The 72,089-nt window shown below is 41.7% G+C and overlaps 1 protein-coding gene across 1 annotated transcript; it reads left to right on the top strand.

Annotated features, from left to right (window-relative positions):
• Positions 1-33,186: 33,186 nt before the first annotated feature.
• LOC108789361 (LIM domain transcription factor LMO4-A) lies at positions 33,187-54,858 on the top strand. Its single transcript, XM_018559344.1, has 5 exons — positions 33,187-33,317; positions 42,001-42,244; positions 52,888-52,984; positions 53,370-53,540; positions 54,584-54,858. Exons 2-5 carry the CDS (start codon positions 42,009-42,011, stop codon positions 54,590-54,592), a joined length of 513 nt encoding a protein of 170 aa, XP_018414846.1. The 5' UTR covers positions 33,187-33,317; positions 42,001-42,008; the 3' UTR covers positions 54,593-54,858.
• The last annotated feature ends 17,231 nt before the right edge of the window (positions 54,859-72,089 follow it).

Below are 72,089 nucleotides of genomic sequence, written 5' to 3'. Positions count from 1 at the left end.
CTCCATGTTTTCTCATCACCTAATGACGAGAAGCATGGAGACGGCTTTCCTGCTAATTGGGAAGCCAGGTAGCGAGTCATTACACGCCGCCTGGCTTCCTTAATGGGACTTCCGGTATAGGTATTCGGTATCGACGAGTAGCGGAAAAAAATATCGGTACTCGTACTCAATACCAAAAAACCGTTATCGGTGCATCCCTACATTTTACCTTTCCGTTCATTCTGTGCCAGACGCCTATTCACTTACAAGTCCTGTGTCAAAATTATGCAGCATCTCCAGAAGAAGCTGCTGAAGAATGCAAGTTGTTTTAGGTAGCTTTCACTCCAAATTGGTCATGCTGCATGTGTAGGACTGCATTAGGGACTGCATGCTCCTTGAGGGAGAGGAACTCATGCAAATGGTTTAAAGTTCTCTGTAAAGCAATATGTGAAATGTAACAGTCAATGTTCCTCTTTGCTGCACAGTGAATGGAGCAGCAGAGCATTGCATTGGTCAAGTGTGTATATTGCCCATTATGGGAAAAAGGTTGCCTGGCAAAAATTAAGGCCGCAGAAGAAGCATCCTCAAACAACATCTGGAGAGCCACATGGTCTGATTCCTCTATACTCTGCTGATCTCATTATAAAGTCCCCAAACGTTTGATGCGCAGAACCCCTCTTTCCCGCCTTCACGTCTTTATGTAAAAGAGATGCAGCCGGTGCAAGATCACTGAGAATGATGACCACCCCAGCATGGGGCCCTCATCCCGAATTCAGAAGCCCCAACGCAGTGATTGATGTCCTGCAGTACTCAGTAAGGTCATTAATTTTCATGGGGGTTTAATTGACTATGAACAATGGAACTCAGGCCTCTGTGCCTTGCCTCCCACCAACTCCCTTTCTTTAAGAGTTCTATGAGGACGAAGAAGTGTGAGAGAGGGGAGCCAAAAAGGAGGGGGCCTGAAAGTAAAAGTTTAAAGTCCATGGTAGGATTAGGAGGGAGAGTTACAAGTGATTTGTTCCAACTGCCTCAACAAACCCACCCAGTGATTTGTTTATCCAAAATACCTTCAGCCTCGGGGCTGGAGGTTTTCTCTGTTGATACAGAACTCCAGCCAACGCTTTTTTTTCTTGGTTATGGATTAAGTAGAAAAGGCTTAAAACCTCTGTTGGGTTTTTATTGCTGCTTTGATTGGGGACATGTCTCCTCACCTTCTTTCCTAGTGAGGGTCATTAGACATAAAACTCCTCAATAGGTAATGAGACAGCAATAAAAGCTGAGAGGTTCTAACCCTTCCCCAGTTGGTTGACCATACACAGGCAGATGTCTCTGCAAGAATGGCGGTTGTTGAGACATCTGCCTGTCGTCAAACAAAAGCAGTCTTCTCTCTGACTGTATAGTGGTAAACTTGCATCACTTTTGTGTGGAAAAGTCAACGATCAACATTGCCCTAATAAGTAACAATGTGGAATATGAAGATGTTGTATGAAAAGTGTACTTAAAATGTTTCTAAAACCAAAAGCAAAAAGTGTAATATGAGTGGCTGCATTCGTTTCTTTAACTTTATTTCCACCCAAATATATCACGAAGACCAGAATTAGGGCTTTTTAGGTGCACACATAAGACAAGTAACATTTCTGAATGATATATAAAAGCTTTTATCAGTTATTGGCTATATAATGTTAAAATATGACACAGGACATGTCACACACAAACATTTTTAGATAAAACAGTAATAGCAATGAATGCCCGATATGAGCGGCATGCCTAAGGAGGACACCAAAATAATTATCTTCGCATTCAAAAGTGGCAGTGAATATGGAACCACCCCAGAACTTAAGTTTTATACAAGTATTGTACAACCATATGAACTTAGCAAAGTTTTCCAAGGGTTGAAAGAAACTTCACGAAGGGTGGAGATAGTTTGATAAAGATGGCATCCTCCTGTTCTCAATGCGTTTCACCCCAATATTGAGGAGCTTCCTCAGGAGACAGGTAGGTGTTCACACAAGGATCAGGTGAGGATTTCTCCTTTTTTCCGTCACCTAGAGAAAAACAAGCAGTTATATTCTAATAATTCTTATATTCTTTATATTCTAATAAGACCATAAAGAGGGGAATTTATCAAAACTGGAGCAGACAAAATCTGGAACAGCTGTGGGTGGCAAGCAATCAGCTTCTCTCTTTCATTTTCAAATCTGAACAAACTGAAGAGAGAAGCTGATTGGTTGTCATGGGCAACTGCTTCAGATTTTGTCTGCTCCAGTTTTGATGAATTCCCCCCTATAGTATTTTGCACATCGGACATGTTTCTTTCAGATAGTGCAGTCATTTAGAAAATAACATTATCAAAAGGGAATTATATCCTTTGCTTCCAATGGCTGAGGTGTTTCAATATAAAATATTAACAGTTTTCCAGTTTCCTTGTTTTTGTTCCCGATTCTGATGTATAACATGCTGAGGAGGAAGAATAGCCACAGACCAACTGTCGGTGCCTTTGCTACCCATCAAGCATCCTTGTATTTCTGAAATGGCATTAGTTGCATGTTATGTGGCCAGTTTAGATGCCAACAGCACTTAGCCAAGTTCAATGCCATCAGTGGATGGAGACCAGTTGACAATGACACACAAAAAATGCCAACGTTATCGCCTACATATTTAACCAGCTACAAAGTCCATCAATATATATTGTATAAAAAAAGTTCCAGTACATTATAAATACCAAGGCTGGGTGAAGGATTCTTTTATTTGGTTAGATTCATCCCTTCAATCCGGTGTCATTAATACACTGGCTGTTGTAGGTCTTTTCTCCAGATAGTGAATAAACCTTGTCACTTGGAGCTCAAAGGAGGAAAGCTGCTCTTTTCTACCTGTGCTAATGAGCCATTTCCAAAGTGCTTAAAAGATCGTTAGTGAAGATGGAGACGTGTTAAACTTTTCACCTATAATTGTACGTTTTCTCCTGTTACTGGGTCAGGCGATGTGATGTTTAATCACCTGCGGAGAGAGATAGAGAAGTCTCAAAACACAGGGCTCTTCATGTTCATCTGAATAGAGCAAAAGCAAAATCTGAGATCTGAAAAACGCTCTGAATCGCTTATATATGTGTATTTTCATCATTTTTATCATGCCAACATGTTCCGCACTCTTTACAGAAACCATTTAATTTATATCAGTCCCTGAATGAACTTACAACCTACTTTTTCTAACAAAGCCATAAAAACAGCCATACACACCCTCCTGGACCGTTAGAGATTAATCTGGAGTAGTGGTGAATGGCAAATTTGTGCAATTCCAGCTATCCAGACGGTTTTGAATTCTATAAATCTGCAGACTGCACACGTATTCAGGCAAATAAAAAAAGAAGAATTTGCCTTAGTATTAGGGGAAAATATTAGGGGAACATTCATACTATCAACAAATGTGTGTTGCACCACAGCACAACACGTGCATAACTCACTAACTTGCCAAAATGGTACATACACCTTTTTGGTGCGTTAGACAACCCATTCAAGTGAATGCAACACATGTTAATGTGCATGTTCACAAACCACAATAGCGTGGAAGGGCACCGCCTATGACTTGACAATGAAAAACAGAAGTAGATTGATTAGTTCATCCCTCTGCTCATTCTGCTCTCTCCTCCTGTCACCACGTGTTAATGCAGCACACTTGACTGCCCGTAGGTGCGGACCTTTCCTCTCCCAAGCAGAGTGGTGCTGTGCAGAGGATTACAAGCTTTGTTCCATAATTGTTGTTTAATGAATCAATAAAGATTCATTTTTCAATAATGAATCCATATCCAACAAATATACATTGTCCAGCAAAGTTCCTTACATTTTTACCCAATCACTTACAGTCATCATGTTTCCAAACAGCTGTCTCCAACTCTCTCAGCTGAGCTTCCCTGAACTTCCTGTCCAGTACAAGATCACAAGGGACTCCAGCAGCTGGCCATCTACTAACTTGATACAGGGAGGAAGGAGGAACAGAGTACAGGGGAGTGACTGGTTTGCTGTGTCCATGTGTTTGTGGAGACCTACACAACTCACAAGGGTGGCTCCATAGGACACTGCAAGGCCTAGGGGCCACCTTAAAACAGGATATCAGGGCCAGTGCTCAGGGGACCAACTGATCTTCAGAAAATGAAAACTTTAAAATATCAAGGAGCAGCATCCATTGTAAGTGATTTAATCAGCATTTGAAATAGCTTAAAAACCTTTTGTGTTTAATATCACCTTAACTGCATTCATTGGTGCCTTTTTATCTGCCTGGAGTCCAAACCAGAGCTGTCTAGGCTTATGCAAGGATTTGAATATTAATGGTAGACCTGTTCTTGACACCAGGAGTAAACTCAGACTGTATATGACTCGTAAAAAAGCAGTTTGAAAATCATTTATAGATATTAAAACAACAGTTTAAAAATATATAAACTTCTATTCCTTTTCTTTGCTCACGAAGGACAAAGTTAGAGAATCCTTTATCCTCCCCCTACCCAGCAGCATACTGTATACTGTATATATCTTTCCTTGCTTGCTCCATTAAGTCGCTTGGAGTAAAACTACCTGGTGCATCCTGTTATGGTAGAGCTTGGAACTTACTATTTCTCTCATTTGTGACATTAGGTGCCTCATGTTTTTCCCCGTACTTTCACTTAGGGCCAGGTAAGGATTCCATATCCATGTGTATGCTCTGAGAATGGAGCATGTGGGGGCCAGGAAAGGTGAATAGGAGGGAGCTACTTTTAAATTTTACTTTGCCTTGCATCGGAAAAGAATGGTTCACTTTAACCTAATCTGTCTGAGTGATCCCTACATGGTCTGGCCGTCCCAAGTGATGTTTGAATTTGCAGCCAATTGCCAATTTGCAGCCAGCCTTTCTGTAAATGCCATTGTTTAGCCAAGCATTTGAGCATATATGGATCTGGGGGGAGGCAGACATCACTAGTCTAGTATAAAATATTACGGGCAGCACAGTGGCATAGTGGTTAGCACTTCTACCTTGCAGCAATGGGGGTCCCTGGTTCAAATCCAGGCTAGGAGTTTGCATTTTCTCCCTGTGCTCCTGTGGGTTTCCTCCCACACTCCAAAGACATGCTGGTAGGTTAATTGTCTCCTGTCTAAATTGGTCCTGTATGCATGTGAGATAGGGACCATAGATTGTAAGCTCTTTGAGGACAGGGACTCATGTGAATGTGCAAGCGCTGTGTAAATCTGTTGGCGCTTATACATACCAGTAATATATAAATATTAGTATAATATACAATGTTCAGTCCATGGAAGAAAAGAGTCAGCGTGGGCGAGCATTTGCACCATTATAGTAGTGACATCACTTTCTAAAACTCTTTCTAATGAGACGCATGGGGTCTGCCATTGCTGACCTTCTTCCTAATTTGCTAGTTGCATGGTTGTTATGCTAACCCTCAGGCTTCAACAATTTCTATGCCTTTGACTCAGAAGGACTTTGTAGAACAGGAAAGACAGAGTAAAGTTAGATGTCCTTCTGCATACTTTGTTCTGGTTTAGTGATTCAAAGTGGCTGAACACACTTTGACTGATAATTCCCACCAAGAACAGTTTGAAGACGGACATCTGCCAGACCTAAAGATGTTAGATGATACAACCAGATAAATGACTGTCACCATATCTTATGGGGTTGCACCATTCAAAAGTATTTCCTTTTTTGTAGATGTTGGAGAATTAAATCACTTAATTTTTTTTACGTTATGAAGACTGCAAAAAGAGAAGAGAAAAAAATCCTAAGATAGTAGGGAACACTTCAATCTGGAAGGTCTCAGACTCCCTCTATACTTGAAATATCACTTTAGTTTGAACTGACCCTTGAAGCTGCCTTTGGTAGGGAAGCCAGGCTGCAGGTTCTCTTGTGGGTGGGGACTGATGTGAATCATTCCGGGTACACTGCAATGTGTCTGTGTTACATGATTAAATTACAAAAACAGCTATAAGGAACACATAGACTCCTCTTATAAAGTCCTTGCTGGATTCTGCCTTTCTTTAAATACATCAAAGATGCTTTGATCGGTCTCAGGACAGATTCTCAGTCTCCAGGATTCCTCTTCTATCTTCCTACAGCTCTAGAATAGAAGGAGACTGACAAAAAGACATCATTAGCGGTTTCAATTTCAGCCCCCTGGTGTCCCCCATCCCTCCCTCTCTAATCCTATTAGGGTTCTCATATTCATTGGCCTTTTTCCCTAAGTGACACAACAGCAGGGAAAGGTAGACTCTGCTGACCTTTGGACACTGTCTTATTAAGATCACAACAGCTAGAGAATCAGCCTATCAGCATCTCATTACAAGATCAGAGGCTGGTCTCATGCCATCACCAGGGGCTTGTACCTCCGTATACAATACTGCATACTGTGTTCAGCTCCCAATTCTACTCTCCATAATCTGCTACTAAGGCAGTGACCACCTGAAAATTTGCAATGTAGCACAATATCGTCTTAACAGCATGGGTGGCCTGTGAAGGTTCGCAAGCCTCTTCTCTGTTGGGCTAAACTTATAGCGGACCTTCAGTAACTTTATAAGTCTTCAAGAGTAAATTCTTGACATATTACAGAATGCAACACTATAATTTTTCAAAACAAGTTCCACCTTTTAGTGTTAAAAAGCAGTGCTTGAGTTTCAGTCAAGTAATTTGTGAGTTGGGGCTATTAGTTTGCTGCAGGCAAGAGGAAGCTTTTCAACAGTTTCCTCTCTCCTAGTCATTATTCAGAATATACAGGTGAAACTCGAATAATTAGAATATCGTGCAAAGTTAATTTATTTCACTAATGCAACTTAAAAGGTGAAACTAATATATGAGATAGACTCATTACATGCAAAGCAAGATAGTTCAAGTCGTGATTTGTCATAATTGTGATGATTATGGCTTACAGCTCATGAAAACCCCAAGAACCCCAAATCCACAATCTCAGAAAAGTAGATTATTACATTCAATCAATAAAACAAGGATTGTACATAGAACAATATCGGACCTCTGAAAAGTACAAGCATGCATATGTACTCAGTACTTGGTTTGGGCCCCTTTTGCAGCACTTACTGCAATTACTTTTGCACGATATTCTAATTATTCGAGTTTCACCTGTATATTTGTAACTTTGTAGCAAGTCACAAGCAGACATGTGTGAACATAGCCAAAAACTGAACAGGCACAAAGATCTGCATGACTTGGTCAGATCTGAGTTTACTTCTCAGTTTGGAAAGTAGGATCATGCCCAAACAAAGATGGATTCTGCAGAGAAAATCAGATGAAGGCTTTGTCAGGGGTAGTATTGTGATCTCTGTGAGAGATAATAAATACCTGGAAGTGTAACACTTACACATGACCTTGCATGAGAATATATGTCTGATCCTTGGTCCATTTTAAAAAAGGTACATTCATTTTGCAACGGCAAAAAGTGTTACAATTCTACAGCTTATATTATTCAAGCAGAAGAGACTCCAAGAATCAACCAAGGATTGGTTTTGGTCCAAAATGTCTTCATGCAAAAGGGTGGAAAGAACTGGAAAGTGTTTTTGCATGATAGCGCACTCTACCAATGGCCTCAACAGTCTCAGGGACAGAAGAAATGACATAAACATTGCAAGCAAAACTCGAATTAAAAGTATAATTGTGGACTGAGCCTGAGCTCCTCTGAACCCAGAAAGAGCTCCTCCTGAACATGGAAATAAACTCATTTCGTGCCACCCAATCAGCTGCGGGAGGGAATTCCCCGTAAGCAAATAGGCAGGTTGCAGTAATGTCACTGACTTTATATGGTTAAATTAGATAAAGGACATTTACCTTATATGGCCATGTGACCATAAAAGGTAAATGATGTCAGCACAAGCATCCCGATTCTTTGTTTATGGGCAGGGAATGCTGATTGGGTGGGAGGCCCATTTTCGTGTTTGGATGAGCTCATGTTCAGACCGGGTTTGGTCTAAACCTGAGTGCATCTCTACTTTGAAATATAGGTTAATTTTTCATGAAACAAAACTCTAAAAACATCTATAGTTACATGTATAAAAGGTTATTTATCTGCATGAAAAATAAGAAGACTTTGTTATTTAGCCTATTATTCTCAGTTTTTGTTAACATATTCTCTGCTGTTTTCATCACGTACAGTATATGTTTTATTCAGTGCACCCAAAAATGATATTTTAGTTATAGGTAGAACCTAGTGGACTGATTCAGCCTCTGGATACTTATATGTCTAGGAAACTCCAGCAATGAGATCTCCTTGCCATAATTCCTGACTCTTCCTGCCCAATTGGAGGTTTTGGGTATCCCCCCATCTTTGTAATTTCCTCTCCTCATGTTATATTCTGCATATTATAGAATAAAGAAAACACCGGGGATGGTGGGAAAATTCCATAATGTCCACAACAGTGTGTAGACCTGGGAACTCAGCACAGTGCTCTCCCTGAAAGATAGAAGAAACTGTCAGGTGGACTAAAATATTAGTTTTTGGTGGGCTGGCCCTAAAGTTGAATTTCATGAAGGTTTAAAAACACCAATCAATGCAGTTAATGATTTACGATGACTGCAGCATTTGGGCTAACTGGGAATTTGAATGAGTATGTAATGTTACTGGAAAACACGAATGAAACAAAAAGCCTACTTGTGATTGAACTCATCAGCAAATTCACAAACTGAAATATTCGTTTTGTGCTATAAATAAACTAGCTTATATTCAGACAAGATCGGAAAAGCCTTTACTCTGCAGGAAGCACTGTTTATAACTGTCTCCACACACACAGCTTTTGAACATCTCTCTGCTGTGGCTCATTGGTGCCCCGTGGTGAGAAAAGGGTTAAAGAGAAGTAACAGGTGCAGTATGGACAGTTATCTTCTCCTCTCAAATGAAATTAACCGCGACGCTGACTTTCATAAACGCACTAGCAGGAGTCTAGGCCTCTGATAATGAAGCCATTTTCTATAGTGTCCCACTCAGCAGGCAACCAAAACAACAAAAGCCTCTGGGAGGAATGGCCAGAGATAAGGACAAGTGTATTCGGGCAGATATCTCTAAAAGATGGTCCTATTCTCTCTCCTATCACACACTGTCAATACTTCTAAGAAAGGACCAGGGGAACGTTTCAATTAAAAGTCTAGTACACATAAAAGTGGTAGGGTGTCCACAGACAATTTTGAGAAGATCTCACCAATATTCTTTGAACGTTCAATGCACACAAACAACATTGGTGCCTGTTTGGGCTAACCATCAGGCTTGAGGGCAGTCACTTGGAATGCATGCACATCCGCAGGGTAGGACACCTTTAACCTGAGGGGCAAACACAGCCAACTGGCCCTTTCATGGTAGAGAAAGTTGCCTGTGGGCTAAAAAAAAGTGTATCACACTTAGTGTGCCACATGGGTAGTAATTGCTGAGCATGGTGAAAGGTGGGTGTTCCTAAAAGACAAGGTTTATTGTAACCCCAGCATCAGCTTCCCTTGCAACTCTCAGCATTTAGTCACATGACATCTTGCAGCCATAAAGGAAGATTATGCTGGGAACCTTTTGCAGGTCTGAAAGGGAAGCAGGAATATAAGGTCTCCACTTTTCTCTGACTGCAGGTCCTGCTCTGATCAATTTTCCAATCCTCCTCTGAACAGCCTTGTGCAGATTTCAACTAAGTAGGTTACTCAAGAATATCCATAGACCTGTCAGTGTATTGGGGTAGCAGAGGAATGCGAAGATGTCCACAGTTTCCAATTGTCCCTTATTTGGAGGGGTTGTTCCTCTTTTAGAACCAAACCACTCTGTTCTTTTTTCTTCCTGAACTGGCCCTAATTTTGGTTTGATGTATAGATAATATTATTTAACTATCTAAAATATTTTACTGCTCTAAACATTTTATTTGACCTTGATATGTTTCATGTTCTATTTTGAAAATCCAGAAATAAAGAGAAAGTAGTGACGAAAAAAAGGAATTTTTTTGTTAAACCAATCATTTTTTGTGCATTACTGGTCCATGTTAAGGGAGGAGTGGCAGAGGCTTTGCTTACTTATTTTGCACTATAATGAGTCCCTTTTTCCCATCCCAGAAAGCAGGGGGGTGATTTATAAATCATTTTCCCAGTGGATACGCTGGGCAAATGCCACTTGCACAGCTTTCTTGCCAGTAGATGGAGCCGAGGAGCATAGGAATATTCTATGCTAGTGGCGAGAAAGCCGAGATACCGCCATTCGGCCAACATATGGCTGGGGGACGATTTCTAAATCATGCCCCAAGAGTAGGAGGTTTTTAGTTTTGGATGTAGAAGTGGAGGATTAAAACTCCAGTTTATTTTTTCATGTCTATGTCCTGTTGGGGAGATTTCCTATTATTTGCTGTGTTGGAGGTGCCAAAGGAATTGAGAGGAAATCTCTACAAAGTGAAGGAAAATTGACATTTTAGACAGTTGTCACCAGAACAAGTGTTTCCAGCGGAAGGTTTCCTCTCACGTCCTGTTCTGTGACAACTGTAACATTTTGGACTCCACATCACTTTTTCAGTGGTAATGGTCACCAGTACACATAGAGAGGGGAACTACCTAGCAGGGCACAGACAATAAAAAACCTGACAGGGTTTCTAAACCTTGTCCACTCTGTACAAAGTTTAACAAAATTGTCTATACATACACTTTAATGTAAAAATGTTTGGTGAATAGTACATATAGTTAGAGATTTAAGAAGGCAACTGTTGCTGAGGGCAAGGCAGAGGGAATTGGGCGCTAAAGAGGGCCTGTGCCCTTGAAATAGGCATAGTTCGCTAAACAAAGCTCTCCATCTTATCTAAAAATTATTTTCAATCCCCCCCAAAAAAAATATAATATATTTTAACTTGTGTGGGAATTGAACAAGCAAATGGTCATTTAATGAAATTACACAGATAAAGGCAAGGTGTCATCGGCGGTCATCTATCACATGCAGACAATAAGCACAAAAGCTCTGCGTCTTTCTTTTAACAAGATAACTTTGTCTCCACCTTTCCCTCCATAATGCTCTAGAATGGGGCTGTCATGGGAATAATAGGGGGCTGCAGAAAAGATATATGATCTCTGTAAATGCCCTCCTGTGCTAATGGTCTTGTCACCACTGTCAGATCACTGTCACTATGAAAAGTTTTTTGTTTCTCAGGCATACAATGTGGCAGAGGCTAACACAGAACCGGTTAGCAGAAAATGAACTGGCATACAATGCATTCTATATAATGAATTTCTCCGTGGTGAGAAAGTGAACTGAGTTAATGCAGGACGTCTCTGAATCAGAAAACCAGCTTCTTTCTGAGGGGGTATTCTACTTCAAAGAAAAAGTGGGTTTTCCATTTCACATCTTTCTACATAAACATCTCCTAGATTGGAATAAGGCTTTTTGCCCCATGTGGGGATTGTTTATTATCCAGTACGATATGGTCGGTGGTATTGCTCTGCCATGCAGTGAACTGGATAGAGTTGGTTAGCTGGGTAACAATCGTGGATACAATGGTGGTTCAGAAGCCACATGGTGTGCTTTGACAAAGCATGCATTGACACAAATGGCTTGAAAAAAAAGTAACAAGAAATTAACCTAACATTAGAATTCCATCCAAAACTTTACAATTAAATTTGGGCAGGGTAGACATAAAGAGGGGTTTTATCAAATATGACTGCAACAGTGGAAATACACTTTAAGGTAGAATCCATAATTAGTATCCTTTTTAGTAAAAGCATAGGAGGAAGATAAATTGACTAAACCTTCCTAAATCTTCCTGTACTGGTGACCACCCCAAGTGTGGGAGAATCTCCACAGTGGAGACATAGACATCAATAAAAACCTAACCAAAAAGGAAAACGCTTCAGTTGGAATCCTGCTTTTAAAAATCAAATGTTTTTTTTTTTTTACAACCATGGCCATGCCAGTGATGTGCGGTCAGGGGAGGCAGGTGAGGCTATGGAGTCGGAACCTGACAGCTTTTTCTCCATTCGGCCTCCGCGCTCTGTAACCTGTCAGGAACGGAGCGTTGCCTGTTAATTACGGGTGGCGCTGCATCCGACTTTTGACAGCTAAGTTAGGTTACACAGCAGGGGGCTTCCACACTACTTGTGTAAGCTAACCTAGTGAGGCAAGAGCTGCAACAGCCTCTAGTCTATGTTAGAGGCTTGAGCTCTGTGGATGGTTTGGACCAATGGCAAATCGCCATTGGTCCAAGCAAAAAAAACAAAACACTGAGGGCATCGATCTCGATGCCTCACCAGTGACAAGCAAGTAAGGAACAGGGAGGATCCTCCCTGTCTCCTCCCTTCCTCCTCCCTCCCTCCTGCAAACATAGCTTGGTGACTGGGTCGGAGCGTGGCTTCATCAGGATGTGGCGGAGCTTCGGGGGGCTGGGGCAGGGCTTGGAGGACTGGTGGCCAGGCTTCGGCTGGCAGGGGGAATGCCTCACCCAGCACGGAAGGTAACGCACGTCACTGGGCAATGCTACATTGCCTCTGTACAGAACATCCCAGATTTATATATTCCTATTCACATTACAAAACTTTTTACATAATAAATACAAATAAATGTACTCTTTTCTACAAACTCCAAAACTGAAGTTTTTCTAGTCTCTGTAATTTCAAGAAGATGCTTGAGGGGGTGGTTTACCACCAAGCCCCAGCTTAATACAAGTTACAATAAGCAGACCTCTTACACACTATGCAAGTAAGGGCACTGAAACACATTCCATATCTACAGAATGGAAGGAGGTAAGGGTTGACAATTAATTATTTGCCCTGCAAAAAAAAAGAAATAGAATTTAATTTTATACTCAAGGTGACTCTTGCTACAGATCCATCCGTAAAGGACCAAAACATCACTTTAGAAACCTTACACATTACCTATATTTACATAGCACCAGCTTCTTATGAAGCTCTGTACAGACAATGATGAAGTATATGGAGAGAAGGGTATTTATCTTGGAAGGTCATATTCCATATCAACCACTAGATGTCCTCCAATGTACAGTTATTATTACTACAGTACTACCATCTCTTAAGTCATTACACCAACCTCTATGCGTTCAATAAAGACCATTCACTGCAGCGTAGGAACAAGCCTTCCCATCTAATATATTCAAATATATGGTACTTTCTGTCATGGGTACTTCATGTCTGGCATTGGCATATTGATATGTGAGTGCCCCATTGGTGTGTCCATGACTACCTTCCTTCACATGAAGTAGGTTGAATAATGCTGGGTGTCATTCAACTCTAACTAGGGATTCTGCAGTGGACAATGCTGCAGGTGAGATGACTGGAGCAGCAGCTAGAGGAGCTAGGCTTCTGTCTTGATTTGGACTACAAACATCACCCTCCTCATTCCCATTTTTTAGGAAAGAGGTGTTTCGTAGTTCACAGAAGATAGCTGGGAAGGTTGATAGCAGTGTGTGATGTTTTAGGCACAGGACATTGCAAAGATGCAGCAATTCTGGCAGGATTGACAGATATTATTGTAAACTAGCCGAAATGTATGTAAACCCTAACAATGAACTCCTCTGATTAGTGAGCATTTGGTCTGTTAAAGAGAAACTCCAGGATTTTTAAAAGTTAAGTGCTGATTTTGATCTAGGGGTGCAAATATAGAAAATATACTTACCTGATCCTTGATTCCACCTGGTTGCTAGAACAGCCTCTTCTCCCCGGGCTCCAGTGGTCTAAGCCCCACTGACGTCATCACATTTCATTCAGCCAATTGACCTGCATTAGATGTGAGGATGCCAAAGGACATACCACAGCCAGAGCAGAGGGCAGAAGCGTAACTATTACCATAGCGACCCATGCGACCGATATGGGGCCCAAGGCAGAGGGGGGTCCAGCCAGGAAGCAGCAGTGGTGGTGGTCGGGGCTCGGTGGTGGCAGCGGCGCTGGTCAGCTGACGTGGAGGAGGCCGGGGCCCTGCGGCAGTTGAGGAGGAGGAAGCCGGGGCCCTGAAGGCGCATAACATTTTTGCTATGGGGCCCTATAATCTCTAGTTACGCCCCTGACAGAGGGGGAGAAAGGTGAGCACTGACTGCCGCAGGACTGAGGATCAGGTGAGTTTTTTTATTCCCGCCCTAGAGCAAAACAAGCACATAACCCTTGCAGTGAACCCACTTCAAGGGTTCATTTTAGAAACAAATGGCGTTCTTCTTCAAAATCTGCTATGTTATATGGGAACATGTAACATATATAAAGTCGGTATTATGTCAGCTTGGCTGCAAAAGTGGAAATACACTTTAAGGTGCCTATGGACATAAGATAATATTTTTTTTGATCTGGCCATTTATAGCTGAATCAGAGAATAATTGGTGTCTGTAATCCTTTGCCAGGATACATTTATTGGCTCAGATGGATTTTCTTGGCCTATCGCTATATTTCCAAAAGACATACCAGTGCCAATTTCCTCCTTATTGCCCCATAGATACAAACACATTTGGCCAAAGTTAACATACACATTTAGCAGAAGCCACCCGTCAGCCAAACTCTGCAGTTAGCTTTAATCACAGAAACTGGGATGCAGTACCATGGCTCCAGTACTAGACCAGCCAATCCCCTTATAGGAAGACTGTTGTAATGAGGACATTGAAGTGTAAGCTTCATTGAAGTGTCACCGTTATATAAACATGCATCAAAATAAAGTGTATGCAAACTCTAACAATGAACTTCTCTTATTTGCTCCCTTTTGGTCTTTTAAATATACCATTAACAGTGTTTTGTTAAATATGCGTAAAAATAAATAAATGACCTGTTGATGCTGTCAGAATCCTTGCCAGCTGGTAACGTCCTGTGCTCTATGAGAGTTAGCAATGTTCCCAGCCTCTTTGTGGTCTCAGAACACCTCCCCTCTATGCTCTGTAGACCTATCACATGGTGACAATGTTGCTCTTCTATAGATACAGTATGGTAAGTGATCACCCCAGAACAGGCAGGGTCGGATTTACCATTAGGCAGAGTAGGCACGTGCCTACAGGCGCCCTCCATTGAGGGGTGCCTTTCTATATCTACTCTGCCTAATTTCTGGTGTTGTGTCAAGATACAACACTGGCAATAGCAAGGAGAGGGCATTCTGCACAAAATGCACCCTCGTGCTCCAAGAGCAGCAGTGCCTACAGGAACTGCCAGCTTCCACTAACGCAGGGGAAAAAAACCTGGAGCTGCGTGAGGCTGCCCTGTAAAATGGCTCTCTGAGGCAGACAGGCATTTAGGGCCTTAAGTAACACCGAGGTCCTTCTCTGCATATGTTGAAGCTGGCGGGTCCCGCAGCAGGTAAGGGCGCCGGCTCAGGCTGAACAGATTTCCATTCGTGCCTACAGGCGCCCGAAATGGAAAAACGTCCTTGAGGACAGAAAGTATCACCAGATGAAAAAAAAGGGGGAAAGGCTTTATAAAAGAAAACCAATCCAGCCACCTCACATAAGTACTGGTAAGCTGCTGCAGTATATTATATTTCTGCTCTTGGGGTTACAGATGCTTTAAATCATTATATAGTTCTGCTTACATTCAAAACAGAAGCAAAGAACGCAAAGATTTTTGTATTTCAAACATAGACCACAAAAATCAAACTTATATGCCAAGATTAAACCTAAACGTACACGCTGCATGTGTTCATTTGCAGATTTGAAACAATAATTGATTTGAATGCTCAGCTCTGTCATTGTATGTATGTGATCAGCCATGAAAGCCATCATGGTCCAACAAAAACCCACACTTTTCTTTTATTATACCTACTGTATGTATCTTATTAATCATAGAACAATGCATTAGGCATGACAGCTTGTCTGGTCACTATTAAATCAAATTATTGTCAGCTTTGTTGGTTTGGTAGAAGCCAGTTATAGCTGCCAATCTTTAGTGGATAAAAAAAGATAATTAGCGCAATTATAGAGTAAGACAGGAAGTGACAGTGAAATATGGTTGTAAGGTGGTCTGCTTTAATGAAGAAATGGCAGGTAGTGTAGAGTTGAAGTTACACCTGACAAGCTTGGGGATACTGCTGCTGTTAAAAAGTGCAAATGGATCTTGCGTCAGTAATGTAAGTGTGTGACACCGCAGGTACGGCTATCAGAATTTCTTATGACGAGCACAGTAGGCTGTGCCATTAGTTTAGCAGTGTATTTGAATAATTTGTAAAGGGCGATAGGTTAATGCTTTTGGTCTATGCATGGTCCATTGTGGAGCAGTGCCAAAGGGATTTTTGAAAAATAATGCAGAGGTGGCAGCTGAGGAGTAACTCCATAAGTAGTTCTTCCACTACTACTACTACTACACTAATAACTACTTCCAAGGAATAACTACATTAGTAGTTACTCCTGTACTGCTATACTAATGATTACAACCAAGGTGTAACTACAATAATAGTTACTCATTTATTACTACTACACTAGTGACCACAACCAAGCTGCAACTACATTAGTAGTTACTCCTCTACTACTATTAAACTAATGACCACAACCAAGCTGTAACTACATTAGTAGTTACTCCTCTACTACTACTAAATTAATGACCACAACCAAGCTGTAACTACATCAGTGACGTGCCGTGCCTTCTGAGGCATCCCCCAGCCCACCGAAGCTCCACCCCCATCCAGTCAAATCTCCACCCCCATCCAGTCAAATCTCCACCCCCTGCTCGGTAACAAAGCTGTGTGGGGAAGGAAAGTGAGGAGACAGGGAGGAGCCTCCCTGACCCTCACTTGCTCGTCATTGGTGAGGCATCGAGATCAATGTCCTCACTGTTTTTTTTTTTCTTTTTTTGATTGGACAGCTTGGACCAATGGTGCTTTGCCATTGGTCCAAGCCATCCACAGAGCTCACGCCTCTAACATAGAGTAGAGGCTGTGACAGCTCTTGCCTCACCAAGTTAGGTTACAGAAGCAATGGGGAAGCCCGCTGCTGTGTAACCTAACTACCTGTCAAAAGCCGGATGCAACGCTGCCTGTAATTAACAGGCAGCGCTCCGTCCATGACAAGTCACACAGCGGGGAGGCTTTCCCTGCTGTGTAACCTGTAACAAGCCGATCTGAATGGAGAAAAAGCTGTCAGCTTCAGACTTGAAGCTGACATCTTTTTTCTTTATAATACTAAGTGAGGCTCTGCCTCACCTGGCTCCCCTGACCGCACGTCCCTAAACTACATTAGTAGTTACTCCTCTACTACTACTAAACTAATGACCACAACCAAGCTGGAACTACATTAGTAGTTACTCTTTTTCTACTACTAAACTAATGACTACAACCAAATTGTAACTACATTTGTAGTTACTCCTCTTCTACTACTAAACCTATTACTGCATCCAAGGTGTAACTACATTAGTAGTTACTCCTCTTCTACTACTAAACTAAAGACTGCAACCAAGCTGTAACTACATTAGTAGTTACTCCTCTTCTACTACTAAACTAAAGACTGCAACCAAGGTGTAAGTACATTAGTAGTTACTCCTCTACTACTACTACTAAACTAATGACTACTATCATTACTTTAGTAGTGTATTTGACCAATGTGTCAATCATGACAGGTTAATGTTTTTGGCCTATGCATGATCCATTGTAGAGCAACTACTAAACTAACAACTAAAGCTAAGGAGTAACTTCATTAGTAATTACTCCTCTGCTACTACTAAATTGACAACTAAAGCTGAGGAGTAACTACATTAGTAATTACTCCTCTACTACTACTAAATTGACAAATAAAGCTGAGGAGTAACTACATTAGTTGTTTCTCCTCTACTAATGCTGAACTAAAGACTACTGTTATTGCTACTATTAGTTTAGTAGTGTATTTCAATAATATGTAAATGGCAGCGGGTTAATATTTTTGGTCTATGCATGATGCATTGTAGAGCACTGCCAGGGGGATTATTGAAAAATAATGTGGAGGTGGCAGCCGAGGAGTAACTACATAAGTAGTTCCTTCTTTACTACTACTAGACCAATAACTACAGCTGAGAAGTAGCTACATTTGTAATTACTCCTCTTCTACTACTAAACCAACAACTAACGCGAGGAGTAACTACATTAGTAGTTACTCTTCTACTTACAGTAAATTTATGACTGCCTTCATTAGTTTAGTAGTGTATTTAAATGATCTGGTAATGGTGACAGGACTGAAAAAGGGACAATTATGCCCAATTAAATTGATAGTTAGCAACATCAAGATCTGAACAGGACAGGCAGCTGTTTCTACACGGGGTATAACTATTCTAGTTCAAAGTAAACGTGCAGCAAAGAAAACCATATTAATCCAGCTTAACCGGTGAAACTCAAGCACAAACCTTTTTATCTTCTTGGGTGCCCTGTCAGCTCACAAAGAGAGAGCTGTATAATGGTGGTTGTGGGTGTGTATTTGTGGAAGGGGGGGGGGGCTCATGCCTGAACTCTGACTCCACAGGTGAAAGTCAAGATTCGTATGTTAAGTTTTAACATATTGCTGGTCTATTCATAAGATTCACACAACTTTCACCCAAGGTTCATGCATTTTCTATTGATTCGCATGAAAATTGTGTGTGAAAGTTGTGTGAATAGTGTGTGAACATTTATATAAATAGACCCCTTAGAAAACCCCTAATAGATGAAGAATGTAGATGCAAGCACTTCTTGTGTCCTGCTTTTAGTTAGATTTTGTTAGCACATTGTAAAAAAAAAAAAGATATAGCCGTTTAAAGAGGGATCTGTGGAAGGCAACTAAATAAGGAGGATTGAAAAACGTGCTCTCCTTCGAACCAGAACTGCAGAAGTTCAAAAGTTGAACTTGGGGAACATCTGCCTTTTTCCAACCTTATTAACTATGTAACATGTTAACTTGCAAGGGTTAACTACAGGTTCACATAATTTGTAAGGTAAAGAAAGACCCGCCGATAATAAGTGAATGGGCTGCATCACTGGGGGGAAGAAATGCCCATAGGAAAAGGTTAAAGATTGGAGCTAAAACAGTGGACCTTACCTGACTGGAGGTCGAAGGTCAGCTGGTAAAGAGGAGCCACATGCGTAGGATCTGCAAAGGCTATTCGGAGTTCTATCTGGAAGGTTGAAGAGGGAAGCAGGTTGTCCCACCGCAGCAGCTTGGTCGGTTAGAGGGAATTTAGGGTTCTGGAAAATGTGAGAAGGTCAGAAAACAAGGGGGGCATCTGGTGGTATTGTTCTTCCCCCAGTGGTGTCATGTGTTGACAGGGGCTTGGCCCCTTGGGAAATTGGGAATAGTTCATTCTGGAGTTGTCCTCGAACCAGTGGGGGTGCAGCTGGAGACATGGGGTGGATTTAGCAAAGCCTCCAGCCTACAGTCATTAGGTTATTTATTTGGTATGGTATTCTGGTGATTTATTATATGGTTAAATAAAGGGCTGATGTGACCATTGAAATCCATGTCGCGCAGTTCATGTGTTTATTAAGAACTTCATTAGGGGACAGAATTGACAAATCCATCAGTCAAGGGACTCTGTCACTAAGCTCAGCTTTTCAGTAAAAGAGTTCTCCGCAAAAGAGAAAGTAAATCACTACATCTCCTGCTGCCCTTGTCACAGAATGCCGCTCTGCCAACAAGAAATCTCAGACTGAAGTTTCTTTAGACTGCTGATCTTCTGGTACCCCACAATGCTCAGTCGCACCTCCTCCTAACGCCTGCATCAGTATTGTGACCTCCGTTGCAGGGATTTCTTGTCAAAAGAGCAGCGCTTGGCGATGTAGGTGGCAGAAAAGGTAAGTATTTACTTCCATGTATAAAGTGAACACTTTCACTGGTAAGTTGATTTTGTACAGGGTACCAGCTGGTAGCAGCTGTGAAGTTCTATCAGCTTATACACCTTGAGAACAGTGACTTTATAGCACAGGCAATAGCAGAGGTATAAGTGCCTACAGACATTAGACTGGCACTTTATGGTTAGGTAACATTAAAGTATATGAGAACGCACAACACCAAACGCAGACTGAAATAAAGGAATTAGTCTTTATTATTTTAACAAAATTGCATATTATCCTAAAGATGAGTTGTTTGCACCTTTTTTCAGAGCCTTAATTCTGTGGTAACGTGGCCCCACAGCCTTTTGTTTCTTGTTTCTTCTGCATAATGGGTGGTGTGAGATTATTCATGGATGGGCTTTTAAAAGAGAACTATGGCCCAACCTTTTTTTGCCATATTTCTCTTTAGGGTCACAGGAGGACATATACTAATGTCCTCCTGTAACTCAAAACTCCTGACAATACGTATTGTCAGGATCCACCCCACTGCCTGATTGACAGCTGGCTCTGCCTCTCTATTGGCAGAACCAGCTGTGCCCGCCCCCTCCCTGTCCGTTCCCCCAGTCAACACTGGAGGAACGGAGAGGGGGGAATCCCTGTTGGAAAGCAGTGACTGTCTGTGCAGGGAGAAGATTGGGAACTGAGCGATCATCGGTATGTAATTGCTCAGTTCCCGATCAATAGAGCCGACGTGTGACAGCTTCAGTGTCACACGTCAGCTCTAATTATAGGGATGAGTGTATTTCACTCTCCCCATAATTCTCCTTTAATGACATCACATACAGTGTATGTATCATACATTCCATGCTGACAATGGCTACAGCAGCTTCTCTGCTTTTGTCCAATGGGGTTGCTAGAATAAAAAAGGCTGAATATCCTTTGGCGATTGGCCAGAGGAAAATCAGTCTTTTTATTCTAGTAACCCAATTGGACAAAAGAAGAGGGCAGCTGGAGCCAGTACTTGTGGGGAACGCAGAAAGGAAACCTCAGGAACGCATGATGCATACATGGGAAAGAACAAAGGCTGATCGGGGGATGAGGCAGATGAACTGACGCATGGCGTCCTGTATCAGAGAGAGCAAAAATAAAATAAACTGACCACGCCAGCATGGATCTGCTTCTGTGCTTGGTGTGGTCAGAATAAAAAAGGGCAGGAGGGAAACTAGCAGGATCACCAGGAATTTCTGTAAAAATAAAGCAGTAATAATGGAGCAGGCTACATTTGCATAATAAAACAGACACATATAACCATTATTTTTTGGGGTATCAGACACTCAGGCATCCCCTTCCCAATGCCTTCTCGGATAAAGGAACGACCACCTGGTTGGATTTTGGTTATGTCTTTCAGAGTTAATCACAACAATCTGGAAAAAAAGCTCAAGTGCATCTAAGATTAGAAATAGGAAGCCTACCCAAATATGACTGTTTCCTTCCCACAAAGTCTGTGACATAATTCTTTATGCGGCCACTTCATAACTATCAATAACATTTCTGACTGAGCATGGCCAGCAAAAAGGTCAACGGAACAAAACAACGTCCTGCAAATTGAAATAAAATCAGCGGCCCTATGGAGACGCCGCAGTGAATACTAAGCGCCCTGGCTATACTGAAGTGTTGTTCTATGTTCTATTCTAATATAAAGGACAGACGTAGATCAAACGTCTATCAGGTACGTCAGTAGATAGTGAAAGCAAGGGCTGACACAGATAAACAGGTCCTCTTGGCTGCCCTGCTAATTACCTTGGGTATTGTCTGTCTTCAGTTGAGGCCTCTATAGTATGCAAATGATCCAACCTCACCCATGGCTCCACACACCTCATAATCCATCAAAGAGTCTGCCGGCAAAAAATGTTTGACTTGAGATGCTGCTGATAGGAGCAGTAAGGCAGAAATGATAGTAATCAGTGTAAACATCACAACAGACTGAGGATGATGTTATTACTGGGAATGAGATGTCGGTTTTGTAAAGATGCCGGTACTCAAGACAGTGTGAAGCAGAGGGATTATTCGACCGTTGGAAGATGGCTATGGCATCATTTGCAGGGATAAACATGAGCCCTCAGTTCTGGTCAATGTGCATGTGTATGAATACATCAAAGTGCTACATATTCAGCAAGAAAATTGGATTGTTTATATTTTTTAATTGAAATATTTAATTGCCCAACAGCAGGACAAGCCCTAGTAAATAGAAAGTTCCCAGAACAATTAGTTTTGCAAAACATTTTTTGGAGGTATACAAACAAGCTGTCCTGCAAAACTACTAACTACACGTCACCCCTGTGTCTCAACTCCACCAGTTCCTGTCTACATGCACTGGCTCCAGTGTTGGCTGTACTTCATTAGTCTGGACTGGCTTCCTTATAGTGAAATTGGTGGACCATGTCTGTACGGGGTGTGTTTAATAAGCTGCATGTACATATGACAGGGTGACAACACAAAAAAACAGTGGTCATCCCATAACAGGAAGTGTCTGAACAAGGACCTTCATGGCAGGATCACCAGATATCCTTTAAAGAAATCTGCAGATTTATATAGCTCCCGACTGTCCATTATTTGGAGGGACTGTCCCTAATTCAGAACCTAATTCCTCCTCAGTTGTCGTTCTTTTTGGTCCAATGTACAGCTATCTATATCTCTAAAAATGTTACTATCAAACATGTTTTACTGCACTAAATATTTTACGTAACCTTGAGATTATTCCATTTGTTGTTTGAAAAGCCAAAATAAAGGAAAAGCAGTGATGATATGAAGAAATTTTGGGTTAACCCAGTCATTTTTTAAAATCTTTGTTCAATATGTTTTTATTCACATTTTAGCAGAAATAAGTATCAGTTGCGTTGCAATTTGAAGATCGTAAAATCAAAAGTTGGTAACACAATAAAATCAACTAGCCCAGGAATACAGGGCACCGTTAGTGCGTCCCCGGTGGTCCCCAAACCCCTGCATTTAGAAAGGGAAGAGAAGGAAGAAAGGAGAAGTAGGGAATAGAAAGATGGAGAGGGAGAAAAAGAGAAGAAACAAAAAGGGAGCTGGGATAAACCAGTCAATTTTGTCCATTATTCCTAATTTATTATTATTATTGTTATTATTATTGGTATTTATAATTTATATAGCGCCGGCAATTTTACGCAGCTCCTTGCATAATGCACATTCACATCAGTCCCTGCCCTCAAGGAGTTACAATCTAAGGTCTTTATCTCACATGCATACATACGGGGGCCAATTTTAGACAAGAGCCAATTTGGTCCGTTACTAAAGGTGTGGCAGGACTGTGTCTACATACCTGCTGCTATAATATGATCCTCTTTCCCATCTCAAAAAGTTGGGAGGTATGGATTTAATATGACTGAAAACAACTTCCGAAATTGTACTAACATATTAAAGCATGAATGAGATTTTAGTAACTAAATTTAGATTTACTTTAATGTAAAAAACTACATATATTAAAAACAGCCATTGATGATCTGTTTACTCCTTTGTCTCATTATGAAATAAAAGGAAAAAAATTACCTGCCTGAACCCAACAACCAATCACATTTCTTGTTGTACTAACGGGCAGCAAGTCAACTTTTGCTCCAATGTTTATAAACAGGATCCATCTTTTTTTTCCCCCTCTGTCCCTCTCCATCAGGGGTTAATTTACCTATTTAATGCACCTATTAAGAAGCGTGTTGGCCCATTACCGCTGCCTAACGATCAATAAGTAATTTAATAAACAATCAATGAAGTGGAGGGAGATTAGCATGGCTGTTTAATGGCGTCGTCAGAATGTACCAATAATTAATCGAGAGCCGCCAGTGTTTTTATTGCATACCTGAATTGAAATGAGTTGAAGCGGGCACCTCGTCAGGAAATTCAATGCTTCGGGGTAGCAGAATGTGCCAGGTTAGTGGAGGGCATGGCCAGGAGAAGAGTACAGTAAACAGGCAGGTGTGTCATGCAGGTGAGATGCCTGCAGTGTTATTCAGTAATGACACAACCACCTCTATAAAAGGACTCTGCCCTCCTCCTCCATCCAAAGGGGTGTTAGAGCATTTCTGTTATGCACTTTTAGTGCTGCTCCTATGATTTTTCATTGGTGAAAGCTGATGCACAATGCATCACAAATTTTTTTTGCCCTGTATAACAGAATAAATCAAACACTTCAGTAAATCAATACAAATGCTGTTTCTGTAAGAATGGCAACTGTAGTGGACACATCTTTTGCCTTTACTGGGTAGCAGACGGGTGATAACATTATTTTAGTTCAACATAATGTGGAAGTTTTAATACGTCATTCAGGAGCCTGGTGGGCTGACTCAGCCCCTGGCTTCTTATGTGTCTTGGATACTTCCCAACAATGAGATGCCCTTAGCACCCCTGGCACAATTCTCAGCACTGTTCCTATCCACCTGGCTGTGTTTGGTGTCCCTGCTCACCTTAGTTTGGTCCAGTTCCTCTTGTTACATTTCCGGTGATATAAAATGAATAAATAATCCAGCAGGCATGGTGGGCCCCTCATAATGGGCACAGCAGGTGTGCAGACCTGGGAATCAAGCACAGAGATCTCTCCAATGGACTCCCCAGGAGTAATACAAAAATGTCATGTGGTTTAACTCTCCAGGATCTACGAAAGATTGATATATCAAGGGGGGCGGGGGGGTGGACTTACCCTTTTATTCTCAGGTACTGGAACCTGAAAGTTGCTTGTTTCTTATCCCTGTGCAACTTTACCCAGAAGCATGCAGGTGAACATAACTTATCTTCACCCAAAATTGACCTTAGTGAGTATGACTGGGTGGGGCATTAGATTGTATAGTCCTCTTTGGCGCTTGGTATATAAATGATGTGTTGCTGGTTAGCCACTGTGAGATAGGTGCATCTTGGGAGGAGTACTTTGACCACTGGTCCTGACTGAGCTTGGCATGAAAAGATTGCCATTGTTCCTGGATTCCACAGAAGGTTTTGAAGTTGTTTGTAAAACAATGGCTCAGTGGAAATCATTGACAATGTGTCGGGTCCCCTGGATCCGAATGTAATACCAAAACATCCATTCACAGTGCTACTTAAAGGCTTGAATATTATCTATTAAGTGCATCAAAGAGTTACAGCCCTTTGGCAGCTGGGATCCCTCTCTATCCCTGTTTGTTCTCCAGCAAGGCCCATTCATTCTCTTTGAGACTCCATTAAAATATGAAGGAATCAAAGAGGGTGTAGAAAGAAATTTGTGCACAGACTAGATACCTCATTCCTTTCGCAAGATGGGAATCCCAACCACTTCTCTGAAAGCTGGGAGTCCTGCAGACTTGGTAAGATTGGGGAGGAAGTAGGATAGGAAGATTTCTCCAAAAATGAAAAAGATTCAGCAAAACAGTCTTTGTTAACGCTTTCATTAACCCCTGAGTGACCCGATGCTGGAATTTATTATGTGGTTTTCAACTGTTAGGCTGTATTTGAATAACAAACATTTTCCCTGGCACTTGGTTGATTCCATGGGTCATTTATGGGCCACCATGCAAGGTGTACGATAATGTGAAGGGGCATTTCTACTAGAGGAGACTTCGCTCAGGCTCCTTCTATAGTGAAACTGCAGGGATGTTTTATTAAAGTATTCAGAAGCCCATCATGAATTTGGATATTACCCAAATATTACCACATATTAGCCATCAAGGATCTCAACATGTAGCATAACAAGTGTAGGAGAACCAGTGCCACTCACTTGAATTTTGTATTCACCAAAGAAAGTGGTAACTGGTGCCTTTATGGGGCAAGATGATATATGGGCTGGCATCAACGATGGAGAACTTGAAATGGGTGTTTGATGCCTGGTGCTCCCAGGCACTGAAGTTCCCACCAGTCCCCTTTTGGTGGCAGGTCATTGATGTCTCCTGCCCACCATTACAATCTCCTTTTATTGTGTGGGAAACCTCATGACAGTGATTTGCAATATGTGGCGTTGGGTCCTTTGGCAAGAACACTTTTTACACTCAACCACGTCTGTTGATTTATGCTGAACATGATTTAGATGACAATAGAACAGAGCTGAGGAGAACACATATTCCAGAAAATGTTACAGCACTTTTGTAATTAAAGTGCACCTGTCATGACAGGAATTGAAGGCCGCCATTGGTGGCCTTGTGAAAATACTAGCTGCCTGGCTGTCATAATAATAACAACTATAGGTTATATCATTATATGAACAATGAAAGGACCTGGGACCTCATTCAGTTTTAACCCCGTAGATCACAAATCCAGCCCAAGAATCACCATATTAATGTACCTGTATGAGTATTCATTACACATCCCTAGATGGTGGAACTACATATCCCAGCAGGGATTTTCCAGCAGCCAGAGATCTGAACTGTCAGTCTTTACCGTGGAAGCTGGTAAACAGCAAGCAGAAGAGAAAATATATAAAGCAGCAATAAACTCCTAACCAGCTCAGCTAGGGAGCAGGTTCCAGCCCGCAGTGCCACAGGCCAAATTCTGTGTATAGCATCGGCGGTGAGGAATTCACATGAGCTCTGCTATGTGGCAGTTTAAATCTCATCCAATGAGGCAGCACAAAGACAGTGAAGGTGCAGTAACCTAGAGCAAGATTTCTTGCCTTGTTGCTCATATAAACCAATCAGCTTACACCTGTCCTTTCTGCAGTCTGGGTTTGCAAATTAAACAAGGATTCTGATTGGAGGGTTGGATTAACTTTTTTTTTAGTTTTGGAAGGCGTATGCAAGGAGAGAAACCTAATTAGGTTTTTATTGCTGTCCATGCCTTTGCTGAAAAGATTCACCCTCTCCAGTTGTCTAGTGACCATTGTCACTGGTACAGAAAATGATGGGAATTCCACAATTTTACAGTTGTCACCAAAACAGAAGGTAAGGAGACATCTTCCAATGGGGACACTTGTTCCGGTGACAACTGTCTAATGCTCACCACCATACACATTGGTGGGAGGGAAATTTCTCCAATGGGGCACAGAGAGTTAAAAAAAAACCTGACAGCGGTTCTAATCTTCCTCACTGAATCCAACACAAAAACAAAAATATCTAGAGAGTAGATACACTTTATATAAATACAGGATATTACATATTAGGAAATACATATTTCCTAATCCAGTCATTTGCAGGAGGTTGATTGTTTGTATTCGATTAATCTTGAAGGTATCAGCTATCTTAATAAGCTGCCCTGGCACCCTCTGCGTTCCTCATCACCGGTTAAGCGGCTGACCCCATTCCCCCCTATAAGTGTCGGCCCCAGGTTCATACACACATGTAAACTGTAATCATGGAGGAATTGTCTACACACATGAATTAGAGGCAGGTATGCAGGATGTTCTCTGTACAGTACCATGCTGGTATTTGATGTTTGTACAGCTGTGGGGGAACTTGAAGGCTAATTTAGGCTACAGATACAATGACAGGCTAGAGGTCATCCACCGCTGTGTAAACTCAGCACAATGCACCGGAAGTGCTGGGATAGAAAAGCATGCTACAAGGTGCACAATGTCACCTGCAACACAAGATGACAGCATTGACTGGAAGTCTGGAAGTATGCTGAAACTCCCTTTTACTGTTTAAATGGAAAGCATGGCACATTTTCTTTTTAAAAAAAATCAAAAACGTTCTAACAAAAAAGAAAAGAAAAAGTGTAATGCATCGCGATCAGCTCATGAGGACTGTGTCTGGTGAAAGCCAGTGTGGTGTAGCATGGCTGCTGGTGTGAATGGGCCCTTAAAGGGTCAGTCCATGAACAACTAATATTTTTTGCTTTTTGGTGGATGCTGGAGAGTTAAAGGAGAACTTTACATTCATCCTCATAGTTAGAGCCAACTATCACACGTCGACTCTATAGATCCGGAAGTGAATGAACATATATCTTCGCTCGCTCACTTCCCGATTAGTCACCGCTCCCCACACGAATTCCCCCCACCCCATCCCTCCTGGATCCTCCAGCGCTGACTGAATGCACGGACACGGGAGGGGCGTGCACAGCTGGGGTCTGCCTATAGATAGGCAGAGCCCGCTGTCAATCAGCCAGCTCGGTGGATCTCGACAGTATTGTCGGGATCCGTCCCGGTTGCAGCGCTCTCAGTCTAAAGAAGGAAATAGCCGGCTATATACTGAGGTTTGGGTCACGGGAGGACATTAGTATATGTCCTCCCATGACCCTGAAGAGAACTATGGGATAAAAAGGTTACCCCATAGTTCTCTCTTAAGTCACCTTCTGAACTCTTTATTAAACTGGGCCATTAGGGACTGAGATATTAACTGGAAATTCCATACGATTGCTCCCTTCTGCATTTGGGGAGGTAAGTGCAATTTGTAATCTACACTTACATCCCTTGTGTCCCGTAATGCCCTCCCCACAGTTCACCCGCTGCCCGCAGCCACTGGTTCTAATGTTATTGTTTGCATTGAAGTAGTCACCCTCATATAAGTCTATGGGGAGAAATAAATACATTTTTATTAATTATTTTTTTAATTTATCACTTATTTTTATATAGTGCTGACAATTTACGCAGCACTTTACATAGTTCATATAATGAAGACAAGAATGCTGTGACCAGAAGAGTACTGAGTGTGGCAGAACTATAAAGAAAGAGCAATTTAAGCAAGGTCTAGTTATTGTAACAGACTGATTGTCCTTTAATTGTTGATCTGGGCGACATATGAAATTATGGTCCTGCAAACATATGAAAATCACATAACAAATGTATTAATATTAAAAATTGCAATAATAACTCAAAGATTGTTATACCGCTGAAAATACTCTACATTTCCCAACAAATAAATGTATTTCTCTGATTTGTAAACAGTATAGTTTTTTATTTCACCGTCACCATATATTCTCGGTGGCAGAATGACAATTCCTACAGTCATCCAAAGGCAGGAAATTCTTTTTCTCTTGCTCGTGGTCAATATTCAAATTGCTGATCTGTGCCGATTTTATTGGAAAGAAATGGATGTCTTTAATAGGGTGGAAAATGAAGAAAACGTCACAAAAAGCCCCGCGGACCGACTTGGTAAATCTGCCATATTCGTCAAACAAGAAGGCACGCGTGACTTTAATACAATAAGCATTATTATCTTTTATGTAGAACAAAGAAACAATCAGAACGGCCTGTGTTTTGTACTGGATATTGGAGCTGAGTTCATATCTATTCTAATAAATTTGCCCTAATGTGACAGTTCAATTGTGCAAATAAACAGGCTGCCCTTGAAACAATGCTCCGAAAATATTGACAAGAAGGCCATACCAGCAAATATTAAACAATGCCGAGTATCATTATTTGTCTACACAATAGAAGCAATTATTTCTGGATTGATGGAGTGTGGTCGGCTGCGTTATTGAGGTTGCAAAGACACAGAAGGTTTCAAAAAAGAACTTGGCATATCAAGGCGCAAACATATTCAACCCCAACATGTCAGGGTGACATTATTCAGGGGCCCAAAATGACAGCTTTACAATATGTATCCAACACATACAAATATTAAAACAAAACAAAAAGGGACCTGACTGTGATCCAAGAAGCAGTCTACTTGTGCAGCAACTGTATTGAAATAGCACGCAACACGTATTGAAATCTCCTTCTCCTTGGCTGTTATGCTAACCCTCTGGATTCAGTACTTCCTTATAACCGACCAGCAGCTAGTATGCAAATCAGGAAAGTCATAAAAAAGTCAGGAATCTGCATTCTTCTGGGTAGAGAAGCTGTGAGACCAGGTGAGTAGCATTTTCAGCATGCCAAGTTTCCTTTGCCCCATTCACACATACCATTTTCTAAGATTCCTGCAGTAAGAACCTACGGATCTCAAATCCCAGGTGTCATCATTCAGATGCAGCCCTTGTACCCATAAAGTAAATGACAGGGTGACAGCAACTGCATCTCTCCTACATGGTATGATTACATATGGTTTGAGACAGATGATAGTTGCTGGACGCAGAAAAGATGTGTCCAGGGACAATCATCAATGCCAGAACACCCTTTGTGATTGGGGCCTCAGAGCAGGGGTAGCCAAACTTCAGCCTTCCAGCTCTGAGGAAACTACAAATCCCATTATTCATCTGCCTCTGTGAGTCATGCCTATCTTGCAATGCCTAATGGGATTTGTGGTTTCACCACAGCTGGAGTGCCATAGTTGAACTACCCCTGCTTTAACGTATGCACCACTTTATTAGAGTCAATGTTTATCAAGTACCCCCTGGTTATAGTCATCTTATGTCCTTTGATATACATACCTTAATTACTGCCACATAATTTTTGTGCATAAATATTGCCCAGGGGATCCACCATATATTAAATGACAAGAAATACTTGACAATCATTGATTTATATCTGAATACTGTTATTTTTTTTATCAGACAAGAGTACCCTTGAATGGTAAGAAATATCCCTGGGGTTACAGGTAGTGCTGGTTGCAAACCTTTATAGCCTCAGTTATCTTCTAAAACACTGATCAGGGTGCACTAATTTGCAACTGCCGCCTCCCATAAAGTACAGATAAATGGGTACAGATAAACTTTAAAGGTCAGCTTGGCTCTGGGTGGAATTAGCTGCTGACTTCTTACATCTCTCAAAGACCTGATTGGTGACATTACTCAGCATCAGTTTGTGTCTTCACCTTTCCCACAAACCCATACGAAAGGTGTAATCCTTCACAGCCAGTCTCCCTATATATATCCTGTATATTTGTTGTACATTGTGAAGACATCACTTGAGGAGATGACACTATCAGTTGACTTTTGGATGGCCATAATGATTGGATTCAGATGGAAATTCTATTAGAGATATCCCCTTTCTATAGTTCCTAATATAAGAAATCAATGTTGTAGGAAGACTTATCTTTAGAGACCAGTTCACCAGTATATCGATGGCTACAAAAGATCCCAAAACTGGCCGAATTGGAAACAGTCATCATGTATCTGTGGTGCCTTCGAGTCCTCCCCGCCTATTCAAATGTTGCAATCTTTTAGTCAAATTTTATTTATTAAACGAAAAAGTTTATCTAACTTTGTATTTGCTTTCCTATTACATGATATATTGGGACTACAAACTTTGCATGAAAAAAAAAGTCCTTGGAAATGTTAAGTGACAAATTCAGGAATATACATGACCTTGGTTGAAGGTCATTGATTTATCTATGTCCCAGTCCCAACAGGGCAGGGCCGGATTTCCCACAAGGCCAACCAAGGCCCGGCCTCAGGGCAGCAGGGAGTAGAGGGGCAGCAGGGGTGTGGAATTCCTATCTCCCGACGCCCGGGACATGTAGTTCCGGGCGCAGGGCGGGTAGTTGTTTTCTCTATATTTAGCCCTGCTTTGGGCAAGCAGAGCTAAATGTACAACAGGGAAACTGTTGCTTGTTTTGTACAAGTGATCTCGGCGATGTTTCTGAGATCACTTGTATGCAGCATGCAGGTCTGCCATTCTCCATTGGGGTTTGGCGGGTAGGGGGGCGCATTGAGGAAACTGGCCTTGGGGCAGCAGAGAGAGTAAATCCGGCCCTGCAAGCGGACATAATCTGCATGGATTTTTATGTCCTCCCTGTGCTTGGTTGGGTTTCCCTGGTTTCCTGTTTCCTCCCACACTCCAAAGACATGCCTAAAGGTCCATTGGCTCCTGTCTAAATTTGTCTCTATTGTACCTTGTCTCTGTCAGGTGCCTTGCACCCTGTTCAGGGATTTGAGGCCCTTCCTCTTCAGAGGACTACAGCACCCTTGTGCACTTTTTTTGTGTGGTGTGATTTCATGCCTCACTTTTATGCTCACAGGAGTTATACAATGCATGAACTGTGGAGCTTGGAAAAACAAATGTGTATGTATGCACGGGAAACCATGGGGACCTTGGATGGACTGCAAGCAATTTGAGAGATTGATGTGAATGTACAATATGTAAAGTGCTGTGAACATTATCAGCGCTATAGAAATGCCTGTAATAAATTCTATTGAAAACTTCAAATTGTTATTCCAGGTTCAATTCAAAGCCCCATTTCAGCCAAAATGAATATCTTAGCTGTGGACATAGTGGGGAGGCATTAGAACCACCATCATTTTCTGTGTGGTCACTGGGACAGGGAATGAGGGCAAATTCCCCCCAAATCGATTACAGACAGCAAGAAAAACCTACCAGGGGCTTCTAAACTTTCTACAGGTTAGCTAACACAAACACAAAATGTTTCAGCCAGAATTCTGCTTTAACAGACAGAACTATCCACTGAACCTGCCCAAAGAATCCTTCAAAGTACAACTACTGCAGGTAGAGAAACTCTGGTCTCACCCTACTGCCAAAACTTTTCAGCCATAGAACTAAATTTAGAGGCAAGGCACCATCTGATAGCACATTACCTCACGGTAGTAAAATTTGGGCTCCTCTTTTGTTTTCTGGAAGTAGAAAGCTTTGGATCAAAAGACCTAATTTGCAACTCTTAAAAAATTGTTACGCTTGTACGACTCTTTTTAAAACAGGATTTTAACCCTGTATGGTAATAGATACATGCATGCACTAAATCAACAAATGTAAATACAATTAAAAAAATATCCTTCCTTATTAAAACCAAAATATAAACATTTGTAAAAAAAACAATATTACCCACAAACATTAGGTTACTGCATTTGTTGTTTATATTGCCATAAATTATGTTTTACATTTTTTTTTTAAACTTATTTAAGTATTACATTATTTTATTGCCAACGAACATATTATATTGTAAACCATAAAGAAGAGAAAAAAAATGGAAATTAATAAAATAACCTAAAAAAAATAAAAGTAATAAAAAAATAAATACCCATAAAATGTTATACGGTATCACAAAGTCATTTACTACCTTCTCCGTCCTTATAACAATATTAATTTTTATACTGATTAGCAAATGAACGGGTTGATTTGAAAATCCTGAAAAAAAGAAATATAATTTGTATAAAAATGACATAGCACTACAGGGCTGATAGTGTTGTAAATTGTTCTTAGCATGTGCTAATGATAATACCAGAAAATTCTCATTAGCAATATTTAAGGCGCAATCGTTTTTAGCTGCTAGAGTCATAATACTAATAATGCATTCATAACAGACACCCAGAATCCTATGAATACTAATGCGCACATAGTAAAAAAATAATAATATATATATATACACAATACCATGCAATATTACAAGTAATGATTGTGTAATAGGGAGTGTTATAGTCAGCTGGCAGTGATAGCACTCATTCATTTCATGTGACAATATAATTATTATTATGATAATAGAAATGATGGAGAGGAAGAGGAGGATGAAGAAGCAGCAGCAGCAGAGGGTGATTGCTCTAGAAATATTACACAAGGAGCCTGATGAGGGCAGGAAAGAGGCCCTTTAACTATTTAAATGTCCATCTATCTTTTTGACACTGGCCACGTCCCCTCTGCAGCTGGATTGGCAGCTCACTGGGGCTGCTGGTGACGTCACGTGCTAGTTATATAGACAGAAGCTCGCAGGCAGCTGCGTTCAGTGGATGTTCCCTTGTAGAAGAGTTCTTGTGCTGCTGGAGCCTAAGAGCCTGTCTGTGTGTCTGTGTGTGCTGGGACTGTCGAATCTTGTCAGTGCAAGAAGCCTTTGGGATCTAGTGGATCTAACTGACACTTCGTGAGAAAAGAAGGATCAACTCCCAGGTAAGGATCGCCCAGGCTCACTCATTAGCTTTGTGCATTCAGTTGGGCACTTTTTACGAAATATTAAAGACTTGTAGCTGCTGACTTTGTAAGCTTTCACAGCTGGCCCGTATAGGGACTCATTTGCAATGTATCCCTGTGAGGATGATGTTTCATATTGTATTTATGGTTGTGTACACTGGCAATGTGTAGGGTGACAACGTGCAGCTTGTGACCTAAAATACACAAAGTTGGCAGGTCCTGTATGCTGTGTGGCGCATGAGTGCCGTCTATATATAGATCTAGAGGGTAGAGATAAACTGGATTTAAAGATTTCTAAACAGAGTTGCATTCCGAGGTTTTTGTCCTAACTTTGTCATAGACCTCCAAAAGACTGAATGAAGCAGGGTGTGGATGCAGGCTGATGGTTCCAATAGATAAGGAGATGCATGTTGTATTAGTAAAATTGGAAACACTTTAATAGAGAAAAATAGCAATGCTGTATTGTTAGTACATTGCACTCTGCTTGCAAGCAAATAATCAGTAAAACAGTAAACACTTTATTAAAGAAAAAGAGCAATGTTGTATTGTTAGTACATTCCACTGCTTGCAAGCAAAGAATCAGTAAAACAGTAAACACTTTAATACAGAAAAAGAGCAATATTGTATTGTTAGTACATTCCACTCTGTTTGCAAGCAAAGAATCAGTAAACCAGTAAACACTTTAATAGGTAAAGAAAACAAGATGCAGTAACCAATGTATCATCCATTGTTCTGTCTAATGCACTTTGGTTGCTGTTGGTTACTGCTCATCTTTGCTCATGCCACCAGCTCATTGAATAAGCTCCTTAGGTTGGCCATAGGTTTCCTCTGGGAGTGATGGTGCGGTGAAACATTTGCCTGTCCAGTGGGATGCCCTTTTACCTTTTCTCTATAGAAAAGGAAAGATTGGGGCTCACTTACAGAAAAGATGCTCCAGAACGTTTGCAAACACAAACTGTCGCCATGCGCAGTCTATAACGCACGTCTGATATCTGAAAGTAGTGTGAATTGGAGCACCACTTGCACGGTCTGGGGCCACCGCGTTTTTCTAGCAGGTTTCGATGACAAAAATAACTAAACAGCAACACTTCTACCTCCTAAATATATAAACTGGTGCTGGCGTGATTCATTCTCCATCAAAGCTGCTTGAAAGTGGTGAAATTGCTATAATATTGCCCCTTCTGCCTAGTAAATAGTCATCATTGATAACAATAATCCAACAGTGAGCACATAGAGTCACTCAGCAATGAGCATGCACATGCAGTAAATAAACTGCTGTTGACTGGAATCATTTTCCAGGATGCTGGAAATTATCCAACCATTTCTTTTTTACCTAGAGAAAATAAAAACATTGGCGTCATTTTACTGATGAAGTTGCTGTGCGTTTGCTGGCGCGGTTATTGTGGCATACATTAAGAAAAAACTTTGTTGCTTTGTATGTATAGGTAAACATTATAAAAAATTATGACGTTTTTATAGCAACTGACACATTTGGGGTCATCCCGAGCCTTTTACAGGCAGCGCCACTTGAGAGGTAAAGTGACCACAGAGCTGGCGCTGTAAACATGCTAACTGTTGTACCTGAAGCTTGTAATTATTTCGAAAGATTGAGGGAGCTGGGAGAAGAGTCTAGCTTCTCCTGCCAGGAATGGGAATCTATACATCCCTTCTTGTGTTTCACAAGCAGCTGCAACTGTTTCACGCAGGCTGAGAAACAAGGAGATAATGGGGCAATTGTACCGAAATCCCTAAGTGTTTAACTCTTGGCATGCCGGCAGTCAGAGGTGCCCAGTACATCTGCAACTGGAACACTGTTTTTGTAGAAGCCAGGGCTAACCAGTATGATTGTTACAAGGCGATCTATATTGATACAGGACTTGGGTGCTTCAATAAAAGGGCAAAGAGGGGAATTTGCCATAGGCACCCGGGGTAACTGCAAGGAATTTGGCATTTAAATGGTGAGTGTAAGAGACCCGATACACCAGGGGGATGGGGGACCCTTTCATTTAAATGCAACATAGCCTTCCAGTCTGCACTCGGTGTGATTAGAAATAATTTTGGTGACATAAAAAAAATATTAAATGTTTAAATCCTTTCATTGCTTTGTGTCCAACATGCTGAGTATATACTTATAAAGTACACTGTGTCTGAAATGAGAAAATCGAGCCTTCTTTCACAAATTGCCTTCTATAAGACAGTGATGTGCAATTTATTACTAGTACCCCTTAGCAGCCAATCAGCACTGGCAACCAGAAATACAGTCTGGTTGCTATATGTTATTGCCTTTTTGTACATCGATCCCTGCTTTATGGAATACGCCTTTAGCTGTTGTGAGTTTGTAAATTTGCTAAGTGCTGTCCTACCTAGTTAACAAGCAGTAAAGATGCAAAAACAATTACGGATATAATATATAACAGTTCTCGATGGTCTATGTAAGAAAAAAACATGCAAAAACAATTATGGGTGTAATATATAACAGTCCTCTGTTTGTCTACCAAAATTCAAAAATCGCTATGGATCTAATATATAACGGTTCTCAATTGTCTATCTAAAAAACTAAAAAAATAAAAATAATTATGGATGTAATATATAACAGTTCCCGATGGTCTGTCTACAAAAATGCAAAAACTATTATGGATCTAATAAATAACAGTTCTCAATGGTCTATTTCCAAAAAATGCAGAACAGTTATGAATCTAATATAACAGTTTTCAATTGTCTGTCTACAAAAGATTAAAAAACAGTTATGGATCTAATGTATACCAGTTCTCAATGGTCTGTCTAAAAAAATGCAAAACATGATTTGGATCTAAGTCATGTTTAACCGCTCTTAATGGACTATTGAAAAGGAAAGAAATTAAAATAAAATACTTTAGTTGAGGAACAATTTTGCACCATCTTTGTAAACCTTTGTACACATCTGGCATAGAGGTGACCATTTTGCCCCATTTTATTAATAGGTGCTGGCAATATGTTTACCAACATCTGTTTTAATGAGGACACTTGGCCAACCTGTGTTCATGTCTAGTTGAGGGAACAAGGCAAAGCTATTTTTGGCTTTTGCAGAATGGCCCGGTTAACTCCATGTAACATTATTGTGGTTGGTTTGGACCAATGAAGACATTCACAATGGCTTCTGGGAGTTTTTTAGAACTTAGTAAGAAAAGCAGAGCTGTGAAATAACCATACAACTATATGTATGAAATGTCACAGCCTACAAAAGCTGTTGGGGACACTAAGCCCATACAGAGTGGCTGTTTATGTACCAATAGCTGTTGGAGTGTAATCAGTTGGTTGTTGAGCAGCCTAAAGTTGGCCATATGTATCACAACCCAATTGTATGTTCTTCTTTGATTTGCAATTTGCAAACAACTATTTAGCGTTAACCAAATTATCGGTTCGTATGTAGAAGAAAAAGCGCCAGAAAGGACCGGTTCGGTTCATAACTGGTAGGCTTTGCCCTCTGCAGCTGTTGATCAGGCTAATGGAGATTGTACAATCAGATTGTAACTTGTGACCATTTTAACAGATCTTGAAGCCTGAATTTCCTCAGCAGTGCAACAATCCGAGCCCAGCTAGCGATAATTGGGCAGTCAGGAATTACAGTGAGCTTTTATGAGCAATAAAAGACCCCCGCATAACTATAATGCTTTCCAGCATGCTAAAATGATATCGCCCAAAAAGGATCACTCCATTTATTCCGTAAAAAGGAACCTGATTTGGATGAATCATAGTCATCCAAATCAGGATGTTATCATGAGTACATTACTACCAGGACCATCTATCCTTTGTATTTCAAAATTGGAGATTGGTCAGTTTACAGGCAGACACAAACATACAATATGCATACATTGCAAAATTGTGAAACCGCTCTTCCTACCAAAGGTTTGTGGGCACAAATGTTTATACGACGTGATCGATTCAGACAGATTTGTAGGAGCACAAAATCAGATGAGTGTAATGTGAGCTGAGCTGTTACGGTGACAAGTTTGAAAATGTTTTCAGGTTAGAACAATGTATGGACAGGTCTAACTATGTCCAATTGTTGGGGAGTCCTCTACAGCACCAACATCGTGTCTGGCTGGTAACGTTGGGGACTGGATGAGGAAGACTATGCCTGCAACTGATATCTGATAAAAGGGAAATTATATTTGTTTTTGTGTCAGTTTTATTTATTTTTATTTATTTTTATATAAAATATATATATATACATTACACACACACACACAAATTCCATGCATGACAAGGGATACCCAGAGTACTAGGGTTTTTTTAAAAGAAAGAGGGCTCAGCAGAGCTGCTTGCTTTAAGGGCCCATTCACACCACATCCAGATCATCTCCAGACCACACCAGACTGTTTCGGGACCCAAAATGCATTCTAATGCATCCCTATGCTATTTCTGGCCTCTGTTCCCACCAGCGCAGTCGGTCCCAGACCAGACCAGAAAAATACTGCATGTCTCATTTTGTCTGGTCTGGGATGCACTGGAACTGCGGGCAGGTTCACACCATTTTCTGGACCAGATCTGGTCCAGAAAATGGCGTGAACCTGCCCTGAGGGTTTGCTTGTTTGATTGAAACATCAGACCCGTCAATAAGGGAAAAGTCATTGCTGGTGAGTAATTGAGCCAGGTAAACAGGCTTATTTCATTAAAGAAGCAAACTGCAAGCCTTTATAATGTATGGAGCCTTAAACTTCATAAGCTGGTGTCAGCGATGGGCTCCTGATTTCAAGCCCTACCATTAACAGAATCTGCATGGGGTTTGTATGTTCTCTCTGTTTGTGTGGATTTCCTCCGGATGCAGCTTTTTTTTTTTCTCCCATCTAAAAACAAAAACGTAGAATTGGAAACTTTTTTTTTTTGCCACAGGGCAAATATTGATGTAAATGTCTACATGAAATGTTGTAGTATTTGTCTGCACTATATACACAATAAAATAAGAATTGGCAACAATGTAAACAAAGCATGATAACTGTAGTAGGTCGGATAACAGTCCATAGTCAGGGATAACTGTCAAACTGGGGATTGAGTTATGTCTTGACTTGACACCAGTGGCTAGTGGTAGACAGGGATGGACTCCTGACTAATCACTTTTCTCCCATCCCTGGTACCTCCAGAGTACTTAACATGGTGCCATGACCTTGCTGTACAACAATAGTACATCTTCTGGGTAGTTTCCAAGTACCAATGCCCAAGGTTTCCCTGACCCCTTATTTGGCATGTTATACACTAGAAAATCCTCGATTCTTAACTCCTACTAACTGGTCTCAACTTATTAACCCATCTGTTGTCACTGAGCTATCTTTTTGCGAAGTCGGAGCAAACCTTTTTAAAACCTTTTTGGTGTCAATTGCTTTTAACCACTTGTCGGCCTGCCCCATAGCAACCATCGCCCAAAACACCCTGCCCTGTTTGGAGCCCACTATAAAAGGTTTAAAGCCTACTATTAGCTTGTGGAAAAAGTACGATTTACAGCTAAGGTCCGTTGGCGTTGCACAGGGACACACATCTTGGGTAACAGGCCGTAAGCCATGGCTAAATTAGGGAGTTATCACATCTGGCCGAGGATTACCAGGCAGGAGAACAGCGACAATCTGTTTAATTCGTGTAAAGGAGACAATCTTCAATCTGAATGCCTTTCCTGATGCTGCAAATCTACCTTAAGCTTGGCCATTTTGAAGGGCGACTCTGTAACGTGGGGATTGGCCACTAAGAATTACGTGATAATTGGCCCTGGACAACCTACAGAAGCCCTGAAAGGGCCCATAAATACATGTGTACATGCTAGCTTGGTTCAGAAGTTTGGCAGCACCCTGTGGCTGCCCTGGGAAGTGCAGTGATATGCTATGTAAGTGTTATATTACACAAAATGCTTTTTACCTCGTTGAAGGGAAGAAATGGTAATTACATTTTTGGATTGATTAAATGCGTTTCCAACTAAACAGTCAAAAGAAGAGAATTCCATCCATGTACAGAGGCATATATATATATGACCGGGAACCTCTCAAAGGAAATATGCTACTGTTGACCCTCCTGACAATGCTATTTGTTTGGCTGCCCTACTTGGAACAAGCAGGTAGCAAGGGAAGCAAAAACTCTTGATCACCATACTTGATTAGTGTGATGCTCATTAAAACGAAATGGCTGGGCATTTTACAAAAGAAGTTTAGCGAAGGCAGACTCCGTTATCTGTGTCACAACAGGCTTCCTTTAACTTGGACTGCACACTCCTTTTAGCGCCCTGAAGAATAGCGCAAGTGCAGCACACAAATAAAACACTGATGTAAAGGATTCCTGACTAATTAGAGGCCGGACTCACATGGCAATTATTTGGTTATAATTGCCATTTGGTTGGATAATTGGCAGCTGTTCATATTACAATGCTCCTTTACAATCAAGGTCCTCATAATCCACAAGGCTACAGCGCACATATTATTTGCAGGAACGATCATTATTTTCAGCTCCTGGTAACGATCACTATCAGGGCTATTCACTAAAGGGTGAAAAGTTTGGAGAAGGCAGGAGAACAATCTAGGCCAAAATAGCTGATTTGGAAAAATTCTCCAATTCAGTTCACTTTCCAGTTCAGCTATGTTGTCCTAGATTGTTCACTTCTCCAAACTCTTCCCCCTTTAGTGAATAGCTCTGTATATCTTAAACTGCCCATACACGTCTAGTTTTTTCTGAACAATAGAGAAGCACTCAAATCCTCCATTCACACTAATTCCCCTATCCTGCTGCCGGCTATTGTATTCTGCGGCTGCTTGAATACCTAAATGGTGACTGTGGCACAATTGTTCAGATATCACCAATCAGATGCTAAGCTTCAAAACGATGGAGTCTTATGTATGACCTGAAGTATGGTGTAGCAGAGTGTAGCAATCGGGGCTACATGACAACTTATCGCTAGGACATTTCCAATGGAATCCATCCTAATCATACACTGAGCAGTCTCAGAAGATTCCCTCAGCTATTGATAGAAAACAGATAAAAATATGGGGTGCACATTGATACTCCACTTAAAGAGGTTAACCCCATCTTCAATTATTGGGACCCCTGAAACTGGGAACAGTTGGAATCTGGTGGCAGATTGCTGTGAATTGCGCAATTCAAGTGATCTGTTTTCATATGACAGGTCTCAAAGTATGACACCCCCCCTCAGTATTTATACAGGTAAACGAGGGCATTGGCTGTGCTACCTATGGGGACAATGAGGAAATGCTTAGCAATCTTAGAATTTCCTCTCACTTAACAGAGGTTTCCTTTTACTTCCTGATGCGTCTCTGGGACAGGAAGTTAAGGGATATCTTTCCAGTGGGAAACAGAACCTGACATGGTTTTTAGCCATTTTCTACACGTTACACAACTAAAAGAAACCCTTTGGCTCAAGACCTACTTCAAAGCTTTTTTATTCTTTTGCTGGTGTTTAGGACTTCATAAAGGTTAATATGCCAAACTTGTCAACTGTTTCTTCTTGGCCCATTAGAAGGTAGACCCATATTCATAAATTTGAGGGACACAAATCCCAGGGGAAGCATATGCAGTACTCTATGCACAGCTTCTTAGTAGGGAAGTCCAATAAAACAGGACCTACAGAACTTGGGCTCCCTTTGGCCCCAAGCCATATGACCAGAAGACCTTTTGATCTGCCAGAGAGACTTTCAGTCATGACAGACCAGGCAGCACCTTTACCTGAACAGTGAACCCCTTCTTAATGAGAGAGACCAAGTGACTAATGCCCTAGTATTCCTTACTTGACTGTTCACCTTTTTGCATATTCCAAGATGATGCTTGTTGTATTTTAAAAGTGGCATGCACTGCATTTATAATATAGACTGTCTTTAAACTGAAGCTTCAGTCATAAGCATTTTTGTTTGGGATAGGGAAGAGTTAGTACCTCCATTACGTTGTCTTACTGTGTGTCCTTATAGACAATTTCTCCTCGCAGCTTCTCACTGCAAACACTGACTACAGCAGACCAGGAGAGAAAGTGATGGGAAGTCTCCCCAACGGGGAGAATATCCTAAGTTGGTATTCATCCCTTCTCCCACCCAAAGTCAGGCAGATATCTTCCTTTCCATTGTTCTCTTGGAAATATATAACTGTCTTAAGCCACTCTAACCTGAACTGTCCGTTTTTAAAAAAACAAATGGAGGTGTGGACACAAACACAAAATTTCTCAGGGTGTCTACACTGCTTGTTTCTCTTATTGCTAGGAAAATAAACGAAGAGAGGCTTCTCAAACAACCCCTTATTTTAATATATTATCCTCTTTTATCCATTAGAACTATCCTTTAAAGTGTGGCCCTCCTGCCATCTCTTGTACAGCCATGTAGGCCTTGATACAGTCATACCGCAGCCTCTTGGCAAGATGGCAGCAGTACATTGTAATGGGTTACATGCTAGAGGTTTGCCGCTCCAGGCAGTACAAGTTGCTTGGAGTGGGTTGTGGAAGCTGCTACAAGGGTGATTAGCTGTGCTCTCAGGGGATATCTGTATAATAAGCTATTTTCTGGTGCTTGAGCAAAGTGCTTCTTTCAATCACTTATGCTTCCGTGTAAACTGTAACAGGAGAATTACAGCCGCGGAGCAGCTCGGCCGCACAGGTTTGGGGAACCGCATTTAATCATGTTCCCCTCTTTTTTTTGTTCTTTTGCAGAATCAGGAATGGTGAATAACCGGACATCAGAAAGCACCACGTCGGTCACCAGTAATACTTCCCCTCCCAAAGCCTGCGCCGGCTGTGGGGGGAAAATTGCCGACAGGTTCCTTCTGTATTCCATGGATCGTTATTGGCACACTCGGTGCCTGAAGTGTTCCTGCTGCCAGGCTCAGCTGGGGGAAATTGGCACTTCATGTTACACAAAAAGCGGGATGATCCTGTGCAGAAACGACTATATCCGGTGAGTGAAAAAGGAACAGTTTCAGAGATAACAGATCCTAATCAATTATGTGTTTTGGAATATGTTTTTGTTATGCTTCAAGGACACGTTCACACACACGGTCAGATCAACCTGTGTTGATCCTATGCTGTATTGCGTAGGATCAACACAGGTCAGTTTTGGACACATAGAAAACAATTGTTTTCTATGTGTCCTGTTCACACCACAGTGGGTGGTGTGCTGGGATACAATGCAAACATTCTGCATTTTATTGCAGACTGCTGTATGCCACTGCATACAATGGAGTGTATACATTGTTGACTACACATGAAGTTAAAAAAAATATATAAACAGTGAAGAAATTAAGGACTCTGCAATTGACATGCTTTTCTGTTTTAGGTTGTTTTTCTGTTGAAAACAAAATTAAGACTGCACATTGATTCTGCATTGTAATCTGCTTCCCCTTGGCTATCAGTGTAAATAGGTACATACATGCAGGACCAAAACTGTAGCGTGCTGCAGTTTTAAAACAGGAATGAATACCTCAAGTCAGTAAATGGCTGTGCATTGTTCTGACCTTTTCTTTTTGCCTTTAGAAAGAGAGGCTTCATTTATTGATGTCATACTGGGCCAGTCCTTTACTATTGAGACTATATTATCCAGACATTTTAGAGGTATACAAAAGATACAGAAATTGCAATTCTGACTATACTGGAAAGTAAGTCACTAAAGCCAACGTGTGAGGAAAAAGAAATGCAGTTCATTGGCAGCTTTCTTTTTGGCTCTCCTGAAGTAATTCCACTTGTGTAGAATGGGCACATCTGCCCCACCTACATTTAGCAATGCTCGGTGCCTGTTACCTATTGGCCAACCTGCATTGCCACAAGGTAAGCGAGGAGCTCTACAAAATAGTATGTTGGTATTTGCATAGGTACTATAGGTGAGCTCTGGATAGCTGGCTGCTAAAGCTGCTAGTTTGTTCTAGGGCTTGTTTACACCATGTCTGCTGACCTGGGTTTTTGTGCACACCACCACACGTGTATGGAGTGAATAAGGCAGATGGAAAACAATCTTCCCTGTTCACACTATACGGAAAAAGCAGCTCAACAGACATGATGTGAACAAGAACTAATATTTTTTACCGTATGTTCCCATTAATGCAGTAAATTGTGAAGCGGGCATTGCTTGTAAATGTATTGGCTACCCACCATGATTTAAAGATGTAAATAATCTCTTTTTTTACATTTTTATTCTATGGCGAGCTATTAATTTTTGTTTTATGAAACAAAAAGTATGCAAACAGAAAAAAAAAATTATATTATCCCTTTAGGGAAACCTGTATTGTGGGAATTATGGAGGTTTTAATTTTTTTAACACTTGCATTCAATGCAGTAAACCTGATGAACTGGCATGACAAGCAGGCACTTAGTATTTTAGGAAGAGGTTCGCAATGGTTGTCACTGGGACTTCCTGTTCTGCCCGGAGGGAAACTCTTCCCAGTGGGGACAGATGCAGGAAAAATTGATCTGTTGGTATAAAAAACATTGCATAATGTGCCCTTCCAAATGACAGTGGAAAAAAAACATGTGATGTGATCAGCCTGTACGTACCGTACGTATGTATGTGTGTTGGAAGTGTTGCATGGAACAATCACATAATTCAGCCAGCTTCTAGAGGACACAGATTGGGGGGTCTCACATTGCCATCTCAATGTGATCTACTTTCACTACCACTACTAGTTTGCAGCTTTCCCTAGGTTTTTTTTAGGTTTTGGGTGAGCGCAGCTATAACCCCAGCCAAACCTCTCACTGCACAGTCAAAATGTGAACATTTATGCATGTTGGCATATTTAGTTGAGTTCAGTCACTCTTGTGATTTCCTTCACCCCTTCTACACTATAAAGTCAGCCTGCAGTGGCCTGCTCCACATTCACCCCATTAGGACTATGCATTAGTACCACCACATTGGGATCCATCCAGTGTTCTCTCACATATGTAATCTGCCTTAATACCTCAAGCTTCCAGTGCCGCAAAGAATGTTTGATTAACACGGGTCTCCTTCACATTAGAATCTCATTGACTTCCAGTGCCGGTGTTCTATCGAAATGAGATGCCGATGAGTTGGAGCTTTCGATAGAACACCGGCACACCCATTCACAGCATAATTCTGGTGTGCATGAGATTATGGGAAGTTCTTTAAATATGGACCAACGTGTTATTGGCCTGGAGTTCTGCTTTAAGTTCCAGGTTTTTTTTTTATCCTGCAGGCAAACTGGAACTTATTGTACAGCAGCTGCAGTGGTGTTCAACTTTATATGGCCCTTTAAACCCCTGGCAGAATATAATTACAAATCTATTTTCAGATCAATCCTAGGATTTCATGTGGAACTAATGAGGAACCACATAATTTACTCCGAGGCTAGAAAGTACCAGTTGTGACTGTATGCTTCAGCCAGCTAAGATATAGCTGTAAAGAGATAGATCTAGCAGCTCTGGAGTTCTTTATTGTACGCGGTACAAAGTGCTCTGTACTTGAAATCCTGGTACTATTACTCATAAGGCTTTCTTTGCCTATTGCATTCATTGCCTCTCCTGCACTCTGCCTTCAACCCTCAAGCAAAGTTTTGGGTGTGCCGATCTATATTTATTGTCCTGTGAAAACTATCTATGCAAATATTTATGTAGATCTTCCTGTATATGTAGAAAACTAAAGATTTGGGTGTGAATATTACTGAATGATCCCTTTCAATGAGCTTTAATGGTTCTAGGATTTCACTGATTTCACTATACTGTAAATGATATGGCAGCTTCTGGTGCTTGCTCTGCCACTACCTATTGTTTATCTCATATACTAACACTTTAGGTGCTGCTTAAGGTCTGATGGGGTAAGTATATTGGGTTTTGTGTTCAGTGCATAGGCTTGTTCTTTGGTACAGTCACACCACCACTGTTTATAGTGGTGCATCCATGCTTGTGTGAAATAATTTGTACTGTACTGCTGTATTAAACCCTGTATAGTTCATTCAAAATGCTGCACTCCTAGCTTGGTCACATCAACACAAAAGGGTCTTTGGATATTAATTCTGAAACAACCCCCTCCTCCCCAGCTCTTTGGCAGGTGAAGTTACTTGTTGGCGTTATTGAAACATATGGCATCAATTAAGCCGCTGTTATTTTCTATTAAGTTCAATTCCGTTCCTCACCAGGAGGGCTCGAAAAACCTCCAAAATTACCATCTCCTCCTCTCCCTGAAGCTAGCTGTATTAACCCCTTGTGTGCAAGGCTGGGCATAGAATCTTCCTTTCCTGCCAAGCCCTGATTCCAGGGCAACTTCTATAACTGTGCAGGGAAGCCGCAAGGTTGAGCAAAATGTAGCAGAATGCTTAAAGGATAGCTCTTCCTCAAAGTCTTTCATTTCCTGTACTTAATCAGTCTGTCTGGTGTCCATGGCTTCTTCAGTCACCCACCCCTGTAGATCAGCTCTTGGAAGCAGCCGTGAGGATACTTCCTCTTGGAGTATATTGTTATTTTCTAGCATTGCCCACCTTTATTTCTTGAACCCATTTGTTTCCAAGTGATTTACAAGACTACGCCGCTCCATTTTGGAAAACAACTAGGGTACTTCAAGAGAAAGTGGCCTTCAAATGCTTTGTGACTCATGTTAGATAACCAATTGGTAGGAGGTTGAGGGAGAAGACCACCACCGGTCAGTAGTTTTGTGTAGGGGGCATGTGTACAGGTTTTGTAGTCAAACATGTAGGCCTTTTTTAAAGGAGAAGTGGATGACAGACTTTCTTCCATGTTATTGACACCCTGGTCCACATCTTGTAGATGTGAGAAAACAATCAGACATTAAAAAGATCTACTCCTTAATCTTGAAGCAGACATCTGTCAGATAACCTCTTTCACTTTTGGGTTGCTGTTCCACAAGCCTAAACCCCCTTTAAACCTGAAATGATTTTCTGCACCCAGTTGTTGTCTCCATCCTTGTCTCAAAACTGACTATTCTCTTCCGCTTGTTCACCACTGCTGTTTGTAAAGTGGAGGCACTGACTGGATCCTGCTGCCTGAGTAGCCCGGCAGTCGACTGTTGGCATCTGGGACTTGCTGCATATAACAGGACATTGACAGTTGCCTACAAGACCTACACTGGGTCAGTATAGTGGGGATGTGGAAGCATTAGACAGGTGTCACAAGTGGGTCAGGCTTGGGTTTATAGGGGAATAGCAATACAGAGTTTACCCGAATTTGCTTAGGGTTTCTTGACACATTTACAGTTCTGTTCTTCGAAGTAGAGTGGGACGAACGGTAACTTCAGGTTTTTAATGCTATCTGTGATCCAGCTGGACAGTGTCACTGGTACAGGAAGTAAGGGGAAATCCATCCAGTGGCAGCATAGATAGCCCTGCTGCAATATTTACATTTAAACCGCCCCCCCCTCCCGAGTACTTTTTCCAGCTACTTAATATCCTCACTCTGACGGCCACCAGTTCAGCTTTTAAGGGGTTAATTGGAGATTTAAAGTTAGGGTTTGTTTGGGTTAAAGTGACCCAGTCAGCAACTTAACAGAAATTACAGGTAAAACACAGAAAAATAAAGTGTTTTGAATGTTTACTTGCAGTGTTTTTTCCTTTACATCATTTTTTCTTTTTCTTCTTCAATGTGCATTTGAACCTGCTAGAAACTTTGACTACTACAGGAGAGTCAATTTCCAAGCACTGCCCTCTCCCTTTTAAAACATCATAGCCCTCTCCACATCTGGGAGTTTCTAGTTACTCATTATGCTGGCCCAGCTCCTCCGCCCCTCTCCTTATTTCCCTGCATCAACTTTTATGTATCTGCCAGGGAAGGAGAGAAGGGGAATGGTATAGAGTGTCACTTGAGTGACCGCTCTGAATCTGCTGGGGCTGCCAACATTATTTACAAGATTAAGGCACCCAGCAGTAGTCTTGGTACTTTTGCATGTCTACACAAGGGAGGATTTTACAGGTAAATAACATGCATATAATCTTATGGGAAGATTTTTGTTGGCATGAATGGTCTGGCAACAGGGTCTATTTAAGTTACTCGGGTTTACCTTTTCAGATGTGATAATTAGATTCTCAAATTCTCTAATCATTTCATTGTAAATGTCTTTTCACATAATTTCGCGGGTGAAAAATGTAGTGGTGCCATTCTCGTGTGCTCTAACATAGTGCCTTTATCACCACTAAAAACAACCATCAATCATAGCTATCATTCCCACATTTATATCTTGCTCCATTGCAGGAGACCCCTAGAGTCAATGCACTAAACAAGGTCTATAATGTTACCGCTGACAGACTCTGCTGTCTGTGGTCATTTAAGCATAGCGCAGATAATAAAACACTTTGCCAAGCGCTCATGTATATTGAGTTGATCAATTGAATTGGATTTTCTTCAAGCAGATCACAGCTGTTTTCTCCAAGATAAGGAAGGCACTGGAGGTGTCTGCCACCTCTTTGCTCTTTTATGCAAACAAGAACATTTGAGTAGTGCAATGTATGCAACGATGGCTCGGTTACAACTGTCAATTCCAAGCCAGAGGTCTAGAATTCTCTGTTAATTTGTCTTCTGAAATAAAGACCCAATCTGAAATGTGGTATTATCAACTGGCCGCTTTGTGTATTGACAACGCGTTGACACTTGTGAGAGACTGACACTGTTCCATAACAGCATAAGCGACAAACGGCGATCAAGCTAATTAACTTGACTCTACCCCCGTGACGAGGCACTGGTGTGAGCGGTCTACAGATTGAGTTCCGCGGACCAGCACTGTCCTATTCTCATCCTTCCCCCTTCCCCCCTTCTCACTTCTTCTTCTCTCTGAAAGACACATTTCAATTGGAAGAAATAACAGGGCTTTCTTGTCCAGCCCCCCCGCCTTCCCCGCTTAAATTACTGTTTAAATTAAGATCGAAAATTCATTACGGGGGCCTCTTTATTAGATTGGACGGCAGTTTGGCGGCTGCTCTAGGATTGTGTCAAAGAGCCATGGAACAGGATATTAAAGGCAAACTCACATCAATTACACGGCCGATTCAGACGAGATTTTCAAGGAGACGGAGGGAAAACATTTAATAAAGGCAGAAGCTCATTTAATAGACTACTTTTTTTTCCTATTTCCTTAAAGTGATACGAAGGGAGGTGGAGAATGCTGCTGTGTAAATTTCAAGCCACTTTCTCTTGCCCGTGTTTGCTAAAGGGTGTCTCGACCTCGCTTGTGGGGGTAGTACGTATATATAACATGGAGATATATTTGCAGTGGGCAGATGCAGGTTTACATGGATGACAAAGTCTGGAGAAGAAGATGGCAGCCTGTGATTTGCTAATGCTAGGATTACAGCACAAGTCCACTCAATTCACCTCTAATATGAGTTATTTGGTGATTGGGCTGAGTGGGGGTTCAACATAGGCAGATCTTTGTAAGCAATAACTAGCACACTGAACACTATAAGACAGAATATTTTCATCATTTCAAGGTAACAAGAATTTTGTAGTGGGTCAGCAGAGTTGAGGGTGACATTGCAGGTTCCAGGTGGGAAGCAGTTTGAACAAAGATGTGTAGATATCCCATTGTAAGTCCTCTTGGTTCTGCCCTTTGTGACCACTAGTCTCTTGCATCGTTCTGATTTTGGACACCCACAGCAAGCATGCATACTTGGATCCTTTAAAGTCAAGCTGTTGCAAGAGATTATAATAGGGACTGCCATTACTGACCACTTTCTTAAATGCTGTTTGCTCGGCTGCCTTGCTGATGCTTTATCATTAATAGATTGCGAGTTGTTGACTTGGAATATGTATGTGATTAAGGATGTCTGCAAAAAAACAAATGTTCCTTACAGTAAATTATTTCTGGGTCCGTAAAGTTGGCCATACCTTGGTAGATTTTTGTACAAGCGCTCAGGCGAAATTTATTTTGGTTTTAATATTCAATTTTAAAATTAACAAAATCCACATTCAGTGTTAGATTTTTGATTGTCCGCAAACATTTCTATCCTGCTCCTTTATATTTTGTTCGTCACTGTGGGTGAAAACAATTGTAGATTTGACCCTATTAACTATAAGAAAATCAAATGAACGTTCCGAAAACACATTTTTCAAATGAAATTCTGATGTTGTATGGCCAGAGTTAGTATTAAAGGCAGAGGGTCAACATGATGGCCAAGCAACATTGGGGGGAATTGATCAAAACTGGAGCAGAGAAAATCTGGAGCGGATTTGGAGTGCAACCATTCAGCTTCTCTCTCTCATTTTCAAATCTTACCTGAACAAACTGAAGAAAAGCTGGTTGGTTGCCATGGGCAACTGCTCCAGAATTTGTCTGCTCCAGTTTTGATAAATTTCCCCCCCATTGTATTTTCACGGAGAGGTCAGCAGTGACAGCCTCTGTGGTTCTCATATGACAGGGAAGGAAACAAGGATTGGGCAAAAGGGTGCAGCATGTATCTGTCCGAAAACATTCATGTACAGGAAACATGTTGTATCCTCAAGTTGGATACATACAAATATGAAAAGTACCTATATATTTTTTTTTAGATGAACAGACTCGAAAGCTCATATTTAATCAGACCACCTTCATACTGGTGGCTTATGGTCCACCATTGGTACAGCGACCATGTGTATGAAACATTTCCCTTTATAAAATAACAGCAACTAAGTGAGTGATCACAAGTTGGAAGCAGAGATATTCAGGATCCATAGCAAGAAGGTGGGACTATACCCAAGAGGACATTGAACAGTTACTAAAGTCAAGATATGAATGTCCAACCTGAATGTGAAAAATACAGCCTAACTTACGTAGATCTCAGTCACAAAAGGGTTAATGATTTATTTGTCATCGTCCCAAAGATTTAAGACCTGCCTTGCCAGGTTTAACCCCTAATGGACCAAAAGTGAGCTTCTCCTATAATTACACTGGAAATGATTTTGCTACTCATCTTTCCCTCGGAATTTGGTATTTACGATCCTCCTGGGATAAACTCTTCATAGTGTGCGGGTCTTTCCAATTAATTAGAGTTAGTGCTACAGGGCAGCAAGGGCTGGGGATTAAGTGTGCAGTGTAATCAAGCAGCATCAATCAATATTCATCTACTTCTAAAGTCTCGTCACCTACATGATGACTCGCAAACAGATTATTAACGAGAGGGGGTGCTGGCTTTGCAAGTGTTTGAAAGGCAAACTAGAAATCACGGAGGACAACATAGGGGCTATTAATAACATAAGGTGACTCTAGGAGAATTCACCCTGTACAAATGAGGTGAGTTGCAAAATTTGTGTGGATGGAAAACGAAAAGTATTTTAGAACTAATGCTGGCTGTAGACACATAATATGCGATAGACCACACCATACAACTGTTTTAATTGGTTGGATGTCTAACATGTGGTTTAGTGTGACATTTTATCGATAACGCAGTGTCATTTATCCAATCACTTCTAATGTCAAAAGGTTAACAGAAATCAATCAAACAAAACTGAAAACCAAAATAATCAAATGCTCTATATAAAATGTGAACGGCTTCAATACTTTCAGAACACCACACCACCATTTCCCAGTGCTGAATTATCTTTAGTGCGGAATTGCAGAATTGTCCATGTGTTGATTGGGGGGGGGGAGTGATAGTTTGTAGATTCAATAAGAAAACGTAAGCAAAACCCTTGCTGTAGTCAGTGGGTGATTCATTGATAAAAATGTATAATGTGCTTCATAATTATGGTGAATGACACAATAAGTGTTCATCAGCTAATGCTTGCTAAACCAATTATTCTTCAATAAATAGGCCCCATGAACTAAAAATACATCTTGAGGGTACAAAGTAATGACGTGCTACATCTTGAAACAACATCTTCCCTCCTATGATGTAAGGAGGATACCTTATTAATGTGGAGAAACTGGCTTCTGACCTTCTGCCCCCCTGGCAATCTTGTCATGTATAACAGAACTAAAGGTATTCATAGTTGGCACTTGAGTGGTGCAGCCCGCCCCCCCCCCCCCCTGTACTCTTACAGGTCCTGGAGCTCCTGTATCACCAGTACTTCAATTGACAGCAGCCTTAAGTCCCACGAGGCCTGCTAGGGCTTTCCTTTTTAAACCACGGAGAGCCATAGATGTGACATGGTGTTCAGAAGAGCCTAAAGAGCTTTCTTATTAGGGATGATTCTCCAAAAAATGCATAAGGGTATTTCAAAGGGAACCCACCACTATTACCATTAGACCATATCCCCCCTGCCCCTTTACCACTTGTAATAAGGAAAACCGAACCCTCAGGGACAATTACAGGAGCTATGGCAGAATACACATCCATACATTGATGCTGCGTCTTAACAACTGGACCACACTAAAATGGGATGCCATACCTTAGAAAGGGTCCCAATTCACTTTTACACTAATTACACCTTCGGTGATCCTGAAACCAGACACTAAATGCCATGACAGACTTAAAAAACCCAATAAATTACAAGTAGAATAAAATTACACAGTGGGAGGGTGGGAAGCTTTTCTGTTGCTGATCATCCTGAGAATGCCACTAGCCTTGCTCCTCTCTGCCAGTCATCTCAGAAGGCCCCTCCTACCTGAGACCAATAGCACCAGTCCGGTAATGGGACTTTTATTTTCTATTTCTTAAACCTAGAGCTACCTAGGGAGCTGCTGTCCAAAAGAGGGAGACTCCCTGAACATCAGGGAGACTTGAGATCCCTGCTGTCACCCCTTCAATCCTGTCATGTGGTCCTTACACATGTCCTTTTGTCTTATTTGCTCCAGGCCCTTCTTGATTGTTTTAGCCTAAAGTGGATGTTTATGCAGGAAGTAGATGCCCCTGGCACTGGCCTCATAGATGGTGATTGTCCAAAAAATTGGATTGTGAAACCTTACACACAATGATCAGTCTGGCAGGGGGTCTGTAGTCACACATTCCTTATCTGTTCATTTTCATCTAGATGTCTAGATAACATAATTGTATGGCCATATGTGTGTTACCCCCATCAAGATGTGAAGCTACTATGCTTCCTTGTAGGGGGGTTTATGGATCTGATTACAATGTCCTTGTGTTGCAGCAATATCTGTTCACAACTAAGTTTTCACATTCCAACCAGAAAATGTTAGAACTAAGTATGTTTGGTTCACAAAAATGGCTTCTGCTATGGAGGACTTAGTTTTCAACCTTTCCTGTAGAAGTAAAGCTTGATGCCCATGATTTTAGTGAGGTTGAAGAAGGCCTTTTTTGTAACATGTGTCAACAATTACCTCCCATGGCATCCACTGATACAAAATTTCATAGGGTTCCTCAGGGCAGGCATTCCTGACTAATTGTACATGTACTCAAACTTCTGTATGCTCCTGTTGTTAAAATGATAACACATAATTGATATGTATTGCCGTTCATTTAAATTGCATAACACTTTTGTTTGGAAAATGCCTAGAAATTGACCATAGTTGAACCTAAGAGACCTGGAGATGCTTGGAAATAACTTGCTGTTTATATAGTGGTATATAATATGATATTGTTGATAAATCATTTGACATCTAGAAGTTATTTTGCGAAAGATTGCTAGAAAACCAAAATGGCTGTCTGGGGTATTTTAAAGTGGGTTTTTTTTTCTGTTTGGTTTCACGTCAACTAATGAGCCACCTGTTTTCTCTCGCAGGTTATTTGGGAGCAGCGGGGCATGCAGTGCATGTGGACAGTCCATCCCAGCCAGTGAAATGGTGATGAGGGCACAGGGCAGTGTATACCACCTGAAGGTAAGACTACAATCAGTAGAGGTGGTTCAGTCGCTCTAGTAAAGTGACATGTGTTTGTATAAGTGACTGTAGGAACGTTTGTTGTAGCAGCCAATTATGTTCTTGCTTACATTTTCAAAATTAGAATGAAAGTGATAATCCTATTGCTATAGGAAGCCAGAAGAATATGTATTTCTGTATGGGGAAAGACAAATTCACTCTAAAGTCAAGTCCCGACTGTAATTTAATGAGCCATTGCTATTATCAGCGATTGTTTCCTAGTCCTCATAAATAGACTGGAATTTATGACTGCAGCTTTCCATTTCTTAATACATTTTCCACTGATGTTCATATTTGTATATCTGTAAACATTCAGTTAATTTTTCCCATGTTTTTCCCTCCTCAGTGTTTCACATGTGCCACATGCAGGAACAGACTCGTGCCAGGAGACAGATTTCACTACGTCAATGGCACCATCTTCTGTGAACATGACCGGCCTTCCGGTTTACTGAATGGACACTTAAACAGTCTTCAGAGCAACCCACTTCAGAGTAGCCCCATGCTGCCTGACCAGAAAGTGAGTGCATACTCTGAGATGGGATTTAGATCAATCATGTTGTCTCACCAACCTTCTAAAATTCTTCTGTAACCTCTTTTGTTTTAGTTACCTAGAATTTTTTCACTAAAGGTCAAGGCCATTAAAAAAATATATTTTAGTTATCAGTCTTATGTGGACTGAAGTCTAAATATTTTGTGCAGCTCATTGTGTCCCCTGGATTCTAGCCCCATCATTAGGGATTCCCACAACACAGAATATACTATATAATATACTATAAAAACTGGCTGAGGTCCTGAGCCAAAGCACTGTGAAAGCTTGCTGAATCTGCCTGCATCTAGTGTTGCCACCTTGGAGTTGTTGCCACCATGGAGTTGTTGTCACCTTGGAGTTGTTGCCAACAGGATTAACAGGAAAGAGAAGATAAAAGTTTTTTTTTTTAGAAAATTGGAGTGCGTAATGCTCCGGGGCACACCAAAATGTATTTGGAAGACTTGTAGGCCAGTTCTAGGCAAAACTTTAGATTTGCATAGAGTAGGGAAATGGTAGAACCACTGTCTGTGTCAATTTTGGTTTGGACCTCCTGTCCAGCAGTAAAATCCTGACAGAGGCTCCACCCCTTTCCCGCTCTATTTAAAAAAAAAACATTTTTTTATTACTTTCTGTGCCCTCTTTGAGAAGCTTTTGGATATATCCTGTCTCTGTGATCATGCAGGAAGTAAGAAAATATTTTCCCTATGTCTGTAGAAGAGCAATAATATACTCACCAGCTTGTCCAAAACTAAAACTGTTTTTTTGGGGCTGGAGGTTTTTTTGCTTTTTATTGTCTGTTTCCCAGGTGCAGATTTTCCCTCACTGCCTGTCTCCAGAATAGAAACCGGGGCAAACCTTTCAAATTGATCCCTGGATAGTAGTAAAACCTGACAAGGGTTCTAAACTTTCTTAATTTTATCCAACACTAAAAAAAAAAGGTCTTGGGTATAGATACCCGTAAAATCATAAATGTGATATTTTCCATTTGTATGGTCAAAAGATCAACTCAACTTTTTTTTTTTTTTCCACAGGTTTGCTAAGGAAGTGCAATCTGTACATCCTCTGTGCCATATGTTCATAATTCATCAGAGACACATTGTTGGCATATATAAAAAAACCTTTAAATATTATATACATAAATATATATTTTCCTCCTTTTAAGTTTAAGCAACGTACGGTGTTGGCACACGTCCTTTCTTCCTGACACGGACTATATACAAACTGGAGGAGGATAAAAACTTGTAAATAAACTGTAAATAAAACTATTTTGCAAAGTACAGCCTAAAACTTTTTGGACAAAAAAAAATGATGAAATGTTGGTATTAATTTCTATATAGGACTTGTACACTGTCCAACGCTGAGCATCACTGGTAATATTACAGCACAGACCGGCCAGTGACAAGCGGCCAACGTCACATGTTCCATGGATAGGACAAAATGGATTCTGCTTTTTTTTTCATTTTTTTTTTGCTTCATTGAACATTTGATGGACCTTCAAGGACATGTGTCAAAAATGTCCAAATCTGAGGAAGATTTGAAGGATGTGTTTTATTAGTACAACATGCACTATGTTGATCACAGCTGGTGGGTTAAAGCATGATTCCAGCCTTTTGCAAACAAAATTGATATTGTAAGGCAGGATAGTGAAGTTGGAACTTTGTATATAGTATTTATTACACCTATTTTTCTGTTAGGCCTGTACACGCTCTGAAGAAGCCAGTATGCCCAAAGGGCAATTTCAGATTTTTCTTGTGGGCTGAACATTTTAATAAGCCCTAAGGGTCACCATACACAGTTTGATTGTTACAAGTGGTGTGCCAGAGGCAAACATCACGTGTGAGGAGCCCATGTAGCATAAGGTGATGACCAGAACATCCAACTGCGATAACACTCAGTACAGTTCTTTTCTACAGTAAAAGGATCTGAGCATGTTTGGACTGCTTCTCTTTTTCTTTATCTATATATGTCAACATGTGGGTGCTACAGTCACCAATCAGGGGAATCGATGTGGCAGTTCCTGGTGATGTGGCAATGTAGTAAAGGATCCAAGTGGGACAATGATGCTGTTAAGGACAGGCAGAGGTCCCACCACTTGTTCTTGGTGAGATAATGGTCTATGGCCAACTTTAGGATTGCATAGCTTCAAAAGCTTTTCCCAGTTTAACCATTCACAGAATTTCATGATTCTTTATGCGAACCAGTGTTTTGCCCATGAGAGCTAAAGCAAAGCTACCCTCCTGCCTTTCCTTTGTTCCTCTTTTCTGTTTTGCTGCCAGGACAGAGGAGCATTTGACTCACTCCCCTATGTGACAACACTGGTGTTCTGCAATTTGCCACTAAAAAACCCCACACGTCACATGGGGGTGGGGAGAAACTAAACTCCAAGTCACTACCTAGACTTTACATAGGGTTTCTGCAAGCTAATCGGAGCAAAGGTAAGTGTGCAGCTGGGGAGGACAGAAGTTAAGTTGGGGCCTGTGTCAACAGGCTTTGGGCTTGTGTAGATGGCATTAGATTGAGATGCTTTTTAGTTCATTTACAGGTGCATTTACCTGCAGCTGATGTCCTTTTGCCCTCCTTCAAGCAGGTTTTGCATTCCCATAGACTTGTACTCTATGAGCAAGCAAAACCCACCTAGAGTAAACAAAAGCCCATTAGACAAGCCCTTAGCTTGTTGCTGTGCCCTTCAGGTTCATGTTAAGTCCTGGGAAAACATTTTTGTTTGCCGATCTGTGGATGTTTTTTCAGCATAGAATGTGTAGTTTTCCATAGTAAAATAATTGGTTGATTACATATGGCTATGGTAAGCTTAAAGGTGCTGTTCACCGTTTATCTTGGCGGAGTATCTGTGTGCAGTTCCTCTTCCATTCTCCATTGCCATACACAGGAGTGTTCATGGAAATGCAGCATTCCTGTTTGGGCAAGAAGCTGGTCAAAAATAAAATCAGATTATACATGCCAATCTGACCTTATTCTGTCTAGAGCTCACTAAAGAAAACAAGATAACAAAGCTGATTAGTTCATGTCCTGCCTTACAATATCAAATGGGTCGGAAAGGTGGTGTTAACTGAAAGGGTATCAACTAAAGTTGGGTCCACATTAATCACACAGGCGGGGGTAGCCAGGCTATTAATCAGCTTTTTAAATCTGGATCATGTGACTTGAAGTCATAGCAGAAGTACAGTGGAGGGCTGACATCAGCAAACCCTTCATTAAAAATGGAAATACTCTATCATCAGTGCCTATAGCTGTTGTTGGTCATGTGACCCTACTCCTTCTTGTGTGGTAAAAGCAAACCAAACTTTTGTTTTAGATCAGAACCCATTTAGAGATCTTATTATAAACTTGACTTTTTTTCAAGTAGATTTTTTCACATTTTACTTGATGTTTCATATATTTATTGCCTACTTGTAGATGCTTGTGCCTACGGCCTTCTTTTTATCAGCAGTAGTCATCTTGCTGTTCAAAAAAAAGACAGGACAGGCCCCTACTAAGTGGCTTTTAGTGAACATCTATTAACAGAGCTTAGTCCATTATTGTAAACTGAGATGAGAGTAGGGATAAAGAAAAATCACTGTGCTGCATTACAAAACTGGGAGCACAGCATACATATCCAATGAGCAAAATATGGCTTCCACATGTTCATTTTATTTAAAAGCTATAAAGAAGATGAACAATGACACCTCAAGATTATTTACATGAATCCAATCACATCCACCTACCTTAGAAAAGAATGATTTAAAATATGATTCCCTTCAAATTCTACACCCCTGGGCTCCTTTTGCTGAAAAGGGACCTTGGCTAAGCTGTGTATAATAGTTCTTGGTTACTGCTAAGAAACAGTGTCCTGCTGGATGTGCTGTCTATACTAGGATTCTCCAGATGCTGGAAGGATATGCTGGAAGCTGTAGTTCACCAGCAGCTGGATGGATGTATACAACCCAGCCCTTGTCTACTCTTAATGTAGGCGTCACGCTCACTCGCCTTTCTTACGAACCCTCTACAGCACTGCATACACTGTTAGCACTCTATAAATATTTTTGTATCCTTGGAAAATGGTTTAATTTATGTTTATGAAAGACTTTTGTCTAAAATGTGCATGCTGGGAAGCTGCAGTGAGAACGTTTTATCTGGTTGTTACAATAAAAGTGAATAGATAGAATTAAAAAGCAGAAGTTGTTTTTTTTTCTTTCAATATATCTTATAAAGCAATAATCAAAGTCGCAAGGTTTTAATAACTGTCCCCTCTGCTTTTTAAAAATACTTTTGAGTAAAGTAGGTCTGCACAGGGGTTGCGGTATTCCCAATACCATCATCTTATGCAGGTGACGATTGTGCCATGCATATGCTTGGCTTTTGTGTAATTGTTTTGTCTTAACCCCTAATGGTAATCTTTTATTTGGCAAAGCAGAGCCAAACTTTGATGGCCACCACTGTATCAGCACATACTCACCTTCACTTTGCTCCTCTGCAGGATCGTTCAGCCAGTGGGAGCAACAAAAAATACCTTGTACTTCCGGTTATAGGGGAACATGTGACTTTATCACGTACCTAGTATGGAGACCGAAGGTTGAGGAGGCTTCTCTTGCACCTCGTGTCTTGTGGCCTTTGATGTTGGGGACAAAGGCCAGGCAGGGAGTGGCACGAGTGCTTTGGGGAAATCCGGTATTCGTAGTCACAACAAGCCGGGGTCAAATAGCCAGGAGATTCGATGCAGTACAGAATGGAGCAGGCAGAAGAAAAATCCAGAAAACAGTCCGAGGTCAAAAAGGCAGGCAGCAAGCGGGGATGGTCGGCAAAACAGAAACGAGTCAAAATCCAGGAAGTTCAGAAGTATACAGGACCAGGCAAAACAGGATTCAAGGAACACACATAAGCTGGAAAGACAAACCAGCAACTAAGGGCCATGTGAGCTGGGTTTAAATAGGGCATGGAATCTATCAAGCACATCATTTCCGGTGCGCCATTTGGCGCGTCTTTCTGCGCCATATGCGCGTCACTTCCGGTGCGCCCGTTGGCGCGTCATTCCGTGGGCAGGACGTGTACTGCGCATGCGCGTGTTTGTTCTTCCCTGAGCATTCGCGGTGCGGGACCTTTGCTGACAGACTTTCTCCTCATCTGCTTCTTATGTAACAGCACTGAAGCTTAGTGATTGACTGGTCATGCCCCCAGTGCTGTCACACGAAGGGTGGGGGAAAGTCCTCAGAGCTGTGTAGTCTTCAAGTCATGACTTAGGAGATTCTTCTCAAACGAAAGTTGAGTATAACCTGTTGTTTGGGCTTGCAAGGGCAACAGCCTCATGACCTGCATCACCCTTAATTTTTATAGATAGGTCTACGTGTAGGTCACATACAGAAGCACGGCTGGCCACGCTGACTAGCTGTATACTCGGTATAGATTTGTGCTGTAAGGTATGGAAGCCAGAGACAATAAGGCAGCTAGCACTATCAAAACAGTGGTAGCCTATGTATTTTGCTCATTACAGGCCTTTTATGAAAAAATGAGCATGCAGTTATAACAGGTTTTGGCTGATACGTGCTTTGGCGAAATCCGGTATTCGGAGTCACAACAAGCCGGGGTCAAATAGCCAGGAGATTCGATGCAGTACAGAATGGAGCAGGCAGAAGAAAAATCCAGAAAACAGTCCGAGGTCAAAAAGGCAGGCAGCAAGCGGGGATGGTCGGCAAAACAGAAACGAGTCAAAATCCAGGAAGTTCAGAAGTATACAGGACCAGGCAAAACAGGATTCAAGGAACACACATAAGCTGGAAAGACAAACCAGCAACTAAGGGCCATGTGAGCTGGGTTTAAATAGGGCATGGAATCTATCAAGCACATCATTTCCGGTGCGCCATTTGGCGCGTCTTTCTGCGCCATATGCGCGTCACTTCCGGTGCGCCCGTTGGCGCGTCATTCCGTGGGCAGGACGTGTACTGCGCATGCGCGTGTTTGTTCTTCCCTGAGCATTCGCGGTGCGGGACCTTTGCTGACAGACTTTCTCCTCATCTGCTTCTTATGTAACAGCACTGAAGCTTAGTGATTGACTGGTCATGCCCCCAGTGCTGTCACACGAAGGGTGGGGGAAAGTCCTCAGAGCTGTGTAGTCTTCAAGTCATGACTTAGGAGATTCTTCTCAAACGAAAGTTGAGTATAACCTGTTGTTTGGGCTTGCAAGGGCAACAGCCTCATGACCTGCATCACCCTTAATTTTTATAGATAGGTCTACGTGTAGGTCACATACAGAAGCACGGCTGGCCACGCTGACTAGCTGTATACTCGGTATAGATTTGTGCTGTAAGGTATGGAAGCCAGAGACAATAAGGCAGCTAGCACTATCAAAACAGTGGTAGCCTATGTATTTTGCTCATTACAGGCCTTTTATGAAAAAATGAGCATGCAGTTATAACAGGTTTTGGCTGAATGTTTAATTTTCACTGGTGAATCCCAAAGCAAGACTGTTGTGTTTTGGAGTCAATCAGGTAAGTTCGGATGTAAGGGTAAAGCTAGTGTTAGGTAGGCTGCTAAGGCTAAGGCCAAGGATCAATGGATAAGAAGGTAATTTTAAAGGTTAACGTTACATTGTGGAGGAGGGTGTGAAGTGTTAGGATTTGGTTAATGCTAATCTCTGGGCAAATTAAAAATAACACCAGTCATTGTACTAATTTAACCTGGTGTTAGCCTGCTGTTGTCCTCTGTACAGTCGGAGATGGAGAGGCAACATTAAGTGCAAATCAATGATGCTGCATTTACTTGTGCTGACAAGGAACCTGTTGATAGGAGGAGTAAAGCGAGCAGTTGGATGACCTTATGATTCTGCTGCTGGTCCTGCATTGCCCAATCACAAGCTGTGAACAGAGAGGTGATCAAACTATATTGATCTAACTTCAGGTTAGTCAGTCTAACTTCAGGAAAAGTCAGGTTACTAGCCTGGCTGTCCTGTCTGGCTGTATAAATCTCAGAATTCACTAGAAGAAATAGGTTTCCTTTGGGGGGGTAAAGCCGCCTCCATATAAATACTGTATGTTTCAGCTTTGTATTGAGCTGTTTGCCTGATCTTCAGCTTTAATGGTTGAGGGTTGGGGCAAATCATTTAGAGCAGGCATATCAGACTGGTGTTTTCTGGGCCACATCTGGACGTCTCACACCTTCTTTGCAGCCCTTATTTAGGTTTAACAAGGCCCCAGCTGTTCTCCAACTGATAAATTATAGTTCCTTAAATAATTCTGCATCTGACTACAAAAGGAAAAGGTTCCTTTCTCTGGGATACAATGTTCTAAGTTGTAATTATTACTACAATATTAATTACTAAAAAGCTTTAATCTTGTTCTGGAATGATGTAGTTATGGCTCTTAAAAAACACTGTGGCCCGCAGAAGATTTATTTCATTTAACTGAGTTCATTATTGAACTGGCTCGTTTAATCGGTTAGATTAAGGGCTAAAGACCATCTGTAATGAGAAAATCATAGACTCCTTTTGCTGAAGTCTCCCTTAGAAAATACTATTTTTCAGGCTGGTATGCCAATCCAAAGGCATCAGTAATTTCTGAAGCACTGACCAGAACCAATGTGAAGATCGGAAGTCCTTACATTCCCGGTCTGCATGCTTCTTCCAAGTCATTGATTTAAAAAGTATTGATGTCAGAGACAGCAAGGCAATTAGCATTTTCAGGAGGTTGGCAGTTTTCTTTCATAGGCACTTCCTTTAAGGTGAGGGGGCAGATGCCATATTTTTAATATGAATTTGCTAATGTCTCCTGCAGTAACGAAACTCCAAATATTATATCATATTTTTCTGTTATCTGAAACATTTTTCAGGCTGAACTTGCAACTTCAGTCACTTGACAGGAAAGAGGAGATAAAAAAAAAAAAGTTTTGAGACTCGTTCAGAAAGTTCTTTCCTGTAATTGTGACATTTTCGCTGCATATTCCTGCCATACATCTGTTTCTGCTGCCGCCCCCAGGGCCTAATGTATATGCAAAACAACAAGGCTCAACATGTAAATAATGGAAGAGACAAAGTATTGTGCTGCCTATTGTTGAGATCCCTATTGTGTGTCATTTCCAGGCCTGGGGCTAAAAAACAGATTGCTTACAACGATTCTCATCTTAATAAATACTAAAGAAAATTATTTTCCACCGCTGCTGTTTCACATCTTTGTGCAGCCAGCTACTTAGGTAGACGAGACGACTTTTTGTTGAATTCAACAAGGTTTTAAGTAAGCAAATGCTTACAAATGCAAATGCAAGTAATGCTGTATAAAAATGTTGAAAAATGTTGGAAGTGCAAATGATTGCTATTATTTATAGAATCAACTTTCCTGGAAATCGTTCAATGGCCCTTTCCAAAAATGTGCACTTGATAGAAGTCAAAGGTTCCCAGTTGTCAGTTTCTGGACACGTTAAATAGAGAAGTCACACCCACAGCATTGAGCAACTACATCAGATAAAATTGCCCCTGATATCTCGTTTATTGAAGGCACCAAAAGTCAAAAAGGCCCATCAGGGAAGCTCTGGAGGCAGTGGCGTAACAATCACCATAGCAACCCAGGCGGCCGCTATGGGGCTCGGGGCACAGGGGGGCCCGGCCAGGGCATTCCTGATGCCCTGCGGGCCGCCTGGGTCGCTATGGCATCTCATGCTGCTGGCTGTCACTGGCGGCTGTGAAGAGAAATGTGCCGCTGTTCAGATCACTGACAGTGATCTGTGCAGTGGCGCGTTCCTCTCCACAGCCGCTGCTCAGTCAGTGAGAGCCAGCAGCGGCGGTGGAGCAGTCAGTGAGAGCCAGCAGTGGGGTTGGCATCAGAGGAGGAGGCGGGGCTCGGCGACGGGTGGAGGAGGCGGGGCTCATCACCGACGGTGGAAGAAGAGGAGGGGGACAGGTAAGGAGTGTGACCAGCCCACTTGAGGGTGACCCTGCAGAGCCCACCTAGAGTATATGGTGGGCTCTGCAGGGTCACCCTCAGATGGGCTGTGTAGAATCTTAATTGGGCTCTGCAAGGGGTGTAACTAGAGATTAAAGGGGCCACATACAAAATTTTGCTATGGGGCCCTGTGCATTCTAGTTACGCCCCAGTCTGGAGCAATACGCTTTCCAGCTGAAGCAGGAGGGTCCTGTATCCTCCAGAACCTGATCAGGATACCCCAGTCATGCTTCTGGAGTTGGCAATCACCTTCAAGTACTGAAGGAGCAGGAACAATGCAAAGAAATGTTAAACATTTCTAGATCTATTCCATCTATCTCCTTGACAACATTCAATTCTTCTTAGGATCATATGTTGGTAGTAGGCCTCCCCATCTACAGTCCTACTCTGACGATTAACTAACTTTTCCAAGTAGACTGAATTGTACCTTTGCCCACACATATACAGTCAGGTAGTCATCAAAAACAGGATTGCCTTTGCCCAATCACTTTGAAATTAAACCTGTTAAAAACCTAAGCAATTAAAACGGAACACAAGATTAAAAAAGAAGAGGTCCCCCCAGAAAAAACTGCATGCCAAAATTATCAACAGATGCAGAGATACAAGCAGCTCAAGTTAGGTGTAAATATCAGTTTTACATGTAAACATTATCTGCGAATTCTGATTTTTTTTCTGTAAGGGCTGGTTTAAACCAGTGTTGCCCAATGCTGTCCCAATGCATAGATAAGGCAATTTGCTTTATGTCCCATTCCTTCAGTTACTTCACCTACTGAAGGTTAGCTGCTAATTTTTGTCTAAAGCTGGCTAAACACCTAAAGATTATCTGCAGATTCTCTATGGTCAGATGGAAAAGGTGCAACAGATTCCTCCATCTACACTAAACTGTGTGGATGGAAGAATCTCCCACTGGGCCAAGCTTCAGTATCTTGCTAGTCGGCCCCGCTGGTTGTCAAAGTTTTGGTTTTACCGGGAGATAGGCTTTAAGTCTAGGGGTAGAGGAATAAGGTGTAATACTAACCGTCCATGCTCCAAGCAGGCTCTGGTGCTCTCCTCCTCGATATGGATCACGATGGGCAGGACCTGGCCAACTTCACATACATCGCAGGACTATTGACCCCGCATTGTACTTAGTGGCATCAGTGTGTGACCGCAGGCTTAAGTGTCTTCTGACTTCTGGGCTTCTAGAACCAGATGTAGGAAGCCTACTGGAGCAGGAATAAGGTACACAACACATTGTATTCCTCTACCCCTTAACCTAAAAATTGAATAAAGGACAAAGAGTGAAACTATCTCTATAGATTTCTCATGACCTGGCTGGGGGGAGGAGGGTCTTGAAAAAGTTTGGCCTCCTTGTCAGTTGCCCTTTCCCAAGCCTGTGAAAGAAGACAACACTTAGCTGCAATGAAACTCTAACTTAATTGCTTGTGTGCAGTAAGTCAGTTCTTTAAGGCTAAACACAGCTAGGTATGAATGCCAGGCCCCCGGCCCTACACTGTGTCTGCGCTCGTTAATGGAGAGGTGTTCATTAGCACGGATTAATGAGGCATTCATCTTTTTTGCAGCTCAGATTGTTGAAACTAATGAGCCTCACCACCCTCGCCCGGCTCCCAGCCTGTCTGTCTGCGCTGCAGATGTTAGTGCATGGACCCTTTCAATGCCTGATACTGAGGTTAAAGGCAGAGGACCTCTAGGATTTCAGCAACCGCACATCAATGTGATGGCCACCGTCTGTTAAAAAACTACAAAGCCCAGCATGCTGTGTCAATTCGCTGCCTTAAGCTGTTCAGGCAATGCAGATTTTAGCATGCATGGCAATATGATGCATCTGCTTCTTTTTTAGAAACTACAAGTGCCAGCCTACCGCTGGTATTTCTAAAAGCGCCAGCCTAGTACTGGTATTTTGTTCTAGTGGATGCAAAATTAAAATTGTGCAAAAAGTAAATGCTGAACAAACCTGCAGTAATTAAGCATTGGTGGCAAACCAGAAATGTTTCCCTTATTTTTGCTTCGCTCTGATGCATGGGACATTTCCCAAAATGGCGGGGGTTGAGAGACTGTCCAGAAAAGAGATGGACACTTGAACTATGCATGACATGTTAGCACTGCTGCGGTACTGGTTACATGATGCCTGTGGGTGTGAGAGATTTTAATGGACTGCCATCAAGAGATTACTCAAGCAGAGCTTCTGACTGGCTGGCTGTGCCTGAAGATCAGTCTCTCAAGATCCTATGGCAGATGGTATGTGACCATGGGCATCAGCAATGCAGAGGGGTTCCAGATAAAAATCAAAACAGAATATTTATTTCTTTTAGCAAAAATATAATTTTCTGTAGTGATTGCTGGCTTCCATCTGCCCATCACTTTTCACAACTTCCTGGATTCCCAGTGTGCGTTACATCTCTTTCCCTGCTACTTGAGGTAATGCAATCTCCATTTCCCAAGACTACATAGTCCATCATGCATAGCTTCCAGCAAGTAATGATCATGTTACATTGTTCATGACGATAAGTTGTAGCTCGGAAGGCAGGCTTTGTGAGATAAGAAAGTGTATATTCACAGGGCTGAGTGAAATTGTGTCAGTGCTTGAGGAAGTACATCCTATGTGCATCTTCAATAGGTACGTTTACAAACTTCTAGACCAATATGGTTATTAGGAGTGGGATAGAGCTTATAGAAATTCAATATAGAAATTCATATTTGATGTTATTTTCTGACCATAGATATCCTTTAGTGTGCGGCAGCATATCCCATTATTTATAATGAAGTGCACTGCAGCACAGCACACAGAGTGCTGTGCATTTACAGGTACTGTATGTTATCATAATGTATAGAAGTGAAGCCATACGGACCACAGAGAGGTTCCATATTTATTTTCACACTCGTTCCATTTGCACTATTAAAGCAGGACCCCAACCAAGCAGAGGTTAACTGTTTATCTGCCAGGATGGAAGCACAATTTGTAGTGTAGTGAAAAATCAAATTCATCATCTTATACACTTGTAACACGAAGGTTGCTACTGGCAACACAAGCATTGTTTCCTTCAGATGTCTTTATTACGTGAGGTCTTGTGCGCCTGCAATGTCCTCTCAGACCACCCATGCTGGCTACATCAGGTGGGTACACAGAAACTCAAGCTCTAAATTAACAATTGCTTGTCTGCAGACACCTGCGGAGAGCCTAATCCTCATGTAAGTTATCAATCTGCCAGCATTCACCTCGACCTCTGCACTGCCTGTTTCCGCCTGCATGGAGGCTCCACATAAATATACAAATCTCTGGAAACACAAACTACAGCCTGGACTGCGAGACATACTGGGGACAGCTGCACTTCCAGGGTGCCCTGATTTGCACTGTAGGCCATTATCTCTAGACACCATTATACACTGAATGCTTTTGAGCAATATTTTTGTGTTAGTGCCTAACTTCAGACAAAACATTTTAGCTTTTATTTTTACTTTTCAAATGCAGCAGAGAAGTCTGTGTCTTCAGATTTTCAATGATGTCTACGTTCAAAGAAAGGAGCGTTGCCTTCTCTTCCTGTTTTGTCTGATACCCAAAAGATGGAAAGGAAGTGAGAGGCAGTATCTCTGAGGCCCCATTCACACATGAGCGGTTTTCCGTGCGTATTCGGCCATATGAATATGCGCAGAACCACGCTAAAAATAAAAAAACAATGCATTGCAATGTGCATTGCTCAGACGATTGCGGTGTCCTTCAAAATAGTCCAAGCGCAATTTTTTGTGAGGATTAAGCATGTTCCAGCTATAGTAATAGCTGCAAATGTGCGAAATCCGCACGTATGTTAATGTTTGTGCGGCTTCGTTCCGCGTGGTTTTACGCACAGAAAAACTGTGTAAAATGAAACTGCGCACACGTTCACATACGGAAAACACTACCACTATGTGTGAATGGAACCTTATAGGCACAGACAGCAATAAATCATAAGAGAAGGCCTAAGGGCCAGTTCACAACACAAAGTCCACTTTCCAGAGCGTTTGGCCTCTGGAACGCAATGGAACACAAGCCGGCCTGCTCCCTGTGTTCAGGGGTGGAAGAGGGCATGGCGGTACATTGAAGTCAATGGCACCGCAGCCGCGCCCCCCGCCCACAGTGCGATCGCCCGCACACAAAATCGGTCCAGTGCGATCTGCAAAAATCGTGCTTGCAGTGCCTGCCTAATGTGCCTGCGTACAGGGTGCAGGCGATCGCACTGCCGGCGGGGGGCAGTGCTGCAGTGCAATTGACTTCAATGCACTGCCATGCCCCCCTCCCGCCCCTGAACACAGGGAGCCGGACGGCTTGCGTTCCAGTGTGTTCCAGAGGCTGAACGCTCTGGAACGCAGACTTTGTGGTGTGAACCAGCCCTAAACCTTGCTCACTTTACTAGAGAATGTGTTTTATTGCCCTTCTCTTCCTGTTGTCTGTCACAGCTCATGCTTCTCTGCACACAGAATACAGACAAGAGTGCTAAGACGTTTTATAAATCTACCTTAATGGAGAATTTTATTAAAACAGTTGGCAACCAGTTAGCAAATAGCGATTTATAAGACACTGAACACTTTGGTTAGGTTAATGTAATGTACTATATAGCATATAGCGTGCATGAGGCAGGATTATGCAACATACAACATAACGTATATATTGTGCAGCATTCAGGAGTATGTAGTGTACAATGCTTTGTAAAGTTCAGTGATCGGGAGTATGTAATGTGCAATATTGTATAAAGTTCAGTGATTGGTAGTGTGTAATGTACAATAATGTCTACAGTTCAGTGATCAGGAGTATGTAATGTACGATACTGTATAATGTTCAGTGATCGGAAGTATGTAATGTTCAATAATGTATAACATTCAGTGATCAGGAATGTGTAATGTACAATACTGTGTACAGTTCATTGATCAGGAATATATAATGTGCAATGCTGTATAAAGTTCAGTGATCAGGAGTGCGAAATGTACAATACTGTGTACAGTTCAGTGATCAGGAGTGCGTAATGTACAATACTGTATAAAGTTCAGTGATCAGGAGTGCATAATGTACAATACTGGGTACAGTTCAGTGATCAGGAGTGTGTAATGTACAATACTGTATAAAGTTCAGTGATCAGGACTGCATAATGTACAATACTGGGTACAGTTCAGTGATCAGGAGTGTGTAATGTACAATACTGTATACATTTCAGTGATTGGGAGTGTGTAATGTACAATACTGGGTACAGTTCAGTGGCCAGGAGTGTGTAATGTACAATACTGTATAACGTTCAGTGATTGGGAGTGTGTAATGTACAATACTGTGTACAGTTCAGTGATCAGGAGTATGCAATGTACAATACTATGCTCAATTTATTGATCATGAGTATGTAATGTATAGTACCGTGTACAGTTCACTGATCAGGAGTGTGTAATGTAGAGCACAACATACAGAGCATAGTGATCAGTAGTATGTAACAAACAAAATAGCTTTTTGAGTGCAGGGGTCAGGAGTATACAACTCAATTCTCTTCAAATATGTGGTCGGTGGCAGAAAAGAAAACAATTCTACTTTCAGTGATAATAATGAAATAATAGAATTAACACTAATGGGAAGGAAAAAAACCAGAGACAGTGAATATGGTAGTGTTTCTTTTTTTGCTCTGACCCTTACCACGCTCAAAGCCAAAGCAACATAGCAGAGAGTGTTGGCACACAGAATTTGTTAGTCTGTTGAAATCACTAAATACAACCCATTAACACTACAGAAATATATTACCAGACAGCATCTCAAAGTATGTGGCTTTGCTTACTCCTTCCACAGCTGCATGGTATTTGACATCACAGTTCATCCAGGAGCAGAGCTTTAGAAGATCCTATTGCATTGTGGAACCTAGCCATTTTTCCAAGTTCAGGCCTACTCTGAAGGGGACAGGCCACCTACAAGAATACATTCTTCACTCACGCTGGACATACAAAAGCATGGGGAGACAATGACAAGAACTCTGAAAGTGTGATTGTTTTTCTAAATTCACAATGAGGTTATGCTATGTAGCTGGATAACAGCTACACATTACTAATTTAAGGTAGAGGTGCGGATGCACACAGAACACCTCTCCCAGGAACAGGTTTCTGCATGGACATGCATGCTGTACGGGTGGGCACATCCGTGTGAATGAGGCTAAATGTCTCAGTTCCCATGTTGTGATTACAATAGTTGTGTGACTTTCAGCAGGTGGGAACCCCTTACACCCACTGACTGCTGACTGACCCACTCGGAGCCCCTGCCCGTCAGGTGTTTAATCAGCAAGCAAAGTGTTTCCCACGCGCCAACGCAGGTGTGCTTTCTTCATGTGTTCCAGTCCACCTTGAGCGACCCATTGGTGGCTGCTGAAAGCCAAGCAACATTCACTCTGAGCATGGACAGCCTCTGTGAAAGCGTATCTAAAGTCAACTTTTTAACTTTTAAACCCATGTCAGGTAATTTTTGCTGTCTGTGTCATGTTGGGTAAATTGACCAAAACTTTCTGTCCAAGGGACACAACAAGAGGTGAGGGGAAATCTAAATCTCTACAATGTAAGGGTAAATGCCCTCTTATACAGTTGTGCCAATTAGAAGATGTACCCTAACCTCCTGTTCCAATGACAACTGTGAAATGTAGTTTTTTTTTCCATCAGGTTCTATGGTGGCGAAAATATTCATCAGGGCAAATAGGGTGAATCTTCCCAGTGGAAATAAATAGAAACCTGACAGGGGTTCTGATCATTTTCACTGCAAAACTAAAAGAAAAAAGGCTTTGGCTATACATATGGCTCACAGAGTACACAGCGTTCTGTGAATGGCCAGGGGAGAGGGAGGCTATAAAACCACACTAGCGCTTACATCCATGAGACCCTCAGCTCTCATATCCAGAGCGGGCTGAAAATACAGCTCCTGGAGTTCAACTTCAAAGTAAACCTGGTTTGAAGGAGATACGTAAGCTGCCATTGCAGACCTACTTTTTAAAGGGACCCTGTTTTGTAAAAACAAAAAGCTTTTCAAAAAAGTGCTTCAGCCGATTAAGAGAGGGAATAGTGGGAATACTTACCTTTCCCACTACCTGCACTGCCAGAACTCCCCACTATTCAGTAGAAATCTTCATTTGAAGTCTGCAGGGAAGCCAACACCTCCAGGAGTATCGATTTCTAGGGGGCCCTGGCTCCTGCTGCTGACCTCCACATCACTAATATACCCTGTTGATAGTGAAGGTCAGCAGGCCTACAAAAAATTTCCAGCATGGATTTGCTTGATTGTTTTAGACTTGACCAATCCAATTACCCAAGTATGTAAACACTGAGTGGCCAGTTTATTATGACCACCTGATGTTTGTAGGCAAATTAGCTATAATTAGCTATAATTTTGCGCTGAAGTTGCTAGAGGACCAGACCATTATAAATAGGGAAGCAGGTTGTTTACCACGACAGTAGAAGTGATTTTTTTCTGAAGATATGGGTAAACAACACGATTTAACAGCCTTTGAACGTGGGATGATTGTTGGCGCGGAGCCATGGAGCGAGTATCAGCAAAACAGCAGAATTTGTTAAATGTTCAAGAGCAGCTGTTGTTAAAGTGTTAAAAGACTGGACTGTCAGCGAAAAAAAGGGGTCTGAACATGCGAATTGTGGCCGTCAGCGACTAGTCAATGTTAGGGCAGAACGGAGAGTGGCAAGACTGGTACAAGACAACAGAAGGGCAACAGTGCAGTGTCAGATTCCTTGCATCACCTTTCAACATCTCGTGGAGTCACGAGGCGGCCCAACGAAGTACTGATGGGGTTGTCATAATAATCTGGCCACTCAGTGTATAATATCTTTTTATTTATGCATTTTATTCCCACCCCTGTGAGAAACAGGATAGTCCCTCCAATATAAAACCAGCTTGGAGCTGCTCATGTTTTTCTTTTCCATGCCAACTCGAAGACCCCAATCGCTTACACTTGCCTTTCATCCCCCATAGGCTTTAGACAACTGTACAAAGGAGTTCAAGTACATGTACCCTTATGAGGAAGTCCTGCACTGTTCCACCCTCACAAAGACTCAGCCTATAGATATAACTATAAAACCTTGACTGCAGAGTCAGCACAGTGAAATACTTCGTGCCATTAACCCCCTTGTCCCCTGGAATCACCCTTCTCCCAGCACCTCGGGAGTTAATGGCCGCGGCGTGTCTGCGAGAGAGGAGGGAGAAGACAGTTTAAATCAAAAAGCTTCAGGGTATGAAAAAAAACTCCCCTCTCACCCAATCAGAGTCTCGTGAATAATTAAACTGATCAGCGTAATTAGCTTAATTAAGTTAATTTGACTACGGGACACGGCCATATGGCGAGGAGGAAACAAAAGAGGGAAACTAATTAAAAGTAAAATAATGCGGATTTTAATTAACTCGATCCCCAGACATCAGCAGATCCGGGCCCGGGCCCCAGCGTAGTAATTAAAAAGCGCGCTTTCACCGGCAACATTTCTAAATCTACCCCTCCCCTCCTTCTCTGCGAGCCCCTCTGTGCTAAAGTGCCCCCTCCCATCCCTCAGACAAGAACTAATTAAAACTGTAAATGAATTAGCTGCGTTGTATTTTTGGAACGGAATTAGTAATGAGAATTCAGGCCTTGGATCTCTTGCGCAGTCGCGGGTTTTTTATCAAGTGTACTAAAGAATACGCCTGATTCACCATCTTGACTCCATCCAAAAACTGAGATTTTGGTTGTGGGGTGGGAAGTGATAGTCTGAATTACCTCCAAGCTTCTTGCAGCTCTTTGAATAGGAAGGTTGTCCTGTGGCAGTTTCAATCTCTGCCCGTTTTCACATGGTCATTATGATGGTGTCACATGTGGAGAGAAGAGTGACACCATCATTTGACTTTGCAATGTCGGGAGCAGATAGCCAAAACTGGGTATCCTGGTGACAATATCTTTAATAATGTGGTTGCCAGAGGTGTTCCTAGCATAATCATCATCTGAGGCGGGGAAGAGAGTGTGGATGTTGGTGGTCAAAGCGGGGGGGGGGGTTGATGGGGTGCTGGTGGTGCACACTAACAGTGCTCTGGCTGGCGTCCTGGTAGGGCACTGCCCCAGCTCTGGCCAGCGTCCCACCCAGCTCATTGATGTCAATGGTTCCCAGGAGCTAGAAGAGATGTCGGCCAGAGCGTTCCAGGTTGCTAGGAGCTGGTAAGGTAGATGCTTATGGACCTTACACATTCCCCTGCCCGGCAACCTGGGACGCTCTAGCTGGAAAGCCTGAAGTGACCCAAAGAGATGACGCTTTACGCAATAGCCACAGGCTGCCTCATTAAGGGATGGCCCTTCCTCTGCTTTTGGAAGTCATGCCTGTGGCTGTCAGAGTCTTGCAATACCTTATGGGACTTGTAGTTCCACAACAGCTGGACGATCTGACTTAGAGTGTCCATCTGAACATCATGTGACTGAGTGACAGCACAGGAGAGCAATTGGTAGACAGAGATAGTGCATTGTCACTCTATAGAAGGGGTATATCAACAGGGACCTTCTTCACTGGCTCACCAGATATTATTTTGATGTAAGTTGTAAATTAACAAAAAAAATATAATTGTATTTACATTAACATGTTAATGAGTATATGAGATTTTAGAGAC

The sequence above is a fragment of the Nanorana parkeri genome, unplaced genomic scaffold (assembly GCF_000935625.1).
Source record: "Nanorana parkeri isolate BGI_ZX_2015 unplaced genomic scaffold, ASM93562v1 scaffold389, whole genome shotgun sequence".
In the NCBI taxonomy this organism is placed as follows: Eukaryota; Metazoa; Chordata; class Amphibia; order Anura; family Dicroglossidae; genus Nanorana; species Nanorana parkeri.
Note: the sequence above shows the minus strand (reverse complement) of the source record. Positions and strands in the feature narration are given on the sequence as shown.

Coding starts and splice junctions, on each gene's coding strand:
- LOC108789361 (XM_018559344.1), top strand. CDS start 42,009: ATGGTGAATAACCGGACATCAGAAAGCACCACGTCGGTCACCAGTAAT. Junction 42,245..52,887: donor TGCAGAAACGACTATATCCG/GTGAGTGAAAAA, acceptor TTTCTCTCGCAG/GTTATTTGGGAGCAGCGGGG. Junction 52,985..53,369: donor GCAGTGTATACCACCTGAAG/GTAAGACTACAA, acceptor TTCCCTCCTCAG/TGTTTCACATGTGCCACATG.